General features: G+C 44.6%; 5 protein-coding genes and 1 long non-coding RNA gene across 7 annotated transcripts; 2 read left to right on the forward strand and 4 right to left on the reverse strand.

The window, feature by feature from the left end:
* Window positions 1–20397: 20397 nt before the first annotated feature.
* LOC127334514 (glucomannan 4-beta-mannosyltransferase 9) lies at window positions 20398–22803 on the forward strand. The gene is made up of 2 exons (XM_051360988.2): window positions 20398–20861; window positions 21155–22803. The coding sequence occupies exons 1-2, from the start codon at window positions 20541–20543 to the stop codon at window positions 22400–22402; spliced, it is 1569 nt and encodes a 522-aa protein (XP_051216948.1). The 5' UTR covers window positions 20398–20540; the 3' UTR covers window positions 22403–22803.
* Window positions 22550–25552, reverse strand: LOC127334515 (histidine--tRNA ligase, chloroplastic/mitochondrial). The gene is made up of 9 exons (XM_051360989.2): window positions 25059–25552; window positions 24822–24951; window positions 24643–24735; window positions 24482–24556; window positions 24123–24240; window positions 23764–23906; window positions 23445–23573; window positions 22968–23128; window positions 22550–22858 (listed from the first exon to the last, which is right to left on the reverse strand). Exons 1-9 carry the CDS (start codon window positions 25511–25513, stop codon window positions 22720–22722), a joined length of 1443 nt encoding a protein of 480 aa, XP_051216949.1. The 5' UTR covers window positions 25514–25552; the 3' UTR covers window positions 22550–22719.
* A 3177-nt stretch (window positions 25553–28729) lies between these two features.
* On the reverse strand, window positions 28730–32913 carry LOC127334512 (probable L-ascorbate peroxidase 8, chloroplastic). Its single transcript, XM_051360985.2, has 12 exons — window positions 32687–32913; window positions 32458–32601; window positions 31161–31281; window positions 30971–31071; window positions 30707–30794; window positions 30508–30575; window positions 30337–30423; window positions 29886–29960; window positions 29727–29804; window positions 29550–29654; window positions 29223–29360; window positions 28730–29104 (listed from the first exon to the last, which is right to left on the reverse strand). The coding sequence occupies exons 1-12, from the start codon at window positions 32837–32839 to the stop codon at window positions 28952–28954; spliced, it is 1311 nt and encodes a 436-aa protein (XP_051216945.1). The 5' UTR covers window positions 32840–32913; the 3' UTR covers window positions 28730–28951.
* A 136-nt stretch (window positions 32914–33049) lies between these two features.
* LOC127334513 (small glutamine-rich tetratricopeptide repeat-containing protein 2) lies at window positions 33050–36564 on the forward strand. 2 transcript variants are annotated; one of them, XM_051360987.2, is made up of 6 exons: window positions 33050–33636; window positions 34041–34251; window positions 35379–35517; window positions 35919–35950; window positions 36100–36186; window positions 36285–36564. In XM_051360987.2, the coding sequence occupies exons 2-6, from the start codon at window positions 34048–34050 to the stop codon at window positions 36444–36446; spliced, it is 624 nt and encodes a 207-aa protein (XP_051216947.1). In that variant the 5' UTR covers window positions 33050–33636; window positions 34041–34047; the 3' UTR covers window positions 36447–36564. The 2 variants fall into 2 exon arrangements, with proteins under 2 accessions (XP_051216947.1, XP_051216946.1); XM_051360986.2 differs by having other exon boundaries at window positions 33055–33536.
* A 4598-nt stretch (window positions 36565–41162) lies between these two features.
* Window positions 41163–41962, reverse strand: LOC127330377 (uncharacterized). The gene is made up of 2 exons (XR_011746547.1): window positions 41715–41962; window positions 41163–41636 (listed from the first exon to the last, which is right to left on the reverse strand). It is a non-coding gene; the product is annotated as an uncharacterized lncRNA (long non-coding RNA).
* Window positions 41963–42671: 709 nt separating this feature from the next.
* Window positions 42672–43881, reverse strand: LOC127330376 (protein RAFTIN 1B-like). The gene is made up of 2 exons (XM_051356609.2): window positions 43655–43881; window positions 42672–43558 (listed from the first exon to the last, which is right to left on the reverse strand). The coding sequence occupies exons 1-2, from the start codon at window positions 43809–43811 to the stop codon at window positions 42768–42770; spliced, it is 948 nt and encodes a 315-aa protein (XP_051212569.1). The 5' UTR covers window positions 43812–43881; the 3' UTR covers window positions 42672–42767.
* Between the last annotated feature and the right edge of the window lie 27451 nt (window positions 43882–71332).

Here is a 71332-nt window from a genome sequence, read left to right on the forward strand (position 1 = left end):
GAGGGGAAAAGGTGCTTTTAAAAATGCCAATTTGGGCCGAGAGAGACAAAACCCAGCTCCTGCTCACGTGCAACCAAACGCTTCTCGTCCTGTCCCACGCGGTCCCTTTCTACCAGCCCCACGCGACGCGGCCCCACACGACGCGGCCCCACAGACGACGCGGCGCAACACGTCAGCACAGAACGTCCAAATAAACGGATTCCTTCCGTCTGAGCTCCTTCTGCGGGTCTTCATACAAAGGCTAGGGTAAAACTGAGGAAAAACTAAGGGGCTGGGGAAAACTGAGCACAACTAAGGAACCGAGGGCACGAAAATAGAAATCCCTACATATTATGATGAGTATAGTGAGATTTAATTGGGCATTACGACAAAGTACATAGACCGCTATCTAGCATGCATCTATGCCTAAAAAGTCCACCTTCAGGTTATCATCCGAACCCCTTGCAGTATTAAGTTGCTAGCAACAGACAATTGCATTAAGTATTGCGCGTAATGTAATCAATAACTACATCCTCAGACATAGCATCAATGTTTTATCCCTAGTGGCAACAACACATCCATAACCTTAGAGGTTTCTGTCACTCCCCCAGATTCACGGAGACATGAACCCACTATCGAGCATAAATACCCCCTCTTGGAGTTAAGAGTAAAAACTTGGCCAGAGCCTCTACTAATAACGGAGAGCATGCAAGATCATAAACAACACATAGATATAAATTGATAATCAACATAACATAGTATTCTCTATTCATCGGATCCCAACAAACACAACATATAGCATTACAGATAGATGATCTTGATCATGTTAGGCAGCTCACAAGATCCGACAATGAAGCACAATGAGGAGAAGACAACCATCTAGCTACTGCTATGGACCCATAGTCCAGGGGTGAACTACTCACTCATCACTCCGGAGGCGACCATGGCGGCGTAGAGTCCTCCGGGAGATGAATCCCCTCTCCGGCAGGGTGCCGGAGGCGATCTCCTGAATCCCCCGAGATGGGATTGGCGGCGGCGTCTCTGGAAGATTTTCCGTATCGTGGCTCTCGGTACTGGGGGTTTCGCAACGAAGGCTATTTGTAGGCGGAAGGGCAGGTCAGGGGGCTTCACGAGGGGCCCAGGAGACAGGTCGGCGCGGCCAAGGGTGGGGCCGCGCCGCCCTACCTCCTGGCCACCTCGTGGCCCCAATTCGTTGACTCTCCGGTCTTCTGGAAGCTTCGTGTGAAAATAGGCCCCTGGGCGTCGTCCAATTCCGAGAATATTTCCTTACTAGGATTTCTGAAACCAAAAACAGCAGAAAACAGCAACTGGCTCTTCGGCATCTCGTTAATAGGTTAGTTCCAGAAAATGCACAAATATGACATAAAGTGTGCATAAAACATGTTGATATCATCAATAATGTGGCATGGAACATAAGAAATTATCGATACGTCGGAGACGTATCAGCATCCCCAAGCTTAGTTTATGCTCGTCCCGAGCAGGTAAACGATAACAAAGATAATTTATGGAGTGACATGCCATCATAACCTTGATCATACTATTGTAAGCATATGTAATGAATGCAGCAATCAAAACAATGTAAATGACATGAGTAAACAACTGAATCATATAGCAAAGACTTTTCATGAATAGTACTTCAAGACAAGCATCAATAAGTCTTGCATAACAGTTAACTCATAAAGCAATAATTCAAAGTAAAGGTATTGAAGCAACATAAAGGAAGATTAAGTTTCAGCGGTTGCTTTCAACTTGTAACATGTATATCTCATGGATAGTTGTCAATGTAAAGTAATATAACAAGTGCAATATGCAAGTATGTAGGAATCAATGCACAGTTCACACAAGTGTTTGCTTCTTGAGGTGGAGAGAGATAGGTGAACTGACTCAACAATAAAAGTAAAAGAATGGTCCTTCAAAGAGGAAAGCATCGATTGCTATATTTGTGCTAGAGCTTTTATTTTGAAAACAAGAAACAATTTTGTCAACGGTAGTAATAAAGCATATGTGTTATGTAAATTATATCTTACAAGTTGCAAGCCTCATGCATAGTATACTAATAGTGCCCGCACCTTGTTCTAATTAGCTTGGATTACCGGTATTGTCGCAATGCACATGTTTTAACCAAGTGTCACAAAGGGGTACCTCTATGCCGCCTGTACAAAGGTCTAAGGAGAAAGCTCGCATTGGATTTCTCGCTATTGATTATTCTCAACTTAGACATCCATACCGGGACAACATAGACAACAGATAATGGACTCCTCTTTTATGCATAAGCATGTAGCAACAATTAATTTTCTCATATGAGATTGAGGATATTTGTCCAAAACTGAAACTTCCACCATGGATCATGGCTTTAGTTAGCGGCCCAATGTTCTTCTCTAACAAAATGCATGCTCTAACCATTAGGTGGTAAATCTCCCTTACTTCAGACAAGACGAACATGCATAGCAACTCACATGATATTCAACAAAGAGTAGTTGATGGCGTCCCCAGGAACATGGTTATCGCACAACAAGCAACTTAATAAGAGATAAAGTGCATAAGTACATATTCAATACCACAATAGTTTTTAGGCTATTTGTCCCATGAGCTATATATTGCAAAGGTAAAGGATAGAAATTTAAAGGTAGCACTCAAGCAATTTACTTTGGAATGGCGGAGAAATACCATGTAGTAGGTAGGTATGGTGGACACAAATGGAATAGTGGTTGGCTCAAGTATTTTGGATGCATGAGAAGTATTCCCTCTCGATACAGGGTTTAGGCTAGCAAGGCTATTTGAAACAAACACAAGGATGAAACGGTGCAGCAAAACTCACATAAAAGACATATTGTAAATATTATAAGACTCTACACCGTCTTCCTTGTTGTTCAAACTCAATACTAGAAATTATCTAGACCTTAGAGAGACCAAATATGCAAACCAAATTTTAGCATGCTCTATGTATTTCTTCATTAATGGGTGCAAAGTATATGATGCAAGAGCTTAAACATGAGCACAAAAATTGCCAAGTATCACATTATCCAAGACATTATAGCAAATTACTACATGTATCATTTTCCAATTCCAACCATATAACAGTTTAACGAAGAAGAAACTTCGCCATGAATACTATGAGTAAAGCCTAAGGACATACTTGTCCATATGCAACAGCGGAGCGTGTCTCTCTCCCACACAATGAATGCTAGGATCCATTTTATTCAAACAAAAACAAAAACAAAAACAAACCGACGCTCCAAGCAAAGCACATAAGATGTGACGGAATAAAAATATAGTTTCAGGGGAGGAACCTGATAATGTTGTCGATGAAGAAGGGGATGCCTTGGGCATCCCCAAGCTTAGACGCTTGAGTCTTCTTGATATATGCAGGGGTGAACCACCGGGGCATCCCCAAGCTTAGAGCTTTCACTCTCCTTGATCATGTTGTATCATCTCCCTCTCTTGATCCTTGAAAACTTCCTCCACACCAAACTCAAAACAACTCATTAGAGGGTTAGTGCGCAATCAAAATATACATGTTCAGAGGTGACATAATCATTTTTAACACTTCTGGACATTGCACAAAGCTACTGAAAGTCAATGGAATCGAAATATCCATCGAACATATCAAAACAGGCAATGCGAAATAAAAGGCAGAATCTGTCAAAACAGAATAGTTCGCAAAGACGAATTTTATTGAGGCACCAGACTTGCTCAAATGAAAATGCTCAAATTGAATTAAAGTTGCGTACATATCTGAGGATCACTCACGTAAATTGGCATAATTTTCTGAGCTACCTACAGAGAATTTTTCCCAGATTCGTGACAGCAAAGAAATCTGTTTCTGCGCAGTAATCCAAATCTAGTATGAACCTTACTATCAACGACTTTACTTGGCACAACAATGCACAAAACTAAGATAAGGAGAGGTTGCTACAGTAGTAAACAACTTCCAAGACACAAATATAAAATAAAATACTGTAGTAAAAACATGGGTTGTCTCCCATAAGCGCTTTTCTTTAACACCTTTCAGCTAGGCGCAGAAAGTGTGTATCAAGTATTATCAAGAGACGAAGTGTCAACATCATAATTTGTTCTAATAATAGAATCAAAAGGTAACTTCATTCTCTTTCTAGGGAAGTGTTCCATACCTTTCTTGAGAGGAAATTGATATTTAATATTACCTTCCTTCATATCAATGATAGCACCAACAGTTCGAAGAAAAGGTCTTCCCAATATGATGGGACAAGATGCATTGCATTCAATATCCAAGACAACAAAATCAACGGGGACAAGGTTATTGTTTACGGTAATGCGAACATTATCAACTTTCCCCAAAGGTTTCTTTGTAGAATGATCAGCAAGATTAACATCCAAATAACAATTTTTCAATGGTGGCAAGTCAAGCATATTATAGATTTTCTTAGGCATAACGGAAATACTTGCACCAAGATCACATAAAGCATTACAATCAAAGTCATTGACCTTCATCTTAATGATGGGCTCCCAACCATCCTCTAGCTTCCTAGGAATAGAAGCTTCGCGTTCTAGTTTCTCTTCTCTAGCTTTTATGAGAGCATTTGTAATATGTTTCGTGAAAGCCAAATTTATAGCACTAGCATTAGGACTTTTAGCAAGTTTTTGTAAGAACTTTATAACTTCAGAGATGTGGCAATCATCAAAATCTAAACCATTATAATCTAAAGCAATGGGATCATCATCCTCAATGTTGGAAAAAATTTCAGCAGTTTTATCACAAACAGTTTCAGCAGTTTTAGCAGTTTCAGGCAGTTTCTCGCGCTTTGCATTTGAAGTGGAAACATTGCCAACACCAATTATTTTACCATTAATAGTAGGAGGTGCAGAAACATGTGTAGCATTAGCATTACTAGTGGTGGTAATAGTCCAAACTTTAGCTATATTATCTTCTTTTTCATTTTCTTCTCTTTCCCACTTAGCACGCAATTCGGCCATCAATCTTATATTCTCATTAATTCTAACTTGGATGGCATTTGCTGTAGTAACAATCTTATTATTATTATTTTCATGAGGCATAACTTTCGATTTCAAAAGATCAACATCAGCAGCAAGACTATCGACTTTAGAAGCAAGTATATCAATTTTCCCAAGCTTTTCTTCAACAGATTTGTTAAAAGCAGTTTGTGTACTAATAAATTCTTTAAGCATGGCTTCAAGTCCAGGGGGTGTGTTCCTATTATTGTTATAAGAATTCCCATAAGAATTACCATAGCCGTTGCCATTATTATAAGGATATGGCCTATAGTTGTTATTAGAATTGTTCCGATAAGCATTGTTGTTGAAATTATTATTTTTAATGAAGTTTACATCAACATGTTCTTCTTGAGCAACCAATGAAGCTAACGGAACATTATTAGGATCAACATTAGTCCTATCATTCACAAGCATAGACATCATAGCATTAATCTTATCACTCAAGGAAGAGGTTTCTTCGACAGAATTTACCTTCTTACCTTGTGGAGCTCTTTCCGTGTGCCATTCAGAGTAATTAATCATCATATTATCAAGAAGCTTTGTTGCTTCGCCAAGAGTGATGGACATAAAGGTACCTCCAGCAGCTGAATCCAATAGGTTTCGCGAAGAAAAATTCAGTCCTGCATAAAAGGTTTGGATGATCATCCAAGTAGTCAGTCCATGGGTTGGGCAATTTTTAACCAAAGATTTCATTCTTTCCCATGCTTGTGCAACATGCTCAGTATCCAATTGTTTAAAATTCATTATGCTACTCCTCAAAGATATAATTTTAGCAGGGGGATAATATCTACCAATAAAAGCATCCTTGCATTTAGTCCATGAATCAATACTATTCTTAGGCAGAGATAGCAACCAATCTTTAGCTCTTCCTCTTAATGAGAAAGGGAACAATTTTAATTTTATAATGTCACCATCTACATCTTTATACTTTTGCATTTCACATAGTTCAACAAAATTATTGAGATGGGCAGCAGCATCATCAGAGCTAACACCAGAAAATTGCTCTCGCATAACAAGATTTAGTAAAGCAGGTTTAATTTCAAAGAATTCTGCAGTAGTAGCAGGTGGAGCAATAGGTGTGCATAAGAAATCATTATTATTTGTGGTTGTGAAGTCACACAACTTAGTATTTTCAGGAGTACCCATTTTAGCAACAGTAAATAAAGCAAACTAGATAAAGTAAATGCAAGTAACTAATTTTTTTTTGTGTTTTTGATATAGAGTGCAAGACAGTAAATAAAGTAAAACTAGCAACTAATTTTTTGTGTTTTGATTTAGTGCAGCAAACAAAGTAGTAAATAAAATAAAGCAAGACAAAAACAAAGTAAAGAGATTGGGATGTGGAGACTCCCCTTGCAGCGTGTCTTGATCTCCCCGGCAACGGTGCCAGAAAACAGTCTTGATGCGTGCGCGACCGTTGGGAACCCCAAGAGGAAGGTGTGATGCGTACAGCGGCAAGTTTTCCCTCAGTATGAAACCAAGGTTTAATCGAACCAGTAGGAGCCAAGAAGCACGTTGAAGGTTGATGGCGGCGAGATGTAGTGCGGCGCAACACCAGGGATTCCGGCGCCAACATGGAACCTGCACAACACAAACCAAGTACTTTGCCCCAACGAAACAGTGAGGTTGTCAATCTCACCGGCTTGCTGTAACAAAGGATTAGATGTATAGTGTGGATGATGATTGTTTGCAGAGAACAGTAGAACAAGTATTGCAGTAGATTGTATTTCAGATGTAAAGAATAGGACCGGGGTCCACAGTTCACTAGTGGTGTCTCTCCCATAAGATAAATAGCATGTTGGGTGAACAAATTACAGTTGGGCAATTGACAAATAGAGAGGGCATGACCATGCACATACATATTATGATGAGTATAGTGAGATTTAATTGGGCATTACGACAAAGTACATAGACCGCTATCCAAAGCATGCATCTATGCCTAAAAAGTCCACCTTCGTGTTATCATCCGAACCCCTTCCGCATTAAGTTGCTAACAACAGACAATTGCATTAAGTATTGCGCGTAATGTAATCAATAACTACATCCTCGGACATAGCATCAATGTTTTATCCCTAGTGGCAACAGCACATCCATAACCTTAGAGGTTTCTGTCACTCCCCCAGATTCACGGAGACATGAACCCACTATCGAGCATAAATACCCCCTCTTGGAGTTAAGAGTAAAAACTTGGCCAGAGCCTCTACTAATAACGGAGAGCATGCAAGATCATAAACAACACATAGATATAAGTTGATAATCAACATAACATAGTATTCTCTATTCATCGGATCCCAACAAACACAACATATAGCATTACAGATAGATGATCTTGATCATGTTAGGCAGCTCACAAGATCCGACAATGAAGCACAATGAGGAGAAGACAACCATCTAGCTACTGCTATGGACCCATAGTCCAGGGGTGAACTACTCACTCATCACTCCGGAGGCGACCATGGCGGCGTAGAGTCCTCCGGGAGATGAATCCCCTCTCCGGCAGGTGCCGGAGGCGATCTCCGAATCCCGAGATGGGATTGGCGGCGGCGGCGTCTCCGGAAGGTTTTCCGTATCGTGGCTCTCGTGCGGGGTTTCGCAACGAAGGCTATTTGTAGGCGGAAGGGCAGGTCAGGGGGCGTCACGAGGGGCCCAGGAGACAGGTCGGCGCGGCCAAGGGTGGGGCCGCGCCGCCCTACCTCCTGGCCACCTCGTGGCCCCACTTCGTTGACTCTCCGGTCTTCTGGAAGCTTCATGTGAAAATAGGCCCCTGGGCGTTGATTTCGTCCAATTCTGAGAATATTTCCTTACTAGGATTTCTGAAACCAAAAACAGCAGAAACAAAGAATCGGCTCTTCGGCATCTCGTTAATAGGTTAGTTCCAGAAAATGCACAAATATGACATAAAGTGTGCATAAAACATGTAGATATCATCAATAATGTGGCATGGAACATAAGAAATTATCGATACGTCGGAGACGTATCAACCAACACCTATTATGATTAAATAAAAGTATTCAGACCTGTAATAGGAGTAATATCAAGGGATGAAGATAATTAAGATATCCTAATAGAAGATGTAGACCAAGACAAGTAATGAGTAAGTAAAATTATCTAGACATGTGAAACAATTGGTAGTAAGTGATAACTATGAGTCATATGAGGTAGTATAGACCATGATGAGTCAATCATGAGAAATAAGGAAGAGTGATACGAATAATATATGTCTACTTACAGGGTAGAGTTGCTAATCATATATGATTCACCTGAGAATCGTTATGTGATGGAATGGAATATCTTAAATACTTAGCAGGAGTTTGATAAGAAGTTAGACGTGAAACAATAGAGTAAGATTTGTGTTCCAAAACCATGGGAACTGTGTCAAGTACATCAGAACTCTAGTTATATGGTAAGAACATATGGAAGTATATGAGCTATATTTCCATAAGTTATGTGTTTAGAGTAGCAATGTTAAAACCTAGACATATCATGTGAAGTAGTCCTCAACAAAATGGAAGCTAAGCTAATAATTCCAAAGAACTTTAGGTCAACCACAACTATTCTAGACCACTTTGTTTCAAGTTTATCTCATTGCAATTGTGCAATTAAGGTAAATGTTGAGACAAATAGTAGAAATCCACATATTCGTGCTAAGTATCACGATATAAACCTATCTTATGTGGTGTTATATACTACACATCAGAGCCTGATGTTTAGAGATGTCTTACTCAACTAGTATATTCAGGCTTACGATGATGTGTATTATAAGCACAAAGCTGAATCTTCTTGGATTTTATTGGATTTTCATTGTTTGACTAGATCCATACATGAAGTTTGATGTTGATATGCAAATGCATGTTGCAATATCAAGTCCTTACTTGATGCTATAGATCTAGAGGGTAATAGTATTCGTGTGAGGAAGCAACGAATTTTGGAAGATTCCGAAGACAAGATGAAGGTTCATCAGAAAAAGGAAGTAAAAGTTGTGGGAAGTAACCACAATACTCTGAAGGAAGTACAATCAGAAACTCATGCTTAGCCTCAACAGAGGAGTACTTTAGTACATGAGAAGCATGAAGGTAAGAAATATGATGACTATGGAGAAGTAGAAGTAGAACCATAATCATTATGGAAGAGGGAATGCATGGGAAATCACTTCGGATACTATATTTATAGTGTCAGTTAGTGGTTCTCTTGCAAAATAAACCTTGACAGAAGGAAGATGACCTGTGAAACCATAACGGATATAAGAAGACCATAGTTGATATCAGAAGACCACAATTGGTATAGTATCTATACTACGAGATAAAGTAGAAGATGTCCTGACCAATTGATCAAAACCAACTAATAGAATCCATTTTTAGATAACAAATAGCCACAATTGGTATCAAGTAGTCCACCATTGGATTATTCGTACCAAGAAATTGTGAACAAATAAAACTTTGTTAGCCAAATAACAACGACCTATAATCATTTAGTCAAAGGATTCACATTGGATGTCCACCATTGAGTGGATACACCACATATATTCTTCGCAAAACATAAGAAAAGTATAGCCATAAGCTAGACCTAGACCAATATTTTAATCATAAGTTCAATTGTTGGAAGAAAAGGAGTTGAAGACCATAAGAAAACTCTAAGGGGTAGAGTAAACATTGAGTTGGAATTACAAAAACTCAATATTTTGAGCAAGATAGATGATGAAGGTCTGAACTGAGAGGAAGTTTGATCTTATTTTCACAAGATTATCGAACACTACTTTCAGAAGGATGTCAGACCAGAAGTCGAGGTAAGCTCAAGTCAGCTAATGATAATGAAGTTGGACGAAGAAAATACCATAGATCAAATACAGCTCAAGAAGGCCAAAGACTGAAGTAGATTGAGAATACCAAAACTACAGTCTACTTGAAAGATTCCTTTTATGGAACCTAAATAACCCAAAATAGTTATAGGTATCAACTACAAACCATGATTGGATGGACTAAATGAGTCTAATCCATTCTTAGGGAAATAAACCATCACGACCATTTCCATGGTAAGTACCTTACCAAGTACCATTATTGCACTTTTGGTAGTAAAGAAAAACAAAGACCTATTTATTAATTAGGAGTTTATTATCAAATTAGTCCTCAGTTAAGACTAGCAGCACCAGAAAAAGTCCCATCATAGAATGTTCAAGGAGAAAGGAAACAAGATTTTAGAGTTGAAAGAAATCAAATAATTAAAGTTAGAAGCCATGGCTCAGAGACAAGTATTATTAAATTCCCGAGAAAAATCATAGAACTGGAGTAAGAAACTAATGTTCAGAGACAAACCCTAATGGATTCCAGGAAGAATCTGGACAAGGGATATATTCAATTATATCCAGTGATATCACCACAGAGTTCGAGAAAAGTCGTAGTCTGCATAAGTCAGAACCACACTCCGAAACGTGAGAGAGTTCAAACTTCGAGGACGAAGTTTAGATTAAGGGGTAGAGACTGTAATATCCCAGGTATTGGGGTTACAAAAATAGAGGAAACAGATGTGTGCATTGCATTCATGCATAGAAAATCTGGGGAATTTTCGCGCTTTAAAGTAAAACAAAGTGATAAAGAATCGAAGTTTCACTTGACCTTGGTGGAATTGAAGTAGCTCATCAAGTCAAGCGCTATAAACCTCAATGTGACTTTGGTTAAAACATTGTTTTGGGTAGAGATGATTTGATCTAAGGGGTTAGATCAAATGGAACTAATAATCAACACAACAACACTTTACTCAATGATCAATTGCTTGATCTTATAAAAGATTATAATATGTTAATCATTGCCATAACCTAAGAACATTTATTCAATTACAAACCAAGTAACAATAAAATGGAGAAACCATTCTTGACTATCTTCTCCATGTCTTAAAACTATCCATGATCCTACCATGAAACCTCATGGTATTCATTCCACTTCAACATTGGAGTTATAACAAGGAGATCCACTCGAGAAGTATATAATCTTCTACATTCCAAACTATTATACATCAAACCTAGAGAAGTGAGAGTTCTATATTACTTATTAGAGGATCAATGATAAACCTTGAACTGAACCTTGGATATACATCCATATATTCAAACCATCACCTTTAAAGAGAAACCCTAGAATATTATTCCAGACCATCCCTAGAGAGAAAACCCAATTATGTTAAACATAGATATTGATGATCACATCATTCTCTATGGAGCCCAAACTTAAGTTAGTATTAAAGTCCTTCCCAAATGAGAGAGACCATTCATACTAAACCTAGTTCTACCTATTCATGAATAAAGGACAACCTTTGAACTAAAGTATTAGGTTGTAAACCATTTCCCTTGGAGTGGTGAGATAACCTAATATCACATGGAATAATACCATATCCCTGAGTTGATAAAATAAGGATAAGACTAATCCAACTAAGCTAGACAGTTGAATCCCTAGCCTAGATACCTAAGGAAATAATAAGAGTACACCATAAACCTAGAATAACTATCCCTATATGAGAGAGCTCAAGCTTTGGTGTTATACTCCAGATAGTTGAGGCAACACTTGAAATTGAAGGGAGAGAACTATCCATATAACCAGATGAAATCATCATTCCTTGAGTAGGACCCTAAGTAATTATCTCAGGGAATCTCCTGGGATATAAACTTAAGAGGCAACCATAGTAGTCCCATTCAAGAAGATAAATTAGAAGTGCTATACTTAGTTGATCAAGACAATACTTAATCTTGGGAGTGAGAAAACTAATTCTTGAGAGATAACTTAGGAAGCCAAACCTTGATCATTATAAATTGAGTGATGATCATAAACCCTAAGAACTTGAGGTAGAGATATTAAGAACAAGTTGATCATGCCTAATCCATGATCATGCTCTTGAGGTATGTGAGAATAAGTTAAACCCTAATAGGATAAGTAGATATCATTCACCACATGAAATCATAGGGAGGTAACTAGTAAGCAACCCTAGGCTTATATCCCCACCTTAACTTGTGAATCACTTGGTGATCATAAGTAGAATCCTACCATATCTATAGTTCATAAATTAAAGAACCTAAGAAAACCTTAGAGTAAAACTCCATACTTAATATGGTGAGAAACCATCCATCACTATGACCAAAGTTAACTATAAAAAGAACTATAACAACTTTAGTTACTTTAATGATAAATTGAGGATAGCAATAGAAGTGAATTGAGATAAGACAAAACTAATTCTCAAGTCCTTAGTAATTAAAAGAGAACATAAACAATTAAGCAAGTAACCATATTATTTTGGTTAGGGGAGATTAAACCCTAGCAAATGCAATATGATGATATCCCAACTCTACAAATTAGGAGTATATCTCAACCCTAGTTTATGTATCACTATGGTGATCATAATATGAACCTAGGCCATAATTGAAATTCAAACCAATTGCCATTAGGTGAATATCATTAGAACCCTAGTATGGCATAGTAATAAAATCTTATACTTCAATTATTAAACCTGAGGAAAACCCTGTGATACATCTTATAATTAAAACCATATGTGTGGTTATCAACCACTTAATCTTGTAACCAAGAGCAACCTTGGGGGAGACAATACGTACCTTAGGTACTTTCAAGATAATAATAGTGTTAACTTTATAAGGGGGTTGAAATAGAAATCATAAAACCCTAATAGAAATTTCCCACATAAAATAACATGCAAGTGATTAATTACTGAAATAGGAAATAAGATATAACAACAACTTCAGAAATACCTTGAGAAGAAAGTATCAACTCTTACATTTCTAAATTAAATGGAATTCATAATGAAAAGGAAATCAAAGTGAAAGTATAATTCATGTCTAATTGCTATTTTGAATAAGTCAACAATATGCAATATAATCTAATACAAAATAATTGTTTCAAACGAAATAGTGGTGTAATAATCATTGCACCAGATCTTAATAAAATTAACAAATGAAAGATCTGCAAAAATAAACAGAATTCAAATATGAATTTAAATGGATAAATATAAAACAAGGAAATAAAAACAGAAAAGAAAAATAGGAGAAAACAAAAGAGAGAAGCCTCACCTGGACCTTATCTGCCGCAGTAGCCCAGCTAGGGAGGCCCAGAAGCAGCCCAGGCCCAGTCCAGCAGCCGAAGCCAGCACAGCCCACGTACCTCTTCGCCCGGATAAGAACGGAGAGAACGTCGTCGTCTTCGTCTCCTCTCTTGCGCGCACGGGAGCTCGACACGGCGACGATTGAGCCACGTCCCGGCCGACATTGTGGACAGCGCGACCGTCGACGATCGCCCTTGACCCTATAAATACACGGCCGAAGTCTCCATCGCTCACGTTCTTCTTTTTCCCCTAATTTCTCAAACCCTAGCTCGCCGGCCGATTTCTCTCGCCACCGTTTGGGGTCACCGTAAGCACCGCCGTGACGCCCTAGAGCCTCGCCTCGCCTCCAGGTATCTTCTCGTTGACGCGCGCTTGCCGGAAAGCACTGAGCCCGACGAATCGAGTCATCATCTCCTCGCCGGCCCCCACCAGTCAATCAACGTTCGCCGTCGATTGGGACCATCTCCGACCTCGCCGTCACGCGCATCGTACTCAGGGTGAGCCACTGGTGCTCAAGCACCCCCTAGCTTCTCCGATTTCGCCCTCAATCGCGCATGCATCGGTAGCCTGCGAGCGCTGCCGCTCGGCCTCGCCGTCAAGCCAGCTCCGGCGACCATCTAGGGGCAGCGCTGGTACCGTTAGGTTCACCGCAACGAGCTGGGTCAGGCTGTGCTAGTAGTCCTTCCGCGGAGACGCCGAATCGCCGGTGACCATCGGTCTCTGCCGCCGGACACCGTGAGCCTTGCCACGTCGGCAATGCGTGGCATGTGACATGGACACGACCCCACCAGTCATAGACTGTGGGCGTGTTCTGGGTGTGTTTAGTATTTTAGTTTAATTCGAATTCTATAAAAACATCTGAAACTTTGCATAAAGTTATAAAATTCATTATAATTCAGAAAAATACAAATGAGATATCAAAATGATCCTAAAAATAAAATCTATCCAATAAAAATATAATATGAAAATTTTCTTTTAAATAAAAATTTAATTGTTTAATACCTATTAATTTAAGTCTTTTCTTTTAATTCTAAATGCAATTAAAATTCAGAAATTAAGAAAAATTTCTAAAATAAATAAAAAACCAGTAAATAAATAAAGAAAACTTATATATTCATTTTCTTTATTTGTTATTATATTAAATCCTTATTAAGAGGATTTAAACCCTAATTGTCCTAATTATTAATTGTTCTAAAATAGAAAAAAATGCCAAATCCAATATTATTTTTGTTTCAAAATTATTAATTACTTTAATTTTGCAAACAAGTTATTAATTCAAGAATTTTAGGGTAATTAGTAAACCCTAGTTCCATAAAGAAGAAAACTAGGAACTCATCATTTCATGTGTAAACCCAAAACCCTAATTCACTAGAAACCCTAGCTCCACTATTTTATGTGTGAAACCTAAATGGTTTCCAAACCTAAACCCCAAGTAACATGTGATCATGTCACTTCATTAGTTATCACAGATTCATATCTAGCAACTAAATACTAGTTCAAATCCACATAAAATATGGGAACCCTATCACTACTAATTAGCATTCCATGTGTTCATCTTCATCAGACCTAAATAATCAAGTAGGGCCAACCAAGTGTAAACCCTAGATTCCATTACCAAAAATCATCATCCTTAATTAACCATGCTTAACATCACATCCTTGTGATGAACCATAATAGCAACTATACCTGCTATTTTGTATTACATACCATATTCCACTAAACCCTACTAGTGTTGGATACTTATCCACCATCCTATTTAGGAGCCAATTATTCCTTACTTAATAGAACCAACAGTAAAACCTAGACCACCTCAACCCAAATTGATATACTTCTTATTACCTAAGAAGTATGTTCTTCGAAAGTTATTCTTTTGAAGAAAATAAGGAATCATCATCAACCCTGCTTATAAGGACCTATAAACCCTAGCCAGCTATCACTAGCAAGATAAACCAATCTTGATAGCACCCATGTGTAATTAATTGCTTAAGATGCCTAGGCATAACTCCACCTGGTATTGATGAATCCAACCTTGTTAGGATCCATCTAATATCTACTCCAGAGCCAATTGGAACCATAGTTAACCATAGAACCCACCAACCTAATTATCATACTTTTTCTTTATTAAGAACATGTTCTTCAAAAGTTATTCTTTTGAAGTATATGATAATTAATCATTAACTATGCCATATAGTGTTAAAACTAACCACTGTTCTTTACTTGTTAACATTATGCCAATTATCATTCTTTGTGTGCTTAACTGATTACTATGCCTTATTATCTACCTGTTTATAATACCAAGTAATCACACCTGAATAAGAACCTTGTATGTGAATCACTCTAAAAGTGCAACACACCCTAAACCAATCATTACCACTCACTAATCCTAAATCATCGGGGTTAGGACACGCTTAGAACGATTGCATCTCATACTTATGCATTATTGCATCCTTGCCAATCTTTTAAACATCGTCCTTACCGGACGATGATGCTATTTCAGAATTTGGAGTTATTGCGTATCGAAGACCTTGCCTGCATAATCTTGCAGTCAAGAAAGGCAAGTTCATCACTTGCTCATGTCATTTGAGTATTTCTATCAAATTACTTGCAAAGTACTATGGTTATTACTATTGCATAAAAACCAAAACCACTAATTTCATAACTATGAATATGACTATGTGGTGGGCAATGGAACCATGGATTGTGTTGATATGGTGGAGGTTCCATTGCAAGGGTTTATATCCATCTAGGATTAAACAACAAATGTCGTCCAGTGATTCTTGTGCCGCAATACCCATGTTAACCATAAGATCCGGAGTGGGATGGAGTAGTCAAAAGTGTTTCCACCTCTCGTTCATCAACGGATGCTCATTACCGGGTGCACATGATCTTGCGAGACTTGATGCAGGGGTGGGAACCCGTAGAAGTCCCAACGGTAATGGGGTCTATGATGGGTTGCAACTGCCGGCGTAGGAATGTATGGTAGAGCCCTGCATTGACGTCGTGGTCGGAGTCCACCCTGAAATCTATGGGAATAATGGGGCCGGCGTGGACCCAGGGTCGGAGTTTGCAACAAAGGGTGGGTGTTCGAGGTAGCGGAGGAACATGATTGGCTAGACCTTATACCGGGCCTCACACCATAGGAAGTGTGGACGGGGAAATTGCCCGGTTGGCACCAAGGTTAAGATCTCTTATGGGTAAAGCAACACACCTCTGCAGAGTGTAATGAACCGTGACCTGTCACTCCCTGTTCCGAGATATGGAACTGCGAACGCGGCCGGAAAGGAGCTCCATGAAGTTCTAGTAAACCGGTGAAGGCTGACGGACATAGTTCTTCTGAATAAAAGCAACCTTTTGAAGAAATGGTTATAAAAACTTGCATTGGTATTAGACTTTCTGGTCTAATGCTGTAGCTAGTGCATCAAACACCTCTTTCCTATAATGAACTTGTTGAGTACGCTCGTACTCATCCCACTCTTAAATCCCCTGCTTAGATATGGAGGCATCGAAGGAGGATCTACAGTACAACTCGAAGGCCGAGGAGTCAACAACTACTTCAAGAGAGAGGAACCTGTCAGAAGAGTCAGATACCACATCCAACAAGGAGAAAACCTAGTTTAGCCATAGAAGGGAACTAGATTCCTAAACCTAGCTCCTATTTAGCTAGAATCTATTCTTAGCCTCTATAGCTAGTTAAATACTCTACAGATAGAGTTCGTGATAGAATTAGACTACGAGTCGTTCTTCTGGAGTTATTTGCAGTTTTACCTCATTGTAAAGTAGGAGGCTGTGATGATCTTATGTAACAGAGTCAATGTTGTAATTCTATAGACATGCCTTGGACCCGCATATGTTTCTGTTGTACCACTCTGAGCGATATAATACTAGTGGAACGATGTTTCATTGGTGTTATATCAGACTTGCATACTACACCATGCAGTGGTATGCCGGGTCACCACACATCCCTACTACACTACTACCTCCATCATTGCAAGATGAAGACGATGCTGCTGTGAAGCTCAAGTCCAATGAAGTCAGGATTGGACCAATGACACGAGCTCGTGCGAAGCTACTCAAACAACAGGTGAACTTGTTCCTAAGTGATATTTTGATCGATGAGAACTTTATACTGCCTAAGTCCTATTACTTATGTATGATCAGGTATGAGGAGGGAGCAAGCATCGCACGAGGAGGAGAGGAGCAGCTGGACATGGAGCTGGACATGAAGATATCCCATGGATGCTCGAGGGAGGAGAGGGAGGCATGCATGAAGGAGGAAGAAGTCCAGGCCGGTGTCAGGTCCGTCAGATCGGCCGCCACGCCGGCGTGCCCGGTCCCAGGTCCGGCCCGACCGGGCGCCACACCGGATCCGCCCGGCGCCGACCGGATTCTACGCTTGTGCCAACCGAGCACTATCCAGTAAGCCTGGACGCTTAGCCCGGTCACCACCCGGTACCAGACCCGGTTGAAACCGGATGGCCCGGTCCCAGGCCCGGTCGACCGGCCGTATGATCGGCCAACTTCGAGTCTGTCTCGACCAGATCCGATCTGGGTCGGTTTTCTATGTATCTTTTCGACCTGAGGTCGTCCTGAACCACTATATAAGTGCCCAGGACGCCCCCAAATTAGGGTTAGACCACGTTTAAGATAAACCCTAGTTCATAGTTGATTGCTTTGTAACTCTATTGAATCTCTACACCATATTGCCTTGATTTGGTGTAAACCCCTGAAAGTTTTGTGTGATCTGTTGTTCCATTGGGAATTAGACGGTTGCAACTTACCGCTTCGTGGTCGGCGGCTACGTGCGTAAGTGTGTGGAGTTGCGAATATCTTGCAGGGTTGAGAGCTGTTGCATTGGCGACATGGACCAATCGAGAGACTTCGTTGCGTCATACAAGTTATCATCCACTTCATCATCGTGTATCTCCGCTGTGTTCATCCCGCGATCATCATCACTATCGTTTCTTACTGAGAAGATCGGGCCACCCCTTATCACTTCATAATAAGTTTTATACCATGCTATAACTGTATCAATCGGAAACATTGGTACACATGTGGTATGTAAACAAACCGAGGGCCATAGTGAGCATATATGCGAACTATCTCATTGTGGTCATCCGATGATCGAGGTTTCCCGGTCATGGACATTTATGTCAACTGACAATGGGATCATATCATTGGGTGAATGATATCATGGACATACCTATATATAAATATTGTAACGCGATCAAGTCAAAAAGTTCACCGTTGGGATAATTATGAAAGCGTAGTGACCTAATACTTAGACCGTGAGATCATATTTAATCGCTATCACCGAAGGCTGCTTTGAGTGCATGCATCAACCGTCACACCGTAACTGGGATATAAATCATACATGTGTTCACAAGTGTTCCGAAGTGGTAGGCTGAGGCATATGTGTCAAGAGCGGGATTTGTTCATCCGCGTGACCACTCGGTGAGATTATATACATAAAGCTACAACGTATACCTAGATCATGAGGATGGAATATCACGTGAACGAGTTGAATGGCCTTGTCGGTAACGAGGTCAAACTAGGTATGATGATACCAACGATCATATCTCGAACAAGTGTCGCTATCGAAGTAACAAAGGAAATATGACTCAACGTAATAGTTCATAAAACGATATTCTTAGAAAGATGTCACAGGGGTCATTATGGGCGTCCCAGTTCCGCTATTGATCATTGATCGGAGAAACATCTCGGTCATGTTTGAGTATTCCCGAACACTAGGGCAACACGTTTAAGGGTTGGCGATGCTTAGAGATCGTTTTGGAATTTAGAAAAACCGGAGAGAGAGAGAACCTGAAAGGGCTCCGGGAGAATCCGAAGGGTGTTCGGAGTGGTTCGAGAGGTGTCTCGGATAATAAGATATTCAATATATGTATTATATATTAATTAAATAAATTCATCTTAAATAATTAATTAATTAAAGGTGCAAACCCCCACGCCACCCGCTGCAAGATCCGCCTCACCAACCCCTTCCCAAAGGGCAAGGCCAGCAATGAGAATGGTGGCGGCAGAGCAGGGGCGATCCCCACCAGATCCGGCCCAACCACACATCGACGAGGACCGGGGAGGCGGCACGGAAGAACACATATCTAGATCTTGGGTTTCCACCACCACCCAGCCTGGCCATGTACCTCCACCGCCGGTCGGCGCCGCCGGGAGAGGACCTCCACGGCCTCCCCGACCAGGGACGCCGCCCAGATTGCAGCACGACGACGCTCCCATCATCGCCACCCTAGCGGCCATGGTGGCTATCCTCGGCAAACCTCCACCCCATATGAAGCAACTAAAATAAAAGTTTGTCTGTTTGTTTACCAAATTTTGGGCGAGAATTTGTTTGAGAGGGATAGGTGTGTGATTTAATCGTCCTGTTTTGCAAACGAGGAGACAAATGACAGTACATGCATATGTACTTTGCTTCTTGGGTAGCCGCATACTAGCTAAAAATAAAACCATGCACTTGAGCATCTCTGTATCCCACTCTGTAAGTAAGTAACCTTTATACGAAAAACCAAATCTGAACTGGGGTGTAGATGCTCCTGGTTTAATAAAAAATCAAAACAAATAGTAAAATAATTTAAAAAAATCTAATATTTTTGGACAATGAACATGAACAAGTGTTCTAACTGCACACCAAAAAATTCCGAGAAAAGACATCTATAGTTGTTTGTGCAAAAAAGCTAAAATACGGTGATGTTTAGAACGTCTATATTTGTTTCTTACATCACTTTAATTTGTCTTTTTTGCACAGATCACTACGTAAGTCTTTTTTCGGAGATTTTTGGTGTAAAGTTAGAACAAGTGTTCATGTTCATTTTCCAAAAATTTCAGATTTTTTTAATTTTCTTTTGCTATTTTTTCAATTTTTTTATTAAATCAAGAGCATCTACACCTGGGTTCAGAAATGCCTTGTTTTTATAGCTGTACTTTGATCAGGAACGAATAACAACCTCTGCATTCCTACAAAAAATAAGGTAGTACATATGTGAGCCTAAATTTGGACTTGGGTTGGAGGAGTGGCATGCGCGCGACTCGTCCCGTCGTCTGTGCACCGTGCACATCTACCATGTATGGATCTGCCTGCACCGAACGAGCACCGCCTACTGACGTCATAAATATAGTTAGCACTAACGTATTTCTGACTTTTTGCATATGTACGTATCTCATACCTAACTGGAGATATATAGATACACAGGGGCTTAGCTGTACGCCAATATAACTAATGCCAGGTAGATCGCGTATGCATATATATGCTGTACACTGGGTGAATTGCACAGTGCAGCTGCACCCTGAATTGCTAGTGATGGTCGTCCATGGCCAAGAAAACTACTACGAGTTCCTTTCCATTTTAGCCCCAAATTAAGCCAGAACTAGTCTGAATCAGCCCGCAGCCGGAGGAGAAAGATTGGTAGGAAGAAGAATAGTGAGTGGAGATGGGTCGGGGCGTGAGCATGTTGATGATGGCGCACGCGGCGTGGGCGGGCGTGCGGTACACAGTGGTGCTGCCGCTGCTGCACGTCGCCGTCTACCTCTGCGCCGCCATGTCGCTCATGCTCTTCGTGGAGCGTCTTTACATGGGGATCGTCGTCGCAGGTCTCTGGCTCAACCGCCGCCACCGTCGTCGTCGTGGCAGGAGGGGAAGAGATGCGGCCGCCATCGTCGACGACAAGAGGGATGATTCCGATGACCTGGAGGCCGGCGGCGCGGAGAAGCCCATGGTGCTCGTCCAGATCCCCATGTTCAACGAGAAGCAGGTCCACTCTCTCACTCTGTGACTGTGATACGCATGACCACTCCGCTGGTATACCGCGTGATCCATCATATGCACACTGCACTGGTGGTTGCGTGTTTTGTGCTGTTTCTTCATGTTAAAGCTGCTTTACGCGGCGTCCATATTTTGTCTCAGCATGCATGCTTTACAACTGTAGTTTGTTTTAGTTTGGGAATTAATGTAGATACTACTACTATGTAGCCGTTGGTGGAGGACTGGAGGTGGGTTGACGACATATATATGACAACCATTTCTGTCTATGGTGTGTGTCTGCAGGTGTACCGCCTGTCGATTGGCGCGGCGTGCGGTCTGTGGTGGCCGAGCGAGAAGCTGGTGATCCAGGTGCTGGACGACTCGACGGACGGCACTATCAGGTCGCTGGTGGAGGCGGAGTGCCGGCGGTGGGCAAGCAAGGGCATCCGCGTCCACTACGAGAACCGGAGCAACCGCAACGGGTACAAGGCGGGCGCCATGCGGGAGGGCCTCAAGAAGGACTACGCCAGGGACTGCCAGTTCGTCGCCGTCTTCGACGCCGACTTCCAGCCAGACGCCGATTTCCTCCGCCGCACCGTGCCGCTGCTCCTGGCTGACCCGGCCGTGGCCCTCGTCCAGGCCCGGTGGCTCTTCGTCAACGCCGACGAGTGCATCCTCACGCGGATCCAGGAGATGTCTCTCGACTACCACTTCTCCGTGGAGCAGGAGGTGGGCTCTGCCTGCCATGCCTTTTTCGGGTTCAACGGCACCGCTGGGGTGTGGCGCCTGCAGGCCCTGGCCGACGCCGGCGGGTGGAAGGACCGCACCACCGTGGAGGACATGGACCTGGCAGTGAGAGCCAGCATGAGAGGGTGGAAGTTCGTCTTCGCCGGCGACGTCAAGGTCAGGAACGAGCTGCCCAGCACCTTCAAGGCCTACAGGTATCAGCAGCACCGGTGGTCCTGCGGCCCAGCCAACCTGATGAGGAAGATGTTCTGGGAGATCGTGACGAGCAAGCAGGTGTCGGCGTGGAAGAAGTTCCATGTCCTCTACGGCTTCTTCTTCGTCAGGAAGGTGGTGGCGCACCTCGTCACCTTCCTCTTCTACTGCGTCGTCATACCCGCCTGCGTGCTAGTGCAGGGGGACATCCGACTCCCCAAGTACGTCGCCATGTACGTCCCCGCCATCATCACCCTGCTCAATGCTATCTGCACGCCCCGCTCGTGGCACCTCCTCGTCTTCTGGATCCTCTTCGAGAACGTCATGTCCATGCATAGATCCAAGGCCACCATCATCGGACTCCTTGAGGCCAGCCGAGCAAACGAGTGGGTCGTCACAGAGAAGCTCGGATCGACGACGACAACGATGGCCACCAAGAAGAAGAAGAACCAGAACCAGGGTTTCCACACACCCGAGATCCTTTTGGGCCTCTGCCTCCTCTACTGCGCCATCTATGACATCATCTTTGGTCATGATCACTTCTACATCTACCTGCTCATGCAATCAGCCGCTGCCTTCGTCATTGGAGTTGGCTACATCGGCTCCCAATAACACCTACATACTTGCACTGCATATCTAGTTTGTTTATTTGTTTGTTACAGGACCAAATTAAACTTGTAGTACCTTCGACATTTACTGTTGATATATGCATTTGCATGTAAAGAAACAGAAAATAAGCGCTTCAGAGAGACATTGGAGGAAAAGCAAATCAAGATGCCATAGCATTCTCAGCATATGATTTCTATATATATCATGTCAACGACAAAACTTATAATGTTGCACAAGGAGGACCATAAAGGAAGATGAATAAAAATGAAGAAATGGGGCTATGGTTTCGAAGTAAAACCTTCGTTAGATCGGCTAACAAATTACTCTAATTCGACTGCCTTGACTTCAAATTCTTCTCTGGTTGACAGTATCTTCACACGAACCATGCCACGCTCCCACTCGGACTTCCCAACCAAAATCAGCCTGCTAGCATTTATCCTCTCTGCATGTTTAAACACCCTGCAGCCACAGCAGTAAAAAAAAATAACTAGAGGCAACAATATGGTAGCCACACAAACAGAACCATATGTGCAGAAACTTCTATACAGAAACTAATGAGAGGTAATACCATTTCAGACGCTTGTCTTCAACAAGGTCTACGGATCTGCCTTTCTTCCGCAGAGAGGATGCAACACTAGATGCTGGTCCTTCCAGTTCCTCGTCCAATGGGAACACAATGTCATCTATTTGACGTGCCAGATCAGGCAGAAGACCCTTTTCTTTCAGCAGCTGCCAGAATGTATATTACAGCATTAGCGTCACTTCCTCTCAAATGGCGCGGTTATTTCATAGTGACGACAATCCTTTCCACATGAATGAATTAATGTTATCAGTAACTAGACATCCGATCTCCTATATGACTTAATAAATAATGGCCCAGTCTTGTGTGATGCTGAGAATTAAGTTCAATTATTTATTCCATTACCATGTGTTTCTCATATGTTTAGTAAAAATATCAATCTTAAAGGAACTTTAATCTTCGGACGAGCAGCTTTTTTCACTCAACACAGGAAAAGGAACCAGAGAAGGGAACAGTATATCATACTTCCACTATAACAGCATCTCCAAATCCGAAACCACAGGCTGGTACATCTTCACTTCCAAATGTTGACAGCAGCCTATCATACCTTCCCCCACCACAAATCGCTCTCAGTTCCCCTTCTCTATCAAAAGCCTGAAAACATGGATCAAGAGAGTCAGCATGCAGCACGTAAAATAAAATACATAGCCATAACAACACAAGCTAGATGCTCCTGTATAGTTTGATGATACAGACACTTCTCTGCTTCTGAGCAATCCCGGAAATTGTTGAATAAGAATATGCTACGACTCAACTTAAAAGAAGAAAATGCATCAACAATCACCTCGAAAACAACCCCTGTGTAGTATGCAAGGCCACGGACAACAGATGCATCAAAACAGATCCAATCAGCATAACCATATTGCTCAGCAAATGAGAAGAGCTTCTTCAAGTCAGCAACAGCTTCAACATCAGAACCCAGCACCTCTGTATGGGAATAAATATCAGCATGTAACATGAACAGTGACCCCTTTTCTCAAAGGATAAAACGTGCACATCTGTTTCTTTTCTCAAAATTAGTGCGAATATATTGTCAATGACATAAGAGAAATCTGTCAGGATCAACAAGAAACTTAAGACAAATAGACCATGGTACAGCATAACAGTATAACACCATGCTGAATGCTAAAGCCAGGAGAAAACCTTCAAGTTTGGAGAGTGACTTGAGAGAAAGCACTTCAATGATGCCCTGTACAGCTTCAGATGACAGCCCGGTTGAAATCAATTCCTTCTCGATTTCTTCTCTACTCAGTTTACCCAGCTGCATAATTGTAAATCATGATGCAAGTTACATCCTTAATACTAACATGGACATAGCAAGAATTAATTCCATTAGTTAATAAATATTCCACCTATAGTTATGAACAGAATAGATGCGCAATACAGCAGCAATGATGATATAATCAACTTTACAATCAGTGGATAACAGGATTCAGCAGGTGTGATGCCTATTTTACCGGTTTTTTATTTACAGGATTCCTACAGAGAGGTTTAGGACATACTTTATCAACAATGACACAAACTTGAGTAAAGAGGTGTTCTGGTATGGAGTACATGTTCAGCACAGCCTGAAGAACCTGGAGAAGGGGAAAAACAGAGAATGGTCAGTCACAAAAACAGATATCGATGCTAATATATAGAGAAGTAATTAGTGGGCTGAAACCTTTCGGCTGGACAGCCTGATCCCCACATCTGAAGACGTGATACCGAGCCGCTCAAACAAGAGAACGATGGCCTGAATGAGTTCAGCCTCGGCCTGGATTTTTAAACATAGAAAGACAAGCGCTGGCTGAGAATGCGGCATCATCTCGAGAATCGGAATGGGGCATACATGATACATACCCTAACTTTGGGCATGCCAAAGATATCCATGTTCCACTGATAATGCTCACGGCGTCTTCCTCTGGTCATGCGCTCGTATCGCCAGCATTGCCCTATGGTGAACCATTTGAGTGGGAGGGACACCGACTTTCTACTCTAAGCATAAGAATGAATGAAGGAGTCAATTAGAAAGGGGATGAACTGAGTTGGGCAAAATCAATGAAAATAAAGTACTGGATACAAGCAAGCGTAGCGTACCCTTGCTTGATGACTAGGCGCGCGAGGGAAGGCGTGATCTCGGGCCTGAGGACGACGCGGCGCCCGCCCTTGTCCTCGAAGTTGTAGAGCTGCTGCGTGATCTCCTCGCCTGCCTTGCGGACGAAGAGCGCCTCGGACTCGAGCACGGGGAAATCCACCTCCTCGAAGGCCATGGTGCGGGACACCTCCCTGAAGTTGTCGAAGAGCCAGGTCCGGAGGCGCATCTCCTCCGGGGGGAAGTCCCGAGTGCCCCGCGGCGGGTTCAAATCCACCACACCTAGCGCCCCGTCGGAGGAAGTAGAAGTGGAGGAGTCGCCGCCATGGGTGAGCGTCGAGGAGGAGGATACGCAGAGGAGGCGGCGGGTGGGGCGGAGGAGGGGAGGGCGCAGGAGGGTCGGGCGGAGTGGGCGGCGGAGGAGGTGGCGCAGCGACGCCGCCGACGACGCCGACGCCATTGGAGTTGGGGAGAGAGGATGCGTTGATTCTGTTTGAGCGAGAAGATGAGATAAAACTAGCTGCTGGGCCGGTCCGGCCCATCATTCATTTGTTTAAGGGAAAGCGGGACCGTCCGGCCCAGAGACTGGGAAGTGAGAGGCTATCGCGCGGTGTGTGCTGCGCGAGGAGGACGCTCCTGCTCGCCGCCGGCCACAAATTTGCCCTTTAGAGCATCTCCAATGGGAGGATGCATTTCAGCTGAAATGGTGATCTTATTGTAAAGGGAACTGGAAGTGAATACTTTGGCCAAGTTATACAATTTCTTCTGGGATAGCTTGTTGTGGGGATTTCCGAAGGGTCGTTCTGAGAGTGGTCTCTTTTCTTTAAGGTTGCATATATTGTCGGAGAAGGGAGGGATCCAGGCCAGGTCTACAAGTGCCGAGTTGGGTTTGGGACAAGATCAGGAAATAGTGCATCTTATATAGTGGGTGCCAACTTGATTGCTGCTGGGATTGCTTGATAGGAAACTTTGATTGATACGAGCAGATGTGAATAGCTGAAATGGTTGAAATTGACCGTACATTTGTTTGCCTTGAGGGTGACTCCAATGGCATGACGCATTTTTTGCTTGAATTATCATTTTTTTATAACATGAAAACATAATTTACATAGTTGAACATATGGAAATAAACCCTAAACGTCTGCGCCTACTGTTTCTCCTCGTCGTTGTTGAGCACGATGAGCTCCGTACCACCCACGGCCAGTTGGGAACCGGCGGAATGTACGCCGGGCGCGCCGGCGGTGCTGGAGGTGGAGGCGCCCAGGGCTGTGGCAATGGCGGAGGTGGCGGCGCCCAGGGATGTGGCGGCGGTGGAGGCGCCCAGGGATGTGGGGGCCCCCACGGGTTGTACGGTGGCGGTTGTGGCGTGGCCGAGTCCTGTAGCGCCAGTCGTAGGGCAGGCCCGGCGGCATGATGCTGGTGGCGTACCGTGGCAGCAGCGGCTGCACAGGTCGGTCATTCTCGGAGACGAGGACGCCGAGCCTCGCGTCGTCCGTCATGTTGTTCGGGGTACTCAAACTTGTGGCCCTCCACCATGGCCAGCTGCCATTCCTAGAAGACGACCGTGGCGTAGTCGTCGTTGTCGTCCTTGACCTCCTCGTTGTGGTACGCCAACGCCTCGATGTAGTCGTCGCCGTACTGCGCAGGCGTCGACGCCTGCTGTCTTCGAGGACGAGGCGGCGGTGGAAGGTCGAAGGGAAAGTCCCTGTCGCCCATGAAGCCTGCCCTCCTCCTCCAATCCCTCTCGGACACGAGATATATGCGCCAGCTATCGGAGTCGATGGTTTACGCCGGATCGGCGCGGAATTCCGATGGCAGGTACCGCCTCCTTCGCCGGATCTCGGCGCTCCTTCTGCTGGAATTTTGGGCATTTGGCCTTTGGCCCATGGCCCATTATCAAATTCTAAAACTCGCATGGCCCATTCCAAAAATCAGTGTCAGCACTAGTGGGGGCTAAAGTTTAGTCCCACATTGCTAGTTGGGAGAGAGTTAGAGTGGTATATAAAGTGGGTTGTTCTAGTCCTAGTAAGTGAGTGAGAAGAGAGAGAGAGCTCTCGCGCACTCCTCCTCCGCCGCCCGCCTCGCCACGCAAAGTGATGCTTCAACAGATTCTGCAACCAGCGATATAAAATAGAGCATGGGACAAACACGCTATCTCGTGCACTATATCTACCGCTCCGGAAAGAGCGTGCGGTATGCGCAGGAACAACTATCCAGTTTTAAAGCTCCGAAATTTAGAGTTTCTGTTGGAGGTGAATATAGCTTCACGCGCGAAACACAGATAGAGCACGCTGCAAAGTGCTTTTACAGCGCTAAAATTTAGCGTCACCGTTGAAGATGCTCTAAACAATGGAAGCTAGGGAGGTCATTTTTTCGGCTTGGGTCTTAACCGATGCATGCTCAGATGCTCAATCTGCTGAGGCCATTGCGTGACTTCAGGGTCTGAATTTTGCCTACAGTCTCTTTGGTGGTTGAGTCAGATTGCTTAAATCTGATCAATGAGTTACATTCTCCCAATAAATCAAGGTCGCGGATTGTCTTCGTTGTGCAGGAGATTAAATCTGCTATACAAGACACCGATGGAATAGAATTCAGAATAGTCCCTGGAACTTGCAATGGGGTTGCTCGTGATCTAGCTAGCTTTCCTAGAATCTGGGATGAGTTGGGTGTGTTACATGGTACTGTTCCTTCCTGCGCGTCGGAATAGATCATGAAAAATGCGATCAAATTAAATAAAATAGAGTTCAAAAAGGTAAATACAGTTAAGCTGCTTATTCATCATGCAAACCACTTCCTATGAAGCAGATAAAATATGGCGTGTGCATATTTGTGCTTAAAGTTTTGCATGTGTGTGTGTGTGTGTTTGTTTACCAAGTCGTGAATGAGAATAATTTGTTTGAGAGGGAAAAAAATGTGTGATTTACATGTCTTGTTTTCCTACCGTATACATATGTTAATTGGTTTTTTAGAAGACACAAGTTGTGATTTTGTGGTACCACATTCATTTGTTTGTAAGGGGGTTATTTTTGCAATTGAATTATTATGTTTAGTACCAATCAAATTTTGGACTATTAAGCTAGTTTGAAACGAAACTTAGACTCGTAAATCCGAGCTTTGCAAAATGCTTGATTTTTTTTGATCGATGTATGGAACACTATGAAACAGAAGCCCGCATAAATTCATCAAAATTATAAAATTTTCATGGTCAATAAGATTAGTTTATGTTTCCGTATGGAACACACATGGTCATATTAGTTGTTGGTTAAATTTTCATGTTCTCGCTTCTTTGCATTCTCCACACCAATGAATTGTTCAAATTTAACCTTAACCCGATTATTTAGGTAGGGTTTGCACCTTTGAAGTTTCAAAAACAATTAAGATATTCACAAATGAAGGGGTTGCTAGTTCCTGCTGATCGGGAATCCACACAAAAAAATCATCAAAATTGGAAATATGTATACAAAAAAAAACAAGACAAGGCGAGTCTTTTTTACCTCTTATTACATTTCCACATGTCACAGATAGACTGATAGCCATAGTTTACATAAATATTGCAGCTTATATGCTCCAAGTATTCCCTACCTCTCTGAGTTTTTAAATATTTTAATACACCCAAATGCAAAACCACTACCCAAAACCGGGTTAGAATTCAAGATATTCTTCTGAAAGCCCGGGGTAAAATATACATGATTTTATAGTTTCAGGGTTCAAAATCGATGAAAACATTTATATGTTGTTCGGAGTTTAAAATGGACTGTCTTTCTTTTATCTCACACTCAAAAGATCAGAAAGCATTCCGCTACATACTCATTATGTACCTCGATTGATCTCTGCACAATTGGTCAATTTCGGCACAGCAACAAAAAAGGAAAATAAAAGACTCATCAGATCAAGGCTCTCAGTTCCCGACCAGAGACGTCAAGAATGCCAACCCTGCGATCACAATCATAATGTTGAGGAAATAGTTGGACTGCAGAGCCTTCTCCGGGCTGCCTCCAAGGCCCTCGTACTCTGCCCGGATCTTCTGCTTCATCGTGTCTGACAGCTCTCTCTGCAAGCACCGACAAACAATTTTGAAGTTCGCTTACTTCTAAGTTTTAACTACTGCTTCACTAGCATGTATCGTCCAAAAATCTCTAAAACTGGGCCTAGATTGTACAAGTGTGAACCTTTTTGTAAGAGTATTTGGCGGCAACAAATGGCTCAGGCTGTGGTGCTGCTCCGTTGGTATCATCTGCTGGTGCTGGATCAGCAACCTTCTTCTCGTCATCCGGTGTGGCACCAGTGTCATTGTCTAACGAGATTCCCTGAAGTATAGTTTCACGTTGTGTGTTAGGCTTCACACGAACTGGAGCAGCTAAGCAAAGTTTGTCTTTAAAATGATGGAAAGTGGAATGGAAGAGCTAAGTAAGTAAATTGCCTTCGTGTTGCTTTTGGTCCTTCAGGAAAACTGCAGGTGGTTGCCACAAGGATTAAAACAGGAATGTGGTGCTCACCTCAGGAGGATCAAATTTTGCACCGAGGTTGCTCAGTTTAGCATGGGCTTCAGCGTAATCATTGAAGAATGCCTCCTGGTCCTCTGCATACTTCTCCGCATATACCTGCATGAATCACAGTATTACTATTTCATAGCATCGGAGTCACCAGCCATAAGCGGAGAATAAGTAAGTTACCTTGAATGATGGGTCCTCAAATAATGCAGCATCCGTAGGCAATACTAGAAGATCCTGATCCCTTTGCTCCTTTATGTCCTGAAGTATTGTCACTAGATCAAATCATCCGAGACTCAAATGAATAATTTAATTCATAAACCATGAAAAAAATGGGCACACCTTGAAGTAACTGTTATCAAACTTCAACCATTCAGCTGTCCATGATTGGCCTCCAGGTTCACCAGGCCCATCCTTCTGTAGAACACAATAATATTAACACCTCAGTGTTGTAGCCGCAATGATCTATGGTTAGTTACAGTTAATCAGATCCAAGTTGTAGTAGTAAACCAAGGTTACAAAGATTTTAAAGCATGATATGCTCTCTACAACTCCATTGCAAAACGATACAAAGCTGAGATTCCCCCTCCCCCCACCCCCGCACCTCTATATAGGTCTAGAGACTCCCCGCATGTCTACAGAAAAGAAAAGAAGTTGTGTATTCTATCCTGAAGTTTGAAACTGTAGAATAGTTGATATTATATGGGACTGACCATGTCCAAGACCTCTTGTACTACAAAAATAACATACTGTCCTGCTTTAAATCCAACCAAAGAGACCTAGAAAAACATACTGTATATTTAGTTTCTGGCTTGCCCCAGCCACTCCGGTCAGGCCGTGATCTTCCAAGTGTATGTGCCCCAGAGAGTGCAACAATTTCCTGCACAAATACTCCAACAGATCAACAAAAAGCTCAAGAACACACAGGCAAACAGGAGAAATTCCAGCTTCTGGTATGGCACACCTTGTCATCAAGGCCCATTCTATAGAAAACCTCACGAAGGTGCTCAGCAGGTAAACGTGGGCCAGCATCTGCGGAACATGAATATTTAGCAACGATCAATTATTTCACTTCAATAAATACCTTTCACGAATCATAACTTCAGACAATGTAAACACTGAGGGAGACCGCTATAAATGATAAATTTGTCAGAACCACTAACCAGGAAGCCTCCCCTCAGGTGGGCATTGCTCAGGTGCTGTGATGTCGACCCTTCCATATTTCATCGGAATTTTCGGGCCACCAGCTTCCTGGAATGAGATTGACAAAAGAAATGAGTACACACATAGAGTCTACTATTCAGAGGGCTGCGTGCATCGATTGATGCAGAGGCCGGGGTCAGCCCCCATTTCGAAAAAAAATAGAGTCTACTATTCGTTTGCCAAAATGGCCTGGTAAGATACTTGAGCGGAGAAAAGGCTGAGACCTCAATTGCTGTAGCACTCGCCAACTGGAACAAATCCGCATAAGTGATACCTGGGTATTTGTCCTTGATTGGTTGAATAAGCTTTAAAGCACTAGTAAGACCTGGAAACAAGCCATCCAAGTATGTTAGCTACTTCTCTACACTTTGCAAGGTACAACGACTGAAAAAATTGGTCAGTCAAGACAAATACCAGCATTTGCTCCATGACTCAATTCTGGATCAAATCTTAAGCTTCCATCAGCTCCACCTCTCTGTGGCCACTCCTCAATATTTTTGTCATACGTACCTGAATCATGCCATCCCAGACGGACCTGAACATAGTAGAAAGCATTAACATCTGCGTACATACCAGGGCCATGATGATTGATCAAACGGCTATTGCACAAGCACTACACTATTTTCTGATGGATCTCAAACACTACATACCAGGGCCATGAGGAGAAAAATGTCGGCTTTTCACGAAACTTTGTGTGCGCACATGCAATGGTGAGAAGCGTGAATTTGTTTTCCAGATCTTTTGACATTCTAAAATATGTTTTCTGGGTAAAGGGAGCATAGGCTCCTGTGTGCCAAAGTGAATTTCCACCGAAAATCATGCAAACTCGGTTAAATGAATAAAACCAGGTGAAAAACCTGACAATAAGGCAAGCAACCAAGCTAAACTAGGTCTTTTTTTTTAATAAGAGGCTGCATGCATCAATTGATGCAGAGGCTGGGGTACTCCCCTTATCTAAAAAAAGCTAAACTAGGTCTAAGCGGTCACCAGACAAAAACAAACCTGTTGGCAAAGCCGATATGTGGCACAAATACGCAGACAAAGCACATCCCAGAGCACCGCGAAGAGTTTCATTGTGCATCATCAAGCACAGTCCACACTTACGACCTGACGACTCCGACTTCATAGCCGCAATGCCGCTGGAGGTTTCTTCAAATTTCCTTTAGTATCTTATAGTACTTTTTTACTTGGCATGTGGACTGTGCGATATGAAAGGGTGATTCAAAGTGGAGTACTACCGTGGTTAATTTGGTACATTATTTTCCTTCATGGACTCCAATATGGAGCGGACGTTCCGTGGAGAGAATGCATCCAGGAGTTGCCACGTGGCAATGACCTAGCTGTCATCCAGCATCGAAAGAAAAATCCAATTGCTGGCAAATCTGTTCGTTCTAATGTGCCAAAATCCAAATTTTTGCACAATACAATTTCTCCTCATGTGTATATTAGCTCGGAAATAAGTGGGCATACTGAATTGTGTCTAGATGCAATGCATCTATGTCTAGACGGGCCACTTATTTCCGAATGGAGGGAGTACACGCTAAAATGAGCGAATGCCACCAAGGAGCTGCTAGCTATGAAAAATCCCAAACTGAAACTATGCTCTGCTTCAGGCCTTGAGCAGGGGTACCATGGAGTAGTTCGTAGAGCACGATCGGAAGTGATTTGCCAGCTAGGTAGTAGAACTGATTTGAAGAGTAAATATACGTACCAGGATGGGGTGGCAGTAGGTGGTCTTGAGGATCTCCTTGATGTCCTCCCGCGCGCTCTTGAGCTGCGCGGCATCCGACGCCGCCATACAGCGGACCACCCGCAGTCCCCCGCCGGCGCCACCGCGCCCTCTCCCCGCAACCTTCTGCGTTTTGTTAAGTAGAGAGGTCAGCAATCAACGGAACGGCTCGGTAGGTTCCAATCGAACTAAAAAAGGAACAGAACCCGACCTGCGAGAAGCGCGAGGGGGACGGACGGATGCGGAGCCCGCCGGTGCGGGCGGAGCAGGAAGGGAAGGAGGCGACGGTGGCGGCCGCGCGGCGGGTGGATGGGGATGGCGAGGCCGGGAGGAGGGAGGCCGAGGAGGCGAGGCGCTCCGCCATGGCGGGAATATTTGGTTAGAGTGGATGATGGATGGCTGGTCCACGGCTTGGGCAACTTGGGAGCTGAACTGAGCTGGGGAAGGAGGACGGTGGTGCGTGGGGTGGGCGAGGCGTCTAATCTTTGGTGCCCAATGGTGGTGCGACGCGTGGCACATTGTGGGCACATTTGCCGACGAATATGCGAGGGACCGATGACTACCGTCGTAGCGATCCTGCACGCGTATACGGCATTACCCTTCTCGTAGCCACACATGGCACCTCATGGATCGTCGTTTCCGTCGCCGGCGACCCTACCTCCCGGTCCCGGAGCAACGTACTCCCGGCAACTCTGCATTTCGTACCGCAGCTTCGCCGCTGCTCCGGCGACTCTGCCATCCACCGCCTTTTCGTTGCCGGCGCCGCCAGCGTTTCTTACCCCGCCGGGCGGACGCAGCCGCTCCATAGTCGGGCGATTCAGCCGGGCCTTGGAATTAGGCCTAGCAGCCAAACCAGAAACCACTACTTGGGCTGGCCCCACACGATAAAGCAAATTCCAATATTTAAGAGGGTCAGAATGAAAAATCCTGTTTAAGTCGAACTCTCTAGTTTCTACCGGAGCGGCGGTTCTCCAGCCTCGTGCTTCGATCCTGCAAGCTGAGCGACCGACCAACCGATCGAACCGAGAAACCGTCGTTGGTGCATGCTCCTGGATCCGCCTGTAAGTCATCCCCAGCTAATCGCTCTTCATCCTACTGGAGTACCATTCTGGGACTCTTCTCTTGCGGGTGCCTCCGTTCATCCCCGACAGTTGATTCTTGGTACTACTTCATCCTCTATCATGCTTGATTGATTAAGTCATAGCTTATCACGATGGCCCGCGTTAACTCCTAATAAGAGCGGGGTGGCATGCTGTCTTATCTGGGGACTAAAGAGCCTATCTTTCCTGGAGCACCCATAACTTGTTTGACGAATTGCTTTCTAAGGATTATCAATGTACATATGCATTTGGAGACTCTCTATTACCGAACAAGAATTTACAATTCGGTATAAACAGTACAGAAAACATTCAAAGAATAAATTACTCTCTCTCTCCCTCTGTTTTTATTTTGTTAGTATCTTCTATACCAAGAAGGGTACTTCGGTGTAGCTTAGCAGATCAAACCCATTTTCCCTTTTTCTGTTGATGTTGTTGTTGTTGTTGATAGTCTATCTCGTAAAACAGTTACACAATGAAGATAGCATGGAATAAGAATGCCAAGACGAAGAGGCAGCTGGTGGTAGCATCAGCTAAGCCAGGGCTCCCATTTGGTGCTGAGGGTGACAACGATGAGGATGAAAAGAAAGGAATCGAAGAGGGAGGAACTGAATATCCTGCAACCAAGCCACCTGATACCGCCCAGTCGCTCCAACACCAAGGGAACAGGCTAGCTGAGGTATCTCTATAAAGTCTTATGTGATTACTGTTGGTTTAAGGACTGGTATGTAGTTGTGGTTATATGCGTTATTCCTTAAGAGTGCTCAATGCTGTTACAGATACCATGACTGAATAATACAGCATATCCCTATGAATTCAATTTTCGTGGTGAATCGTGACCCTTAGTGGTACATGGCCTAGAAGACACTATGAATCCGTATAAATGTATCTATAACTAAGACACCTATTTTTAGCCGGAGGGAGTATTAATAATAGACGGCACACGGTCACTTCTTGTTTTAGAAATTGTAGCATCCTAGGTAGCAGTCCTACCTAGCAATGGTATCACATGCTCTAAATATTACTAAGTCTAAGAAGCAAGATAAATTTCAGCTAATTTGCTTATAAGGTGATCCATTGATGTGTAGGTAAGAGTTTCTCACAGTTTATATGTAGACACTCGACCATAAGGTTTAACCTGACCCAAACTAAACATTAAACTCTATTGTGACACATAACAATACCATGAATGTTGTCTATTACGGGTACCGACAAAACCAAATAAAAGAAGCAAAGAGAATCAAGTTTCGTTCTAGAATACTTAGCCAAGCACAATATAGAGCTTTAGGAGTAACAAGTATTTATAAGAGGTAACTTCAAGCAGAAAATTGAAACTTTTGGTTGTATATTTGAGAACTAGAACTTCTAGACATAGTACAACGTGGCCCATTTTCTGTGTCTAGGCTGTCATGCTGTACCAGTCCCACCTGTTTTCCCCCCTTTTTTTTTTCTGGAAGACAACCCATTTTATTCTGATCGTGTCGTGCCAGGTGGGTTTCGGGCTGACCTGAGAAAACCTGGACCAACTCCTAACTTGGATTGCGGATGCTGCAACTTGCAGCCGCACAGAAATACACGTATCACTCTATTTTTAATATCAGATTTGTTTTCTGGCTAGGCTTGTATTGAATTAAGGTTTGCGGTGTTATGAACAGTTCAAGGCACCAGAGATGTGGCGTCGTTGCTAATGTTTTTTTTCTCTCTCTTGTAATAATGCTGCTTTACACAGAAAAACAAATGCTATGATGCTACTCTTATTCTTAGGCACTCATGAGGCCATATTTGATATTTCTGTCACTTTTTTAGGAAGGGAAGTACCATGAAGCGCTCAGTAAGTGGGAGGCTTCACTTAGCTTGGTACCAGATAATGCAATAATTCACGAACAGAAAGCTCAGGTTTTACTTGAGTTGGGAGATGCATGGCGTGCACTGACAGCAGCGACTAGTAATTTTCTCCACTCCCCCCCGTTGTGTTTTCTGATGAATGATTTATTCAGTTATTGTTGCTGTGCTAAAATTCTCGCAAGCTGAGAGTAATATGCCCTTCTCTACTTAGGTTAGTTTGTAGTTGCAACAATCCAATGTCTAGGATTCACTCAACCAATATGGTTTTTTTCTTTCTGTCAGAAGTGAATCATTGTTCGTCTTCTAATGTGTAACTGTATGCGATACCTGAATTTGGAGGTTCCTTCATAAGTTGTAATTCTGCAATCCATATTTTGACTTTTGTGCCGTTCCACTGATCATAGCAGTACATACGATACATGCTTACTTCATTAGACCAAATGTTTACTCATAACTGCTACTTCAAACGAAACAGTTACTCTCTGTTTGGTATACTTGTAGGAGCAACAGAAGTTGAACCATCATGGCCGGAGGTTAGCATAACAATTCATCAGATGGACTGTTAAATCAGATTTCCTATATTGTTGATGTGGCTTGACCTCTTGCGCATACCCACTATTGCTTTACACTTGACCAGTTTCCCCGTTGTGATCAACTGAGCATATGGTGTATTGATTTGCAGGCTTGGGTAACTCTCGGTAGAGCACAGTTAAATTTTGGAGAGCCAGATAAAGCCATTGAATCTTTTGACAGGGCACTAGCAATCAAGGTATCTGTTTTTTTCACTCTCTAAAGAAGTTGGATGTTTAATATGGGTCATGTCATTTACTCTCTCTTCTTGATTTGTTTGTTGGGTTGTATCCACAGCCTGACTACAGTGAAGCAAAAGCTGACCGTGAAACCGCATCCCGTCTTGTAAGAAAAAGAGGACAATTGCACTCTTCAGGCGATCTGAATGCTAACAAGAGACGATTCACGGTTGGAGGGAATTCGGAGAAGGAAGTGAAGAATGAAGAGGAAGATGCATGACTCGTGACTGTAGGGTGTAGGCTATATATTCTGTTATTAAGTTAAGAAAATTGCGACAGGAGTTGAACATGAGAGGCTACTGATTCTGCCACATTGTCGCGAGTGAATGACAGAAAAACTACCACAATTGTGCCAAAAGTGACAAACACCTACCATTTGACGTGTTTTCCGGTGTTCTACATGGTTGTCACGTTGGCACAATTGTGGTAGTTTTTTGTCATTCACTCAATTGTCGCTCTTCTGTTGATTTGAGGGAAGTGGATGTACGAAATTTTGACAAAAGAGACCACCTGCCCCAATTCATTGACAAAAAGGACCACCTGTGAAGCAAATTGACAAAAAGGACTACGTCGTGTGTGGCGGCAGCGCCCCCAGCCGACACGTGGCGCTTGCCGCCGGGCTGTGTGGCGGCACGTTAGCTGCACCGTCGTCGTCCGGCGCCGTTACACCGTGGTGGGCCATGCCGCTGGCTCCCGTGGCGGCAGGCCGACGTGGCACTTGCCGCCACACACGGTGGAGGCAGTGCCCGGACTGGAGCCGACCGCGCATGCGAGAGAGATTCTGCGGCGACAGGCAGGCAGCATCTGGCTGTGCAGCACTGATTTTTATGCTATGACTGCTTTTTCCTCCTGCTTTAACTGTTGCAAATTACCTGCTTTCGGTGGTCTAGCTTTTGCTGATTATGGATTCTGTCGAGGCGAGCTGATTATATAAGGCTCTTACTGTCTGCTCAGTATCTGCACTCTCACTATCAGCATACTCTTTCTCTTCGTGCACTTTACGTAGTTGATGTCTCCTGCTGGCTGCCCAGGAATTCTTAGCTGATTCATTGTTCGCTCAAGTGTGGGCTGCCCAAGAATTCTTAGCTGATTCATTGTTTGCTCAAGTGTTTGCTCAATCTGAGATATCAAGGTAAGGATTTAAACAAGAAAGCATGATCTATTTTATTTATGTAGTTAGAACCTAATTAGTTGTGTACTATAATTAGTTTGATTAATGCATGTTCTGTAGTTGCATGCAGAATTTGCATGCATAGGTAGGTTGAAAATATTAGAACGACTGTAGTCATTATTGAGTAATATATTAGGACATGCAACATGTAATTAGAACATACATAGCTAATTGAATTTGCGAACTAGAAATTATGTTTTATGTATGCAACATGCGAAAATATATAGACTATGATTTTATGTGCGTAGAAATATATCACGTAGGAATGATCAACTTCTAATTAGATTAAGTGATGGTGCATATTCGGACGAAGTGCTTTGATTGCAATAAGGTGGAACTATTTTAAGATATAATTAGAAGTGGAGCGCACGGGCTAAAGTTGAGGTACTAAAATCCGTCCGTACTTATTATGGAATTCTGTTAAAAATATTAAATATGGTGTTGTGTTATGATTATTTAGAAATGTTAATCACATGTTAAATATTGTTGTGTTGTAATCTAATATAATTTTAAAAATATGGTTGTGCGGTAGGTACGATGGAAACTTTGTTAGTGTTTTATGGAGACGTCGTACGCGACGAATTTTCTGGTGTCGATGTGTCGCACTGCGACTCGATGAAAGTTGTAGTGACAGATATGGTTAATAGAGAATTTTTGGATGTTAGAAGATGCATCCGAGCACAGTTTGGGCGTGAGATGCGGGGGAAGAAGATGACCATTGAGGCTCTCATCGTCGTAGGAGGGAATAATGGGACACCTGCCTGATGGGGTTTGCGGGAGGTAAAGAGTGATAGAAATTGGGGTACATACATGAGGTTTGCAAGCACACCTGGTGCTGCTATGTACGGAGAGCCCATGGTGTATGTTAAGTTTATATCAGGTGATGATGGTGCCGGAAGAAGTACCGGCGCTGGTGAAGAGGAGATGGCCATTGTCACAGGACCGAGCACCGTTCAATCGGAGCTTTTGGCCCTGACTGCAGCAGGCATGATAGGCCAATCAGAGCATGAGGCACTGACTCCAGGCCATAGCACCGGCCCATCTGAGCAGATGGTCGCCCAGTTTGCTACCGAGCCAGGATACTGGTCCGCGTTCGTTGACATTAGCGAGCGTGTGGAGGGACTACCGGAGGCGTTGGACGATGACGCTTGTTCTTCTTCGTCTGAATCCTCCTCAGGCGAAGAAGGCGTCGGTCCTTCCCGGAGGGCGGTTGCGGCACCAATGGACCCTGAGTTCGTAAAAACAATGACCATCAGCGATGAATTCCGCTCTGTTCCAGGCCTAGGGGAGGCGAGTCTGCAGGTTGGGCAAACTTTCCCAGACAAGGACTCAGCTGACCAAGCAATCAAGAGGTATGCGTTGGCCATATCTCGGCAACACAGAGTGAAGCAGTCTGATCGAAGGCAGCTGAAAGTCATATGCGTCAAATTGAATGAGGAGGGTTGCAGGGGGAGAGTTATCGCTCGGGTGAGCCCTGGGGTATGTCAGCCATGGCATATCTCAAAAATAGAACCCCATAGCTACGAGCAATTGGGGGCTCTCGACAAGCACCGCAACGTCACTGCAAAATATGTATCACATATCATGCAAGTGGCGGTGGAAGAAGATATAACCCTTGGTACAAAGAAGCTGCAAAAAACCGCGGAAGATCTGATTGGCTTCCCGTTCAGCTTTAGTAAGGCAAGGCGGGCGAAGGAGGAGATTTTCCAGAGATTGTATGGCACCTATGAGGAGGCATATGATCTTGCCCCGAGACTACTCCATCAGATAGCAGCAACTAACCAGGGGACTCAAGTGGTCAGGAGAGTTCGTCAACACCCTTTGGAGGAAAACCAAGAAATCCTTGATCATTTATTCTGGGCATTCCCCCAGACTATACGTGCATTCCATCACTGCCGCCCGGTGCTGTCAATAGATGGTACCTTTCTCACAGGAAAGTACAAGGGCACTCTTGGTGGCGATCGCAGCTGACGCAAATAATCAGCTCTTGCCTATTGCCTATGCACTTGTCGAGAGTGAAAACAAAGATAGCTGGTTATGGTTCCTCAGCTGCTTGAAGATGGGAGTCGTGATAGATCGGCCCGATGTTTGCATCATATCAGATCGCAACACAGGCCTTTTGAGCGCTCTCGAAATAATCAAGAATTCATCGGACCCTCTCTGGGGGTGGCCCGACCTGGAGACAAGGTGGTGCATGAGGCACCTGGCTGCCAATTTTTACTCAAAGTTCAAGAACAAGGACTGATTCAAGCTATTTAAGAGGATGTGCATGCAGAAGACTGAGGCGAAGATGAATGATATTTGGGCTGGAATCAACAAAGAAATCGAGAGTGCTGCCTTCCGCCGAGAGAAGACCGGAGGGGCCGGAGGACTGAAATAAATTTGAGTACATGGATTAATCAGAACTGCCCCGATTTAATTAAGTGGGCGCAAGCTCACGACTCAGGGGCTCGGTACGGCATAATGACCAGCAACATGTCAGAGGTTTACAATGGCGTGCTGAAAGGTGTGCGAGCCCTCCCTATCATAGCCCTGATTACTGAAACTTGGAACCGGACTCTGTCATACTTTGCAGACAGAGTGCAGGTCGCAAACACACGGTATGTGATGAACAAGCAATGGTCTGAAAAGATGCAACGATATTTTTAATACTGCCATTAAAGGGCTTAGGCGTCTTGGTTGCAGCCGCCATGATGATGTTGTCAGTCGAGCATTCGACATGCCGGAGGCACCGTCGAACAGACCGAGTATGGTACGTGTGAGCCAGCCATCCGCCACACCGACCGTACCAGTTCCCTCTACCTCGCATACATCTAATCCACGGCGCGACTCATCTCTACTTGAACGATCATAGTCCGCACACATATCTCAACGCCATGGCGCCACACAGGTAATCAACTTACGTACATACATTCCTCCTGAACTTACAACAATGACACATTTTTTTTCCAATTGTATTAGGAGGACGATCATTTTCCGTTATATCCATCTGGACAACGATTCTCCTACACAGAAGGCGAATACTCGCAAAGATTCAACACTCAGGTATGCTCATATTTAATAATTACCTACCAACACGTGATTATTTACATGCCTACTAATAACATGTCGTTTACGTTCGCAGGAATCTGTTGACCCTACGTGGTCCAACATAGGAGCTGGTTTAGGCCACAATATGCCTCCACTGCGTGGTCGTGACCACATGCAATCGCAATACCCAACTCAGGTTAATTCATGTTAATTACATACATGATTATTGCGTGCATGTTTCTGACGGAGCCATTCAATACGCAGGAATCTTTAATCCCGACATGGCCCGATATGACGCAGCAACCACAATACTACGGCAGCACTTCCCAATAACCTCGCGATGATGTTACCGGGATAGTTGAAGAATTCTTTGGAGGTGCTATTTTCGGCACAGATGCCAGTTTGATTCCCCCAAATCTGGAATCTCCATACGTATTTCAGACTCCATCGCCAGCAGATGAGACACGTACAGAGGATGAGGAAAATCAGTACGGCAGAGGTTTGCGTCCACCTCATCCCCCTCGTCCCCGGTTGTCGCCTTCCGGTCCAAGGACACAGCAGCAACGTCGTCGTCGTCGACATGAATGATACAAATGGACCTTACTTCTATGTATCATATATTTATCTATGTATGAGACATTTTTCTATGTATCTCGGAGACATATTAATATTAGTTCCAATAAGTTTAATTTCTAAATTAACTCCAATAATGAAGATGCAACATAAGCAAAAACGTTTAAGATACAACATAATAACTGCAACGAATTTTAAGATACAACGCGAAAGTAAAACTGAAATTAACATACATAGCTAGTACAACAGATCACTCTATTTGCCCTGTGTCCACCGTGGCCATTTTCCGGACTTGTCGCCGCGTTCTTCTGCCGCTTGCGCCTCGGCAGCTCTTTTCCTTAATCTCTTCCTCTCCGCTTCACGGGCCTCTCTGCGCACCTCTTCCTCTGCATACCTACGTGCAGCCTCATCATCCATCCTCTTCTGATTCACCTCACGATTTCGAGCTTGCTTCGCCCTTAATTTTTGTATTTGTCTCTCTCTTTCTGCTTTATCATTAGCAATAGCCTTTTCGAAACGCCCCTCCTCATGGAACCTTGCCCATGCACGCCGTTGTTTCTCCTCCACCTCGCGGCGTGCCCACTCCGGCTGCTCCTGGTCTATCAAGTGAAACCACATGCAAAGGGGCGGGGGAGACTGCAACACAAATAGTACGGTTAATCAACGAAAATTAATGACATAGCAATAATTTTTTATCATGCTGTTACAACATACCGCAGGCCTCGAGGACGATGAACTTGTTTGCCTGGGTGGATCATGATCATAGCTCGCGCACATGAAATATTTCATGCCGAACTTATCAGAAAAATCAACCACCTCCTTCACCTTCGCAAGGCGGCCGCACCAAAACCTCTCTGCTCTCACCCCCGGTGGCAAGCTTGCATTCTTCCCCTTCATCGGCCTAAAATCCTGGTCCGATCAAGGCACACTCATACTCACTCCAATATTTTGCGCACGAAACAGAGACGCGAAGAAGGCAAACTTGATCCTGCTGTTTCGATTTTTATGCGGGGAAGCCGACTTATATAGCCTTCAATTAGTGTGAGCAGTACCAAAAAATTAGTGCAGAATGTCTAATTGCTGTATCAACACAGAACTCCTACGCAAATAGGCTGCTTTCGGTGGTTAGTTTGCTGTATCGAGCGAGAATCTCCGACAGCTTTACGTCTCGTCGCTGCGAAATCAGAGCAATGGAAATCAGTGCCGGTCAGTCAGCCTGCATGCGCGGTCGGGGCGATGATTTCCCGCTCGAGGGCTGCCTCCACCGTGTGTGGCCGCATGTGCCACGTCGGCCTGCCGCCACGCCGACCGGCGGCATGGCCCACCAGCGAAGACGCCAACTGGCGGCCGGCGCTAACGTGCCGCCACTCGCAGCGGCGGCGGGCCCCTGCCGCCACACACCCCGGCGGCATCCTCCACGTGTCGCTTGGGGGCTCTGCCGCCACACCCAGGGTGGTCCTTTTTGTCAATTTGATTCACAGGTGGTCCTTTTTGTCAATGAATTGGGGCAGGTGGTCCGTTTTTTTTCATAATTTCGTGGATGTACAGCACAATTAATGGAAATAATTAACTTCTACTGTTTGCGGCACAAATGATAATTCAGGATGAGAGTTCGTTTGGTTGCCTGTAATAGCAGATCTATGAATGCCAGTATTTTTATGCACGGGAGTTATTCGACAACGGGCTAAAGCCAACTTATATAGGTAGACATCACAAACATTTTTCTCCCTGCTGGTAACATTTATCTCTTCTTGGAGCAGTAGGCAGCTACGCATTAGCCACCTTCTCGCCGAACAGCAGGTCGGCGTACGGCAGGAAGTGGCACACGGGCGAGCCGCCGGGGTGGGTGCGCAGGATCCTGAATGCCGGGTGAGCTGGGTTCCAGTTGGAGGTGTCGAAGTGGCACAGCGCCGCCATGTCCATCGTCGGGTCACCACGGAGGCCGCCGCGGATGGAGACGACGTATGCCTTGGACGACCGCTCCGTCATGTGGCACTGGTAAACGGCGTACGGGTAAGGCCTGCTATGGCAGGCCACGAAGCGCGAGCCGCCGAGCGGGCTGGTCGCCTGCACCACGTACGCGGCGCGTGGCAGGCCGGTGCTCGGGAGCGCCGACGCCGCTGCGGCCACCCGGCGCGTGCCCAGCATGCGCGTGGTGCTCAGCACGACGCCCTCCAGCGACGTGGCGCACGCCTTCCGCTCGCCGGCGAGCGGCGGCGCGGCGCACTCGCGCACGGTGTCGCTCACCTGGTCCGCCTCCTGGGAGCCCGGCGCAATGTTGAACGTGGCGAGGGCGTCCGTCAGGTTGCCGAAGGGGATCCTGCCGGCGACGTCTCGCGGGAGGAACGCAGACGGCACGGCCGCCGGAAGGGCGACCGTCATCGTGCTGCCCACGCGCATGGCGGCCTCGCGGAAGAAGATGCCCTCCACCGCCGGCGCGGCCTCTGTGCTCGCCGGAGGCGGCTTGCCGCACTGGATGTCGTACTTGTATCCAAGGCACGCGTTGGGCAGAAACATGGCGGCAGAACGGTGCTCCGCGAGCGGCGAATGATCGGTGCCTGCGGCGCGTCCCCGTTAACAACTCGTACTACAAATCATGGTGATATGTACATGGAACATGGTGTCCGTCAGTCTTTCTTCAGAACTGCACGTACCTTTCTGGACCAGGTCGGCAATGGCCTCTGGCATCGGTGAGCCGGGGAGGGCTGCCTCCCAGAACCGCGCCGCCGGAGTGCCGTCACCGGGGTGGCCACGCACCGCCGCGCCGCCGGCTACCACCGCAATCAGAACAAGTACTACGACAGGAGCCATGCCTTCTCAGTTCTCACGCTACGACGGCGCTGCTGCTTCGCAGTGCTGGATAGTAATAGTGGATAGCGAAGCTTGCTGTGATGTGATTGATGGTTTTGGGTATCAGTCGGTCCAGTATATGTAGCCTCTTCATGTCTCCCTGATCGAGTGGCTCCACAAACGCATGCATGTCACTTTGCCTCTGCATGTGGGCGTGGGCCATCTCGGCAGGAGAGATCATGGAAATTTCGACGCCCACACACCTCTGTCCTGTTCTTAGTTCCACAGAAACGACATTAGCAATTTATAAAAACAAGAAGTTCATGTACAGAACATCCGCCTGCAGGCCCGGGCGGCCACATGTGCCATAGGTGCGAGCTGCACAGGGCCCCAAGATTTTAGGGGCCCCAGATTTCTCTATACGCCTATACATATTTATATATAGAAAAAATATGAATAAGAATGAAACTTACCTGGGCCTTGCCGTATTGAAAGTTGGAACGCTAGCTGGAGCCTGGACGCACAGTCGCGCAGCCACATACTCTTCATGAATACCAGGAATCGAACCGTCCTCGCGACCTCGCCTCACGGAGTGACACGGAGGTTCGCCTGTTCGCCTCCTCAGCCCTCACCTGTTTTGATCGATCCATCTAGGCAGTGATTCATCTATGAAGCCAGCGACGAGCGAGCGACGTCTCCTTGACCCCAGCGACGCCGCGACGACACTGACGAACAGCCTAAGCCGTACATATGTCCGACGACTAGACGAGGTAATTCAAATTTTCTCATTTTCCGCATTCTATAATGATCGCCGATCAACAACGTTGTGATATATGGATGATCTTTTAATTTATTATTTTAATTCTTGTATGTAGTGTTTTAGAACCAATGGGGCGCGATTCCGGTGCCAAAAAGCGCAAGAGAAATGGGGCGCGATTCTGGTGCTCTAACTCAATCGCAAAAATAGGCCATGGAGAAGTTTATTATAAAAAGAAACAAAGTGTCTTCCAACAATTAGTCACTTGGTCGTGCTACACTTCGCACTGGATTTTATTCCTTGAAATGATGGTGTAGATGGCTAGGCAGAGATAGAAAATAATACTGAGGTAGAGGAAGATGATATTGATTAAGATGACATCATTGAAGACCCAATGATTTAACGACAACATCACTTGAGAGTGATGTGTTGGACAAGGCTGATTACGAGGATATCATTAAAGATTTTACTCTAAAGAACCCTAAAAGAATGATGAGTTTTCAAATAAACATTATGCAACCTGAAGTTGAATAGATATTATTCTGAATATATATCCAATTTTCATATAAGATATTAAGACATATACATTATATTTGTTAAATAGTTTAATTTTTTTATAAGATAGGGGCCCTATTTTGAGTTTCGCACAGGGCCCCGAATTTTGCCGGCTCGGCCCTGTCCGCCTGTTAGTCTAATATAGGTGAGCAACACTCAATCCGTCCATCGCCGGGTTCGCAAAAGCAATGCAGTCGGATAGGGAAGAAGTTCAACATGTTAGGATTGTTTTGACTAGTGTAAATACAGATTGACAATCAACAACTGAATCCAAGAGTATTCTTCTTACTGATAATGTTAGGTATTTATAGGCATCCCGAACAAGTGTCTTTTGACAAGAGAAAATCAAAATTTCTAACAAGGTTGTGATCTGTGGAGTAATTGGTTGCACATGAGTCACTTTGATCTACAAAAGCGATTTGATCATTTTAAACCCTCGGCTTGCTTAACACGGGGTTCAAAATTACTGCCCATAAGTTCAACCTCGACAAATCTAGCAACATCAGAGCTCCAGCAAGTCCAACGGCCGGAAAATATTGATGGTGAAGAGGTTTTGATTTTATTTCCAGTCGTATATTTTGAAGTGTTGCAAGCTCATACATGGTTTATTGCATATGGACTTGTCTTACATTGCGCTCATTTTGCTTGTTGTTACAAATGGTCGTGTTTATTGTTGTAAGTGTCATGTTAGACATAGGCTAGTATTTTGTGGTGCATGTGTGAAGCCTTGTTGTTCAATGGTTTATTGGGATGATTGAGGATTTTTTTGCATTGACGTCTTTGGAAATATTGGAACGCGATTGGATTGCTATTGGCAAGCTGCATCTTCCTCGTTGCTATGATATTGCATACCCACCAAAATTATTGCATATGGGACTCTCATTTTGTATGCTAACTTGAGGAAGATAAGACATCGACAGAGGCTGGTGCCCAAACAATCTGCGCTTAGTCAACGGGTTACATTCGACATTTTCTTCTGCGCCACTATATTTGGTCAGGTCCCCCCCCCCCCCCCCCCGAAAAAAGTATTGATGAAACTACACTTTTTAGGTTTTTGCTGGTTTAGATGCTTTCACATATTTAAACCCTTCCCTTTTTAATTATATGAATGGTCAAATCCAAAATGTTTAACTTGCCCGGATTCTAAACAACCTACATTGCGCCAAAAAAAAGAAGAGTGAGGATTAAAGCATACCTTTGGAAAAAAAATAGCTTGGATAATTAACGAGAACGTGCAAGATACCAACAAATTCAACGAGCGTAGACTAGAATCGTTGTCACGTAGGATACCTGCACAAGCGGACAAGCCAGTGAAGCCATACAACGCGAAATGGCCACTGGCGACGGGGCTGAAAGATTTTTTAAACAGAAGGCTCGAAAGCCCAACTTTGAATTAACAAAGCCATCAACCGGCCAGGAGTTACAACAGGACACCACACCACACACGCACACCACGGCAGGAAAGATACACGGGTACATACATAACGAATTACAACACTGCACTACGAGCGAGGACAAGCTTGCAGGAGTGCAGATCGCCGCTGTTCGACACCAAGGACACCGACCGGAGGCACGGCGAGGCACTGCCCGGAGCAGAATTGTAGTCTTGATTCCGAGGAGAACAGCCAGGACTCCGAGCACCAGAAGCACCAACCTGTTCTCATGCCGAAGAGGGCCCCTGCCCAATCGCTTGGTTCGAAGGCGTCGAACCATCGGACATGAGAGAGGCTCACCCGAGAGCCGCAGAGGTGTTGGGCTCCGGACCCGACTCCACCCCGGAGAAGACTACCTTGACAAGGATCACACCATACCGGCCGCACTGCCGAGCACTTGGACATCCACCAACGACGAGAAATCCGCCGGGAGCACCTGCAGAGGACAGGGCAGACTGCCGTCGACGCACGCATACGGGCTAGAGATCACCGCAGCTGCACAGGACCGGCATTGCCCAAAGCTGCAACCTTCAGCTCCACCAACCTACTGAAACCTCCCCAGGCGGCGCCTCCAAGAAGGTCATGGCGCAACAGCGCGTCGCCGCCGCCCAATCAACAAGATTTTGGACTTCTGTCCGGGAGGTGGGGGAAAGGTGAGCAGGAGCCCAGGACAGCAGCTACTACCTCAGAACCGACGTGAACCGTAGCTCCACGCCGCAGACGCTGCCCGCTGCCGCCTCACATCCCGAGGAGTCGAGGACGCCGGACCGATGCACCCACCACGATGCCCGCCGCAGGACATCGGGGGAGACGAACCAGCGCCCTCGCTGCTCGCCGACCAGACGCATCGAGGCCGCCCACCCGAGGCAGCCCTGATGAGGCCCAGACCTAGGCCCGCTGGCCCAGATCTGGGCCCGCTGCCGCCACCCATGGCCACGGCGCGCCGTCGCAGGGCCGCGCCGGCCGGCCGAGAAGCGAGCCGCGCCGCCACCCCGCCGGAGAAGCGCCTTCACCACGCCGTGGTCAGGGCCACCGCGCCGCCGCGCCAGATGTCAAGCACGGCGCCCCCGCCGACCGCGCCACCACAGCCACGCGGGGGAGAGAGAAGCCCCGCCACCGGCGGCGCCCCGGGGCTTTGCCCGGCGACGCCCTCTGACGGCGGCGAGGGAGGGACGGGGGGAGGAGAGGGTGGAGTTGGGGAAGGCTAGGGTTTCGCCCTGCGCTCGGCAGGATGAAACGAGCTGTCCTACGGGGCTGAAAGATAAGGGCCGTGTCATCCTAAATCAATGTCGGCATATAGAGTCAGTCAGTCAGGGGCGGATCAACGGTACCGATTATCGATCCGGTAAACAGTACGCTCGGCACGAGCTGATCACTGTTCAATGGCATCAATTGTCGCAAGTTGCGGCGCGGACACGTCCGGCCATTTTGGGCAAGTTGACGAGCACGACACAGAGTGAGCGAGCCAGCGAGAGAGGTTTTGGGAGATGCAGTGCATGCGCTAGCTTAAATCAGCACGTGGCCGTTATTGAAGAAAAACTGTTATGAACCTACCTACATACATGCATGTATGTAGGAGGAGAGAGGAGCTAGCCACTTGCGAAAGTAGACATGGCAGACATGCGAAACAGCGCGCAATACCAGCAACGCAAGCAGCGGTGTGTGCGCGCATTCTACCTGGCCGTTGAACTTTGCTTTACCAGGGCTCTCATTCTATCTCCCACCCCCTCTCTCCTCTCAACAGTACCTGAGAGCCTCACACTCACATCCGGGCCAAACCGAGGTCTTCCTCGGCGGCCATGCCGCCGCGGGATGGCTGAGGGGAGGTGCCGGCCCTAGTCTTGTGTATAGTAGAGCTAGGTTTAGTCGTTGTTGGTCCAGTTTGGCGTTTGGGAGTAGGTTGCTGGAGCTCGTCGGTTGGCTCCGGTGCGGCCTGTGGATTCTTCTCCTTGCAGTATGGCTCTGGTGGCAAGAGTCATCGCCGGCGAGGGAGCGGTTCCCGGGGATCTCCGATAATAAAGCCGTCTTCTGGAGCTCACCTCCTCTGGTGGTTTTGCACGCCGCCGGTAGGTCGTCCGTGACCTTTTCCAACAAGCCTCCATGGAGGAGTGATGACGCGTGAAGCACACGTCCGTTGGGAACCCCAAGAACAAGGTTATCGAACCAGTAGGAGATGAAGGCCACGTGAAGGTTGTTGGTGAAGGAGTGTAGTGCGGCGCAACACCAGGGATTTCGGCGCCAACGTGGAACCTGCACAACACAATCAAAATACTTTGCCCCAACTTAACAGTGAGGTTGTCAATCTCACCGGCTTGCTGTAAACAAAGGATTAAACGTATGGTGTGGAGAATGATGTTTGCTTGCAAAGAACAACAGAGAACAATGATTGCAGTAGGTTGTATTTCAGATGTAAAAGAATGGACCGAGGTCCACAGTTCACTAGTGGTGTCCCTCCAATAAGATAAATAACATGTTGGGTGAACAAATTACAGTTGGGCAATTGACAAATAGAGAGGGCATAGCAATTCACATACATATCATGATGACTACTATGAGATTTACTTAGGGCATTACGACAAAGAACATAGACCGCTATCCAGCATGCATCTATGCCTAAAAAGTCCACATTCGGGTTAGCATCCGCACCTCTTTCAGTATTAAGTTGCAACAACAGACAATTGCATTAAGTACTGTGCGTAATGTAAACAATACAAATATCCTTAGACAAAGCATTGATGTTTTATCCCTAGTGGCAACAGCACATCCACAACCTTAGAACTTTCTGTCACTGTCCCAGATTCAATGGAGGCATGAACCCACTATCGAGCATAAATACCCCCTCTTGGAGTTACAAGTATCAACTTGGCCAGAGCCTCTACTAGCAACGGAGAGCATGCAAGATCATAAACAACACATATATGATAGATCGATAATCAACTTGACATAGTATTCCATATTCATCGGATCCCAACAAACACAACATGCAGCATTACAAATAGATGATCTTGATCATGATAGGCAGCTCACAAGATCTAAACATGATGGCACAATAGGAGAAGACAACCATCTAGCTACTGCTATGGACCCATAGTCCATGGATGAACTACTCAAGCATCAGTCCAGAGGCGGGCATGGTGATGTAGAGCCCTCCGGTGATGATTCCCCTCTCCGGCAGGGTGCCGGAGGTGATCTTCAGAACCCCCCGAGATGGGGTTGATGGTGGCGGCGTCTCAGTAACTTTTCTCATATCGTGGCTCTCGGTACTAGGGTTTTCCGATACGAAGGATTATATAGGCGAAGAGGCAGCGTCGGGGGAGCCAGGGGGCTCCCTCCCCACACCTGGGCGCGACAGGGGGTGGGCCGCGCCGCCCTATGGGGTGGCCCCCCTGCTGGCCGCCTCCGACTCTCCTTCGATGTTCATGAATCATCCGTGGAAAATAGGGCCGTGGGCTTTTGTTTCGTCCAATTCTGAGAATATTTTCTGTGTAGGATTTCTGAAACCAAAAACAGCAGAAAACGGGAACTGGCGCTTCGGCATCTTGTTAATAGGTTAGTACCGGAAAATGCATCAAAATGATATATAAAGTGTATATAAAACATGTGAGTATTGTCATAAAACCAGCATGGAACATAAGAAATTATAGATACGTTTGAGACGTATCAAACATCCCCAAGCTTAGTTCCTACTCGCCCTCGAGTAGGTAAACGATAAAAAAGGATAATTTCTGAAGTGACATGCTACTATCATAATCTTGATCAATACTATTGTAAAGCATATGAGATGAATGAAGTGATTCAAAGCAATAGTCTATAGTTTACTAACAAATAGATAATGACTAAACAACTGAATCATATAGCAAAGACTTTTCATGAATAGTACTTTCAAGACAAGCATCAAAAAGCCTTGCATAAGAGTTAACTCATAAAGCAATAGATTCTTAATAGAAGGTTTTGAAGCAACACAAAGGAAGATTTAAGTTTCAGCAGTTGCTTTCAACTTTCAACATGTATATCTCATGGATAATTGTCAACACAAAGTAATATGATGAGTGCAAATAAGCAAGCATGTAAGAATCAATGCACACAGTTGACACAAGTGTTTGCTTCTAAGATAGAAAGAAGTAGGTAAACTGACTCAACATAAAGTAAAAGAAAGGACCTTCGCAGAGGGAAGCAGGGATTACTCATGTGCTACAGCTTTTTATTTTGAAAACATGGAAACAATTTTGTCAACGGTAGTAATAATTTGTATGGGTTATGTATAAAACTTCCTATAAGTTGCAAGCCTCATGCATCGAATACTAATAGTGCTCGCTCCTTGTCCTAATTAGCTCGGATTTCCATGGATTATCATTGCATTACATATGTTTCAACCAAGTGTCATAAAGGGGTACCTCTATGCCACCTGTACAAAGGTCCAAGGAGATAAATCGCATTTGGTTTCTCGATTTTGATAGATCTCAACTTGAGGACATCCATACCGGGACAACATAGAAAACAGATAATGGACTCCTTTTTATGCTTAAGCATTCAACAATAGATAATATTCTCATAAGAGATTTGAGGATTAATGTCCTAGCTGAAACTTCCACCATGATACATGGCTTTGGTTGGCGGCCCAATGTTCTTCTCTAACAATATGCATACTCAAACCATTTCAAATCATGGAAAATCTCCCTTACTTCAGACAAGACGAACATGCATAGCAACTCACATGATATTCAACAAAGGTGTGACAGGTTGATGGCGTCCCCAGATAACATGGTTACCGCTCAACAAGCAACTTATAAGAACTAAGATACACAAGCGACATATTCCTTACCACAATAGTTTTTAGGCTACTTTCCCATGAGCTATGTATTGCAAAAACAAGGAATGATTTTTTTTTAAAGGATTTACAGGTAGCACGCAAGCAATTTACTTGGAATGGCAGAAAAATACCACATAGTAGGTAGTTATGGTGGACACAAATGGCATAGGTTTTGGCTCAAGGTTTTGGATGCATGAGAAGCATTCCCTCTCAGTACAAGGCTTTGGCTAGCAAGGTTGTTTGAAGCAAACACAAGTATGAACCGGTACAGAAAAACTTACATAAGAACATATTGCAAGCATTATAAGACTCTACATTGTCTTCCTTGTTGCTCAAACACTTTTACCAGAAAATATCTAGACTTTAGAGTGACCAATCATGCAAACCAAATTTCAACAAGCTCTACAGTAGTTCTCCACTAATAGGTTAAACCACATGATGCAAGATCTTAAACATGATCTACTTGAGAGCTCAAAACAATTGCCAAGTATCAAATTATTCAAGACAATATACCAATTACCACATGAAGCATTTTCTGTTTCCAACCAAATAGCAATAAATGAAGCGGCTTTCAACTTTCGCCATGAACATTAAAAGTAAAACTAAGAACACCAGTGTTCAATATGAAAAAGCGGAGCGTGTATTTCTCCCACACAAGGAATGCTAGGATCCAAATTTATTCAAACACAAACAAAAATAAAAGCACACAGACGCTCCAAGTAAAGCACATAAGATGTGACGGAATAAAAATATAGTTTCACTAGAGGTGACCTGATAGGTTGTTGATGAAGAAGGGGATGTCTTGGGCATCCCCGAGCTTAGATGCTTGAGTCTTCTTGAAATATGCAGGGATGAACCACGGGGGCATCCCCAAGCTTAGACTTTTCACTCTTCTTGATCATATTATATCATCCTCCTCTCTTGATCCTTGAAAACTTCCTTCACACCAGACTCAAAACAATCTCATTAGAGGGTTAGTGCATAATTAAAAATTCACATGTTCAGCGAGGACACAATCATTCCCAACACTTCTGGACATTACCCAAGGCAACTGAAATTTAATGGATCAAAGAAACCCACTCAAACACAGCAAAAGAGGCAATGTGAATTAAAAGGCAGAATCTGTCAAAACAGAACAGTCCGTAAAGACGAATTTTTTAGAGGCAATTAACATGCTCAGATGAAGAAGCTCAAATTGAATGAAAGTTGCGTACATATCTGACGATTACTCATGAATTTGTTCAGAATTTTTAGATTCTCCTACAGAGAGAACAGCTCAAATTCGTGACAGCTAAAAATCTGTTTCTGCGCAGAAATCCAAATCTAGTATCAACCTTCTATCAAAGACTTTATTTGGCACAACAATGCAATAAAGTAATGATACAAAGGTATTGCTACAGTAGTAACAAACACCTTGACTCAAATATAAAACAAAAATTGCAGAAATAAAATAATGGGTTGTCTCCCATAAGCGCTTTTCTTTAATGCCTTTCAGCTAGGCGCAGAAAGTGAAAATCAAGTAACATCAAGAGAAGAAGCATCAGCATCATAATTTGTTCTAATAATAGAATCAAAAGGCAACTTCATTCTATTTCTAGGGAAGTGTTCCATACCTTTCTTAAGAGGGAATTGATATTTAATATTTCCTTCTTTCATATCAGTAATAGCACCAACGGTTCGAAGAAAGGGTCTTCCCAAAATAATAGGACAAGATGCATTGCATTCAATATCCAAAACAACAAAATCAACGGGGACAGGGTTATTGTTAACCGTAATGTGAACATTGTCAATCCTCCCCAAAGGTTTCTTTATAGAATTATCAGCAAGATTAACATCCAAATAACAATATTTCAATGGTGGCAAGTCAAGCATATCATAGAGTTTCTTAGGCATAATAGAAATACTTGCACCAAGATCACATAAAGCATTACAATCAAAATCATTGATCTTCAATTTAATGATGGGCTCCCAACCATCTTCTAACTTCCTAGGAATAGAAGCTTCAAGTTTTAATTCCTCTTCTCTAGCTTTAATGAGAGCATTTGTAATATATTTTGTAAAGGCCAAGTTTATAGCACTACCATTAGGACTTCTAGCAAGTTTTTGCAAGAACTTAATAACTTCAGAGATATGACAATTATCAAAATCAAAACCATTATGATCTAAAGAAATGGGATCATTGTCCCCAATATTCTGAAAAATTTTAGCACTTTTATCACAAACAGTTTCAGCAGTTTCAGGCAGTTTTGCACGCTTTGTATTATAAGTAGAAACATTGCCAACACCAATTATTTTACCATTGATAGTAGGAGGTTTAGTGTCAACACCCGGATTTTTAAGTCCGGATGCCTATTATGTCATACATCGCAATCCCAGGAATATTGTTGTTGCGAGGCATAATAGTTAAGTATCACAGTCATCATTCATTACAAACCATAAGTCTTACAAATTTGGAATCACATGATCCATATTACACGAATAGTTGATCTATTGATCAACGAACAAACACATGTTCATAGTTCATAGCGGAAGCGTAAGATACAAGGACTCTCTAGTCCACAGGCCAACGCTTGATGTCGGAAGACTCCTAGTTGTCGTAGGCGTCCTGCTGGTCATCTCCTTGTTCATCTTCATACTCTGGCCATTTGAATAGCCAGGGACAAAGCCGTGAGTACTTTAAGTACTCGCAAACTAAGACTAATGCAAGTGCTAGACATTGTAGTATGGTTGGCTAAGCTCTAGTTTATTTGCATAAAGCTAGTTTTAGTTCACAAGTTTTTGAGAAAAGCTTATTCAAGTGCTAACTAACTCAAGTGGGAACATTAGTGTCATTCCCACCATTCAAGTGGTGATTTCAATTCAATTCACCACAAGTCATTTCACCCTCATCTTTCAACATCATTTTTCAAAGATATGACATCGGAAACTGTATGGCCTTTCCAACCGTCCGTAACCGTGGACGCGGCTATTCGAATAGGTTTACACTCTGCAGAGGTTGCACACTTGTGCCACAACATTTGATTTCATCCGTCGGGATTACCCCGAATCATCGTAACACAGTACGCGGATCATCAACCATAACCTTTCACTTACAAATCCTAGTATGAGCACCTCTCCCCATGAGCTTGGCCTCCCAGTGAAGACCAACTGTCAACCTGGGAACTGCACAGGGCTTGGCCGTACAATTCACCTCAATTTCACATCATTTCTCAACAACGGAGGCAGCCTCAAGCGTAACCCCTATGACGTGTGTTCAGAGGGAATCCATACTAAGATGCATAAACTTCCAGTTAAGCCCTACCCATAATCAGGTATTGTGGGGGTACTTAATAATTGGAAAGGTATCGCATTCAAACCAACATCATTGTTTATCAAAAATCACCATCTTCTCTTGGTCATATTCACCTTCAAAAATCATTCAATGGAATGCATCATCATTCCAAGGTTTCAAATTCATTTCAAATTCACATTGTTCCCATCTATAGTAGTCAAGTTTTATTTCATTAGCACTAGCTCTAAATCATGAGGGGGTGCTATCTTGCTTTGCTTGATTGAAGCTACTTCACTACTCTAGTAACCAACCTTTACTTTGACCAAAGTTAACTATAAAAGTAACTCTTGGAAAACAACAAGTAAAACTTGTAAAGTAAAAACTTGGGATAGGCTTATGTAAGAAGGATAAGATTTATGGTGCCTTGCCCCAAGGGGCTTTGCACTTTGCAAGAATATTAGCTTGCCTTGGTAGTTCTCAAACTGTTCCTCCTCCTCCTCTTGGTAGCAACCTTCTTCTTCGGCGTACTCTCCGGTGCTAGCGTCTAAATTTGAATACGAGTATAATTACTCACTATTTCAATGGCTATTCCATATAGCACATATAAACACACAAACTATTCTATGCACACAAATAATCTACTTAGGGTGCATGGGTTGTGTTGTTTAAAAAGAATTCACTTCTTTGTATTTAATATGTAAATGGTAGTTTCCATAGGGTTCTTGAGAAATAATTTCCTCTCATTGAAATCTTCTTAAGATTTAATTTCTCAAACAATCATATATGAACTCATATTGACCTAAGTCAAATGTTCATCATCATCATTTGTGAACATGATTTAAATGAGGTAGATAACCTCATATCCTTTAATAACACTACATATGATTTAAATCTCAAGTAATTCATATAAGAGAGTTTGGACCAGGGGTCCAAACATCCCATGAATTCATGTGAGACAAGATTTAAATGAAGTTTAAGACTTCATATGAATTACTTAATAGTTTTGGACAATATCAACTAGTTAAACTAGCCATAATATCCACTAATTAAACTATGGCATGATCATGCAAAGTGACCACACCATTTTATTGCCTGATCAATTAGTGTAAGTCAAATTTGAGCTATTAGAGTTGGAATTAACTTAACATCTATTTTGGTTGATTTTTAAGAATTATTTGAATAGGGAAAAGTCCCTGCCTTGTTATTTTTATCACATTAATTCTACAAAGAATCTGGTCATGGGACCAGTGGCGTGTTGTAGATAATTTCACTAGCTTTCCAACAATATAAAGTTCATCAAATTTGGTGTAGCCAATTTAAATCTATTGAATTTCAAAGTGGAGGCAGTATTGAAATTCATTTGTAATTATTTAAACTAGATTTGAAATAAAAAGGCCGGCGGGAAAAACTACTGGGCCAAATCATTTAAACAGGCCCAAGGCCAGCCCAGCCACGGTCCAGTGCCACGTGGGCTGCCTGACAGAGGGTCCCGCCTGTCAGCGGCTCATTTAACCCGAAACGGTACAGATCAATGGGAGGCGTTGGATTAGAAATGGATCGGAGGGCCGTGGTTCATCGTCGTCTCCGACGAGAACCCGACGATGTGGCGGCGGCAGTAGGGGGTCAGCGGGCTAACCAGGACTCCAGCGAGGGATGGCAGTGTGCTTGGGGTAGATGTGGACGACGGCGAAGCTCCAGGTACCGGTGGCGTCGCCTGAGGTGGCCTGGTTCGCCGGCGATTGCTGCAGAGCTTCCGCGGCGGCGAGCTCCCGATTGGCCTTGCTCCGGTGTGAATCGAGAGAGTGGTGAGGTGATTGAGAGGCAGTGAGAGATGGGGAGTGCGGTGGTGTGCTTGGATCATCAAGGGGAGTGCTCCTTTTATAGCATTGCTTGAGGGTTGCGGGGCAGGGTGGCAGTCGACCATGGCGCGGCACTTCTGGTGGGTGGTCGAGCTAGGCGAGGTCATGGCAGTGCTCTACGGGTCCAGGCGATGCTACTGGCAGCGACAGCTTGATCGGGGAGGGTCGGAATAGCTCGCGTTGCTTCCATGTCTGGCGGCGGCGTTCGCGGGATCTTCTTCTCCGTCTACGGCGGCGGCGGTCCAGGGTCTGGTCTTGGCAGTGTCTGGCGGCGTCCAGGTGGCGAGGTGATGCTCAACTCGTCGAGAGCGGGACCAGGGCGAGTGCAGGGCGGTGGCGCGGCGCGTGGCCAGTGACGTCCGCGAGCGTGTCCATGCGCGACGTCATCGGCATGGTGAGCGCGTTCTGGGCGCGCGTCGTCCGGCATGTGGTCGCTGCTCCTTCGACCATGGCGAGTGTAGGCGGCGCTAGGGTGGGGTGCTGGTGCGTTTTGGCACGGTGGCCATGGCCAGGGAAGAAGAAAGAGAGGGGGAGCTCGACGTGTGTGGCATGGCCGGCATGGCCATGCCCTAGCTTGCTCTCTCTCTCTCCCTAGTGTGCTATTTGGCATTGATTTGGTTTAAGGGGACCAGGGGACAATGTAGAATAGCTTTGGGTTAGATTAGGTGGAGTAGATCACTATTTGCAATAGTTGCAAATAGTGCCCGAATTTGGAATTTGCAAATTTGTCTAAATTTGAATTAATTCAAAAGGTGAAACAATTTTAAATGTGTGTGTTTAGATAAGTTGTATTTGACCAGAGGTGAATAGAGGTGGTGGTGGAATTTTTAGAATTCAAGAATTTGCGAAATTGGCTAAGTGGAGAATGTTGCATATGTTATAAAGTTGAGACTTTGGATGAGCATTGCTCATGATCAAAGATGATTTTGGCATGGTGATCTTTACCAAAGTTGTTCACCTTGATGTTGACTTTGAAATGGTGCAAAGAGTTAGCAAGATTTGGTTTGGGAAAATTGAATGGCAATGGCTCAAAGTAGTGATCAGACTATAATTGTCACTTTTGACCATTATCATATGTGAGCTAGATTTGTGTTTGAATTTCATTTGAATTGTGATTCTTTGATTCCAAAAGTTGTAATAAGTGTTTAATAACATTATTCAACTAATGATGAAGACCAAATAGGTCTAGGGTCAAAATTTATAAAAATGTCATAGGGCATATGTTAGGGTTTTTCATTTATTGGAATTTCTTCCTTTTTGATTTATTTGGTTGGTGATCTTCATATGATCACATTAGGGTTTTAGAGCATATCAAATACAAGTAATAACAATCATCATGGCATATCAATCAAATGCACAAGTCCTATGCATGGTACTATATGCACTTTGAAAAGTTTTTGTTGGTTTGAAATTTTGCTCTCTGGAATTCTCTAACTTTCTTTTTATTGAAATTTGGGGTGTTACATTTAGCAACATGTGAAGTATCAACATTACTAGTGGTGGTAATAGTCCAAACTTTAGCTACATTATTCTCTTTAGCAAGTTTTTCTTCTCTTTCCCACCTAGCATGCAATTCAGCCATCATTCTAATATTGTCATTAATTTGAACATGGATAACGTTTGCTGTAGCAAATGACTTAATATCTTTATTTTCATTAGGCATAACTTTCAGTTTTAAAAGATCAACATCAGCAGCAAGACTATCAACCTTAGAAGCAAGAACATGAATTTTACCAAGCTTTTCCTCAACAGATTTGTTAAAAGCAGTTTGTGTACTAATAAATTCTTTAAGCATGACTTCAAGACCAGAGGGTACACTCCTACTATTGTTGTAAGAATTACCATAAGAATTACCATAACTATTACCATTATTAGAAGGATATGGCCTATAGTTGTTACCAAAATTATTCCTATAAGCATTGTTGTTGAAATTATTATTTTTAATGAAGTTCACATCAACATGTTCTTCTTGAGCAACCAATGAAGCTAAAGGAACATTATTAGGATCAACATGAGATCTACCATTAACAAGCATAGACATAATAACATCAATCTTATCACTCAAGGAGGAGGTTTCTTCAACATAATTTACCTTCTTACCTTGAGGAGTCCTTTCAGTGTGCCATTCAGAGTAGTTGATCATCATATCATCAAGAAGCTTTGTTGTAGCACCCAAAGTGATGGACATAAAAGTACCTCTAGCTGCTCAATCCAATAGGTTCCTTGAAGAAAAATTTAATCCTGCATAAAAGGTTTGGATGATCATCCAAGTAGTTAGTCCATGGGTAGGGCAATTCTTTACCAAAGATTTCATTCTCTCCCATGCTTGGGCAACATGTTCATTATCCAATTGCTTAAAATTCATAATGTTACTTCTCAAAGATATAATTTTAGCAGGAGGATAATATCTTCCAATGAAAGCATCTTTACATTTAGTCCATGAATCAATACTATTCTTAGGCAAAGATAGCAACCAATATTTAGCTCTTCCTCTTAAGGAGAAAGGAAACAATTTCAGTTTTATAATATCCCCATCTACATCCTTATACTTTTGCATTTCACAAAGTTCAACAAAATTATTAAGATGGGCAGCAGCATCATCAGTACTAACACCAGAAAATTGCTCTCTCATAATAAGATTTAGTAAAGCAGGTTTAATTTCATAAAATTCTGTTGTAGCAGCAGGTGGAGCAATAGGAGTACATATGAAATCATTATTATTGGTGCTAGTGAAATCACACAACTTAGTGTTCTCAGGAGTATTCATTTTAACAATAATAAAAATAAGTAAAGCAAACCGAATTAAATAAAGTAAAACAAGTAACTAATTTTTTGTGTGTTTTTGATATAAAGAAAGCAAACAAGACAGAAAATAAAATAAAGCAAGACAATAAACAAAGTAAAGAGATTGGGTGTGAGAGACTCCCCTTGCAGCGTGTCTTGATCTCCCCGGCAACGGCGCCAGAAAAAGTGTTGTTGCCGCGGGAGTTAGTAATCTCTGTGGTGTAACTCTTTCTTCAGTTCCCCAGCAACGGCGCCAGAAAAAGTGCTTGATGACGCGTGAAGCACACGTCCGTTGGGAACCCCAAGAGGAAGGTGTGATGCGTACAGTAGCGAGTTTTCCCTCAGTAAGAAACCAAGGTTATCGAACCAGTAGGAGATGAAGGCCACGTGAAGGTTGTTGGTGAAGGAGTGTAGTGCGGTGCAACACCAGGGATTCCGGCGCCAACGTGGAACCTGCACAACACAATCAAAATACTTTGCCCCAACTTAACAGTGAGGTTGTCAATCTCACCGGCTTGCTGTAAACAAAGGATTAAACGTATGGTGTGGAGAATGATGTTTGCTTGCAAAGAACAACAGAGAACAATGATTGCAGTAGGTTGTATTTCAGATGTAAAAGAATGGACCGAGGTCCACAGTTCACTAGTGGTGTCCCTCCAATAAGATAAATAACATGTTGGGTGAACAAATTACAGTTGGGCAATTGACAAATAGAGAGGGCATAGCAATTCACATACATATCATGATGACTACTATGAGATTTACTTAGGGCATTACGACAAAGAACATAGACCGCTATCCAGCATGCATCTATGCCTAAAAAGTCCACCTTCGGGTTAGCATCCGCACCCCTTCCAGTATTAAGTTGCAAACAATAGACAATTGCATTAAGTACTGTGCGTAATGTAAACAATACAAATATCCTTAGACAAAGCATTGATATTTTATCCCTAGTGGCAACAGCACATCCACAACCTTAGAACTTTCTGTCACTGTCCCAGATTCAATGGAGGCATGAACCCACTATCGAGCATAAATACCCCCTCTTGGAGTTACAAGTATCAACTTGGCCAGAGCCTCTACTAGCAACAGAGAGCATGCAAGATCATAAACAACACATATATGATAGATCGATAATTAACTTGACATAGTATTCCATATTCATCGGATCCCAACAAACACAACATGTAGCATTACAAATAGATGATCTTGATCATGATAGGCATCTCACAAGATCTAAACATGATGGCACAATAGGAGAAGACAACCATCTAGCTACTGGTATGGACCCATAGTCCAACGATGAACTACTCACGCATCAGTCCGGAGGCGGGCATGGTGATGTAGAGCCCTCCGGTGATGATTCCCCTCTCCGGCAGGGTGCCAGAGGTGATCTTCAGAACCCCCCGAGATGGGGTTGACGGCGGCGGCGTCTCAGTAACTTTTCTCGTATCGTGGCTCTCGGTACTAGGGTTTTCCGATACGAAGGATTATATAGGCGAAGAGGCAGCGTCGGGGGAGCCAGGGGGCTCCCTCCCCACACCTGGGAGTGCCAGGGGGGGTGGGCCGCGCCTCCCTATGGGATGGCCCCCCTTCTGGCCGCCTCTGACTCTCCTTTGATGTTCTGGAATCCTCCATGGAAAATAGGGTCGTGGGCTTTTGTTTTGTCCAATTCCGAGAATATTTCCCGTGTAGGATTTTTGAAACCAAAAACAGCAGAAAACAGGAACTGACATTTCGGCATCTTCTTAATAGGTTAGTACCGGAAAATGCATCAAAATGATATAAAGTGTATATAAAACATGTGAGTATTGTCATAAAACTAGCATGGAACATAAGAAATTATAGAGACGTTTGAGACGTATCAAGGAGGATGAAGGAGGAGGCCATAGGGACGAGCTCCTTCAATAAGTGTGTTCATCCTCAGATCTCTGGTGTTCTTGCTGGTTTCCTCCTCTTGGCCGGCCATGGAGGCAAGGGAGAGTTGGATTCTGGCTCGGTGCAAGCGAGATCTGGTCGATGGTGGGGAAGTTCTCAAGATGCAGAGGTGAGCTATCCTACAATGGCCTGTTACAGGTCATTGATCTATGCCTTGGATCGGCATCAAGCGACGCTGTCGAAGTGGCTTCTTCTTCGAAGAGTTCCTAAGCAGGGGACATATGCCGGCGGTGACTGCCCTGCCCCTGCCACTTATGGTCGAAAGGCAACTCTCTTCGACATGGGAGTGCCATGGAGGCGTCTGTCCAACCTCCGATTGTGGAGGCCTTTCTCTGCCTCCTCGGCGGCAGCACACGTTGTTCACACCCCAAGTGGCAGGTTCCCCGGTGGTGAGGACGACGGCCGTCTGTGGAAGCTTTGCATCGGCGGAGACGTTGGACCTGATCGCGTTTCCTCTTTTATTTTCAAGGTCCTTTGTGCTTATGTTCAGGACTAGTTTTAATTGTTGTATTCTCTCTTGGTCCTAGTTGTAAAACAGTCTGTAACCGCCCTAAATTAATGCAGCTTCTCGGCCTTTCGAGACCTTACCCGTTCAAAAAAAACTTTGCTTTACCGCTAGGCAACAAGTGTAGCAAGCCACAGATTTTGTGGCGGATGAGTAAAATTTACATGGACTTCCTTTGAAATTGCATATATGGTGGACCATCAGAAAAGTGGTTCGCGTTCTCGAAAAAATATTAAGAAGACATTCTATAAAATCTGAATAATCCATGTATGGTTTTCTCTCCGACCCATATACAGCCAAAAAAATTCTCGAAAAGTCCGCTAATCTATTTGTAATCCTCAATAGCAGTATAAGAAAACTTAAAAGTAATAAAAAATACAAAAAAGTCTTTAGATCACCTAGCAACGACTAAAAACACTCGAATAGGCCGAAGGTGCGCCCTCTATTCTCGCCCCTTTCTTATTGAAGTTGAGGCAGAGGCAGTGCGCCCACCCTTTTAAGGGTAGCATGACGCGTCAGCCTCGCCATTACCATTGCAATATGCCGCATCAACTTCCTCCAACCATATCGGTGCCATGGGCAGGGGATGGACCTTTCGCAAGACCAAGCACGGCCAAGAGGCTAGCTCCTCTCGCATCATAAGAAGAAGGAGCGAGACCGCCGCTGCGTCTCGGTGGGATCGCATGGTGCCCTGGCCGTATGTCAACCTACCGGCGGGTTGGCTCCTCAACTCACGCCGAGTGTCAGTGCCTCTGGTGCCACGCGAGGACCGCGAGTGGCGCGATGAGATCCACTGTTGCCGCTTCATCCTCCCGCCGGATCTGCATGAGGATCCGGCTTTCGACATCGACTCCTTCAATTGGCACACCTTCAGATCATTGGAGTTCGACCCGCACCACATAGAGCGGACTGCCTCGGCGACGTGGGCTTCTTCAACCAGGAGATGCGAGTCGTCGTGGATGACAAGGAGGAGGACAAAGACGGCGACCACAACGATGACCTCTTCGACAACGATTGGGCGCAGGCTCAACCTGTCGGTGTGAACTCGAAGGTCCACCAACCGGACCTCACTGAGGAAGATGCGTTCGAGCTGGCCATCGCCCAGAGCCATCTAGACGAGCTCACCCAATTGCACGGCCTCACCGACTAGCCGCGGGACTTCGTGTTGGCTTAGGGAAGGACGGTGACCCCTCCGGTCACCCGTGGGCGCAGCCAGCTGCGCGCGTCGCCACCTCCTAATGCGCCTACGCCACCGCTACAACCTTCTCTCGCACTAATCCCGCTAGCGCCATGTAATATCCCAGGTTTAGAGACGACCGAGGGGTAGAAATTAGAAAGGGATGTGCATTGCATCGTAAAATCTAGGGAAATTTTGCGCTTTTCTAAAAAAATTGCATCTTAGGGGGAACAAGTTTCTCTCTCGACACCACTTAGGGTTAGGGTTTCGAGAGTGCGATAAACTTGAACCTATCTAAACTCAACTAGAGTTTTCGAGAAGAGAGGGGAACAATCTACCTCTCAACTTAAGTTGCATGATTGAATTCAAACAAGTTGAGTTTGAATTTTAAATTCAAACATTAATTATATATACCATAATTCAAATTTGAGATAATTCATTAATTAAATAGGTAATCAAGTATATAAAATAATACCACACATATTTAAAGCTCATTAAGGAAAACTTGAGCTTTATTGATAATCACATAAGATACATTGTCAATTTACAATATCCCAAATTGAATTATGAAGATTACAACACTTTACAGAAATTACAAGAAATGAAAAGGAAAATGAAAATTACAAAGATGTTCAAATAACTAAACTACTAGCTAGATTTCTTCATGAATTCTTGATCATCAAAGTAATGAAGATCATCTTAATCATCTTCTTTAGCCCTGCAAAAAGAAACAACAAAGGCAAACACATTGGTTATGCCAAGTGGCAAAGCCACTTGGCAGATTAGAGAAGAGATGGAATTTGATGGATAATACCACAACTCTGCCGAGCTGATCCATCCCAGCTCAAGTTCCAAGCCACACACACACATGCAACACACAAGGACTATTGCATGCTCAATAACACACAAGGCCAGGGAGAGTCACCAAAGTGACCAGGTAGTGCTGTCGACCAAGGAAACAAGGTACTGGATAGTATAAAACCTTTTCACAGCCAGAAACCCTAGCAGCTCACCGCCAGGTCTCCAAAGGGTAAGCATAGCAAGAATAGCAAGAACATGAAGAACATCCAGAGCTGTTCAACCTCTCCTAAAAACCACCAGAATTAAATCAAGCACCACAAGCCAGTGGGAGGAGCAGGGCAAGCTTCACACATCAACCTGAAGCAAACCCTCTACCTCAACACACTTTCTAGGAGCTGGAGTGAGGTATACACAAATGATCCTGAGCAAACACCTGTTTTGCTCATCAACAAGTATACACATGCATCACAGAAGCAAAGAAGGGTAGAACCCTGTTTGTATCATCATCTTGCTACTAAGCCATTTGGTGCAAGCAAACTGATGAATAGCTAGAAGGAAATCACCAAGGGAACATTGGTGTGTCAGCATGGTGACACAACCAGAGAAATCCAACATGGATTTAATCCTATTTAGCCACCCAAAGTCACCAAACACCTAACAACCTAGCTATACCATCAGAATATAGACATCTACATGTCTATTTTTATTTCAACATCAAAAGCTACTGGAGATCCAGTCAGAGATCAACCAGATAGCATGAGAGAGCCACAACAAAGCCACAGATGGGGGAGCCACCCTTGAACAGCACACAAGGAGTTGTCAGGGCTACCTCAAATTAAACCCACAGAATCACACACCAGCCACTGCATCATAACCCAATAGGGTTCAACATGAGCTAGGGTACCCAACCAGTGGTTGGCATCCCTCTAGCTCTACCAAATCCACTTATATGATCATTACTTCAAAGCAGTTCACATCATTTATCCACTAAAACAAATAAGGCAACACAGATAAATGATATACACAAGATAACCATGCACTAGAGCCTTGCATATGATCCCAAGAACCACTGCAAGCATCAGCAAATGCTTGAGCAAGCACATGCATACACCAGCACAGGCCAGTGTGTCACACAGACACAAGGAAGAGCAACAATGAGATACAAGCATATAATAGGAGCCCTCACCAAGCTACTGATGATCATATGATCATCAGGAACTTGCCAGAGCATGTAAGAACATGCTAGAGCCAAGCCTAGCATCAATTCCTTGATCAGATAAGATAAATAGTCACTATTCATTACCAAATGCATCACAGATAATCAAATGGGTAATATACATTTATATCCAGAAGCAAACCATCAAGAGGTGGAGTTGTATAGACACAACTATGCTCAATAGAACATTTCCAGGATTCACAGCTCAATACACAACATTCCAGGGGCACTGGCTCTTGCAAATTGCAAGGATTACACACAGTCATCAAGCCAGGGGCCAAGATTATGAACACATACGATATACTAGCAGCAGCAGCAATAACAGGAGCAAGCCAGTAAGCCATGAGCATCACTGGATGCTCATGTGTAATTACAAGAGTGCCACAGCAAGGATACAACATGAACAGCAGCAATTAGGAAGCACAGAACCTTGCACAGATAATCAAGTAGAGTAGCACATACCAGCAGCAGCACACAGCAGCATACGCACAGCAATAGCCAGCATCACAGCAGCAGCCAATAGAGCCATAGCAGCAACACGACATGATCTCTCCATGAGGAGGAGCAGCCCAGCTCAAACTAGAAGAAGGAGGAGAAGAGCTGAGAGAGAAAGAGAGAGGCGGAGGAGCACTTATAGGCGTGGCGAACGAAGAACGCGGTCATGGCGGCCACGGCGGCACACGCCGGGGGCACGACGGCGCCAAGCCAAGCCAGGCCAGGCCACGGCATCGCCGCAGCACCTAGCGCCACCACGACAACGCTCACGGCGGCGCCACAGCACCAGGAACACCGGCGCCCGGCGAATCGCCGTGGATCCGTGCGGCCGTGCGGGCAGATGAGTTGGGGACGAGCGGAGGAGGCGACGAGGGCCAGATCGACGCGGACCATCGGGTTTGCCGTCGAGAGGCGGTCCTTCTGCAACCAACCACGTCGCCGGAGCTAGCCGGAGACGGCCGGAATAATTCGGCGACGACGGAGGCGACGCAAGTCGCCAGAGCATCGAGGAGAGAGTTAGGGTTAGGGGAGAGGAGCGTCTACGGCGCGACTGGGTCGGTTGGACCGAGCCCAGTGGGCTGGTCCAACCTAACCAGCTCGGGCCACCTGACAGGTGGGACCCGAGGGTATTTTGGTCATTTCCAAAATAACCATTTAACCAGTATTTCCCCAGAGTTTTACAAAATAAATGTGATTCTAAAAAAATACATAAAAATATGTAAACCACTCAGAATAAAATCCTCTTTCATAATAAAATATAAAATAGAATTTTTGAGACAAGTAAAATTGAACCATAATTAAAGGCAAAGAATAAAGATTAAAAATAACACACCATATTTTTAATAATAAAATAAGTCCATAAAATTCTTTTGGACTTTAAAAACACCTTGGCAACATTCCAAGGTAGTATTTTGCCTTAAACAGAGTATCCCTAAATTATTCTTAGTAATCACTTCCGACATGAAATAATAAAGCACCGGGAAGGGGGAAACAAACCCTAAAAGCTGAACCATGCATAATTGCTTCTTTAACCATTGCCCTTATCGGACAATGATGCTATTTTTCAGCAACAGAGGATCAGGGTCAATCCAAAGCATCCAACTGCATTACATCGCAGTTGCCAGGCAAGTTCATCGCTTGCTCATGTCATTTGAGTATTTTTACCAAATTACTTGCAAAGTACTATACTTATCACTCCTGCTGACGTGGGCATTACCCTTCGGGTAACCAGTATTGCCCTATCCGGTATTGACAAATTGGAGGCCCATGAAGATACCTGAAGGCGAGATGGGCCACTAAGTCGGCGCACCAGAAGATTCCTTGACGGGCAAGACAAGGAAGCAAACAAACAAGGAAAGATTGGATCTAAACTATCAGAATCTAGTCGTATTCGGTTAGACCTCTTGAGACCTGGCCTCCTATATAAAGGCCAGGAGAGGGGCTGCCGAGGGACACGAACAATCTTAGCAATCTTAGCCCGGAAAAGCTTAGAGCTAGGTAACCCTAGCAATAGCAATCTCGACTAGATCTCAGCCGAAGTATTCGGCACCCCATTGTAACCCATTGTCACCATAATCAAAGAACAGACAGGCAGGACGTAAGGGTTTTACCTCATCGAGGGCCCCGAACCTGGGTAAATCGCTCTCCCCGCTTGTCTGTGAACCGATGTCTCGTGTCAGCCTACAGGATTCCATCAACCCTAAGCCCCTATCGGAGGGCATTGGCGAGGAGTACCCTCGACAATTGGCGCCGTCTGTGGGAACCCTGTAGGCACAAGATCGGACATCGGCTGAACCCGTCATGTCATCAGCAGCTTCATCAGCACCATCATCGCCTCATCTGGGAAGCCCGATCTGTTTTGGCTCCTACGAATTCACCCCGCACAGCGAATCATCTCTCTCCACCTTCTCTGGTCTGCAAGGCAACATGGAGATGGCGTTCGGGAGCGTCCACTACAACGTCAACTCAGAAGGAATCCTCCGGCTGCTGGAATCTCCTATCTCCAGATCGACAAGCCCAAGCGCATCATCGACACCCGACCTTTCGGCTGGTCTGACAAACCCGTCGAGTCCGTCCGCGCCATCGACTCCTCGTTCGGCATCCTCCATGTCGGTTGGATCTGATGACCCCGTGCCCTCGGAGATGACCTCGTACTACTACGTGAACTGCGACACCAGGCATGGACTAGGGTCAAGCGACACGCCATTCATCTGCAACGCCTACTATTCATCGGGAGAGGACAACATCGATAGCGTCGCCCGAGGAGACACCCGAAGAGTGGCGCCTCTCCAAGTCTACGTCGCTAATAGGGGAGACGGAGAACGCACCCCCCGTTCTAGCAGGCGGGCTAGTTTTGGGGATAGCGCCAGCAATGACAATAGCGACCACACCATTACAGAAGAAGAGTGGGCAGCAGCCAAGGCAGCCATGCTCAACAACACACCACTTTCGGCGGGAACCACGGTTGGCACACTCAACGCTTACCGCTCCATATTGGAGAAAAATCGGGAGCGCCTGTCTAAGGAGCAAGCCACCCTCGAGAGACGCCTATCTGCGGCAGACCGGTCCAGCGAGCGACGAAGGGGCTCGCAGGGGAGTGCCTCTCGAAGTACCCACGGAGGAGGCAAACATCGATCGAGGATGTCCAGGCTTTCGGAAGATGACGCAAGGGAGATAACATCAAACCTGACCAAGTCTTTTATGACCACGGACACCGCGGGCATGCCACGGCCAAAAACCGTCGCAGGAGCAACAGCCAATCTTGCAGCATACCTCATTAACCAGCGTCCCGAAGGATCCATGGCTCAGGCCCACCGTGGCGCTTTGGAGAGTCTTGCGATACTAGGACATAATCTAGTTCCACCGAAAGAGAAGACCCTGCAGGCCAACGGGTCAAAACATCGCGCAAAAGACGCTCGGGACGAAATCACACAGAGCAGGATCGACAAAGCAAGGCGACGACGCGCCATCAGAGAAGAACTTGACAGTGATTCTTCGGACGAGACCCAGGAGAACGACGGCGAGCTTAGAGGAGCCGATTGTTTGAGCTACAAAATTCGGGAGGCGATGCCACCCAAGAAGTTCAAACCTACACCTACCGACGCCACCAAATATGATGGGCAGCAGGAACCGAGGTCCTGGATAGAGGACTATCTGCAGACAGTAGTTCTGCAAAAAGGGAATCAGATAGCAGCAATGCAATGCCTGCAACTTTACCTAAAGGACTCAGCACGAGCCTGGCTCAGAGGGCTACCGAAGGGTTCCATCAAGTCATGGGATGACCTAGTAGAAGCCTTTGTCGCTAACTTTCAAGCAACCTACAAAAGGCCCGTCGGGATCGAGGAGTTACGGCACTGTCAGCAAAAGCAGAAAGAATCGATGCGCGCATATATTGGGAGGTTCACCAAACTCCTGAATGCTGCGGAAGACGTATCCGTCGACAGAGCAATCGACGCTTTCAGTGATGGCATCCGACATGAAAGCTATATAGAAGAACTTGGGCGCAAGAAGCCGAAAACCATAACCAAGTTAATGGAAATCGCCAACAGCTGGGCCGATGGTGAAGACAACGTCCGAAAGCCATGACAGCGCAGTGACGATGAAGAGGATGACCAGCCGAAAAATGATTCGGGTGGCCGAAGGGATCGATACAAGAGAAGGAAGAACCGCAGTTACAATGACAATAACTTGGTGGCCGCAGGTTACTCTGATCGGCAGGATGATCGGTACGACAACAGGCGAGACGATCGGCAGGACGGTAATCGGAACGACTCTGGAAACCGTGGCAACTATAAACCACGACCTCAGAGAACCCCCAAATTGCCTTACGCTGAACAGATCAACGCCCCTTGCTACCTACATTCTTATACCGATTCTAAGGATGGAAAAGTAAAGTCTAGCCACCTGCTCAGGGATTGTCGGCAGTTCCTCGATATGCATGAACTCATCCAGCAGGCAGGCCAGAAACAGCTACCACCACCACCACCGCCACCCTCATCACAGCATCAAGTACAGCAAGCTCAACCTCATCAACCCAACGAGGCGTTTCCACCGCCACGTGGGCAAATGAATATGATCCACAGGACAGGTGTTTCAAGGAGAGTGATGAAGAAGCTCACCCGAGAAATCAACCTGGCAGAATGCGTCATGGCGAACATTCCTGAATATGTCGAATGGTCGTCTCAGGAAATCACGTTCAGTCGAATGGACCACCCGATGACTATACCAAAGCCAGGGCACGCCGCCCTAGTGGTCGAAGCACAGATAGGAGGGTTCAAGATGAGCAAAGTCTTCATGGATGGAGGAAGTGGACTCAACTTGATATTCCTCGACACAATTCAAAGTATGGGGATCACCATGAGAATGTTGGAAGACTCAGATACCCGCTTCCATGGGATACTCCCTACTTCACCAGCGTACTCTCTTGGCAAAGCATACCTGAACGTCGTTTTCGGCAAACCCGACAACTTCAGGAAGGAGAAGATCGAGTTTGAAGTCGTGAATTGGGAATCGCAGTATCACGCCATACTCGGGAGACCAGCTTATGCCAAGTTCATGGCTGTACCGCACTATGCATACCTCAAGCTGAAGATGCCAGGGAACAACGGGACAAACATCACAGTCTACGGAAGCTTCTCGCGCTCGGACAATTGTGATCGTGACTTCCAAAGGATTGCTGCAAAGTTTGGGCCACGGCAAGGGACTGTCGACCCCCCGCCAAAATTGACGATACAAGAAATCATGGAGGAAAAACTCGACAGGGAGATCAAGAAGAAGCCAACTCCTGAAGCACCAGCAGCAAAAGCATCGGCGGAAAAAGTTTCGGCAGTGGCCAAAGCAGAAGAGATAGGAGGCGGCAAGATGCTAACAATCACTGCCCAGGCACCTGACGAAATCAATAGCGCTGCAGCAACCACTAGCATGGCAAAGAAATTGGAAGATGCCTCTGAAGAAGAGAAGAACCCCTTCCTTGATAAAACTCTTCCTTAGTTTTTAAATTTTTCCTTTACTTTACACAGGGCCTCTTGTTTTTCGCCCTCTAGTTTCGTATTTACCTTATCAATAAGCACTTAAGTTTCGATTCTTGTTAAAGTATTGCAGTAATCTAAAACATCTATGACCGTGCTACCGCCAAGTAACGGCATAACTTAACGCGCGGCAGAAGATAGCGCTTAGGGCAAAAGCCTCTACGAGCACTGCAAAGAAGAATAAGGACATTAATCCTTCCCTCTGCTTTAGATGCCTCTACGAGTGCCGTACAAAGCAAGAGTTTGGAAAACTTACACACAACCCACGCTCGATATTTCACTTATGGAAATATCAGAGAGCAACGGGCTCATCGACATAATCATTACACCCGAAAAATTCGGGAATGACTGTCGAAATTTATAAACGGTTGAAAGCAAAGTTGCGCATACAACAGGTTTAGCAAAACCTGCAACACGAGCTGATCACTCATAATGATTTGCTAACCAACTAGTACACATACATCCAACGGGCAATTAAGCTTCGCTCCTTTGAATATTTGCCAACGGCATGGTAAAAGTACATATTCATGTATTAATCAGATAAAAAGTTTCGGCTCAAAAATCCGAACACTCGGATGGACTAGCCAATACAATTTACAAAAGTAATTTTACACCTTTACATCACCCTTGCGGAGTTTCCCTTTCCTCAGGTACCTTTGACATCTCCTCAAGCCTGTCGACAATTATATGGGCAGGTGCTAAAACCTTCGGGTACAGCTCCTCGAAATCACCAGTTGCATTGGCGATAGATAACAAGCAAGCTGAAGGATAACAAGCAAGCACAAGGGCAAGCGTGCACTTGGCCCCTGCAAAGACTTGAGATCTTACTAGCTCCCGAACCTTCTTGGCATTTCCAAACTCAGACATAAAAATCAAGAGAGTAGGAGGAACTGCATTCAAAGGAAACATCGTCT

The sequence above is a fragment of the Lolium perenne genome, chromosome 6, assembly GCF_019359855.2.
Source record: "Lolium perenne isolate Kyuss_39 chromosome 6, Kyuss_2.0, whole genome shotgun sequence".
Taxonomy (NCBI): Eukaryota; Viridiplantae; Streptophyta; class Magnoliopsida; order Poales; family Poaceae; genus Lolium; species Lolium perenne.

Coding starts and splice junctions, on each gene's coding strand:
- LOC127334514 (XM_051360988.2), top strand. CDS start 20,541: ATGGGTCGGGGCGTGAGCATGTTGATGATGGCGCACGCGGCGTGGGCG. Junction 20,862..21,154: donor CCATGTTCAACGAGAAGCAG/GTCCACTCTCTC, acceptor GTGTGTCTGCAG/GTGTACCGCCTGTCGATTGG.
- LOC127334515 (XM_051360989.2), bottom strand. CDS start 25,513: ATGGCGTCGGCGTCGTCGGCGGCGTCGCTGCGCCACCTCCTCCGCCGC. Junction 24,557..24,642: donor TCAGGCTGTCCAGCCGAAAG/GTTTCAGCCCAC, acceptor CCCCTTCTCCAG/GTTCTTCAGGCTGTGCTGAA. Junction 22,859..22,967: donor GAAGACAAGCGTCTGAAATG/GTATTACCTCTC, acceptor CTGTGGCTGCAG/GGTGTTTAAACATGCAGAGA.
- LOC127334512 (XM_051360985.2), bottom strand. CDS start 32,839: ATGGCGGAGCGCCTCGCCTCCTCGGCCTCCCTCCTCCCGGCCTCGCCA. Junction 31,282..32,457: donor CCTACTGCCACCCCATCCTG/GTACGTATATTT, acceptor TACTATGTTCAG/GTCCGTCTGGGATGGCATGA. Junction 30,795..30,970: donor CGAGTGCTACAGCAATTGAG/GTCTCAGCCTTT, acceptor ATCTCATTCCAG/GAAGCTGGTGGCCCGAAAAT.
- LOC127334513 (XM_051360987.2), top strand. CDS start 34,048: ATGAAGATAGCATGGAATAAGAATGCCAAGACGAAGAGGCAGCTGGTG. Junction 34,252..35,378: donor AAGGGAACAGGCTAGCTGAG/GTATCTCTATAA, acceptor TCACTTTTTTAG/GAAGGGAAGTACCATGAAGC. Junction 35,518..35,918: donor TGCACTGACAGCAGCGACTA/GTAATTTTCTCC, acceptor GTATACTTGTAG/GAGCAACAGAAGTTGAACCA.
- LOC127330376 (XM_051356609.2), bottom strand. CDS start 43,811: ATGGCTCCTGTCGTAGTACTTGTTCTGATTGCGGTGGTAGCCGGCGGC. Junction 43,559..43,654: donor TGCCGACCTGGTCCAGAAAG/GTACGTGCAGTT, acceptor GACGCGCCGCAG/GCACCGATCATTCGCCGCTC.